At 36.5% G+C, this 72089-nt stretch overlaps 3 protein-coding genes across 9 annotated transcripts in view; all 3 read left to right on the forward strand.

Moving 5' to 3' along the window:
- Positions 1–25758: 25758 nt before the first annotated feature.
- Positions 25759–43746, forward strand: LOC131147222 (probable galacturonosyltransferase 13). 4 transcript variants are annotated; one of them, XM_058096990.1, is made up of 6 exons: positions 25759–26791; positions 27753–27808; positions 27952–28107; positions 39380–39970; positions 41710–42012; positions 42731–43746. In XM_058096990.1, the coding sequence occupies exons 1-6, from the start codon at positions 26581–26583 to the stop codon at positions 43013–43015; spliced, it is 1602 nt and encodes a 533-aa protein (XP_057952973.1). In that variant the 5' UTR covers positions 25759–26580; the 3' UTR covers positions 43016–43746. The 4 variants fall into 4 exon arrangements, with proteins under 4 accessions (XP_057952973.1, XP_057952987.1, XP_057952980.1 ...); XM_058097004.1 differs by having other exon boundaries at positions 25759–26767; XM_058096997.1 differs by having other exon boundaries at positions 25905–26767; positions 27949–28107.
- Positions 43747–44962: 1216 nt separating this feature from the next.
- Positions 44963–49200, forward strand: LOC131147246 (membrane-anchored ubiquitin-fold protein 2-like). Of its 4 annotated transcripts, none has more exons than XM_058097010.1 (5): positions 44963–45567; positions 45989–46299; positions 47782–47946; positions 48757–48848; positions 48916–49200. In XM_058097010.1, the coding sequence occupies exons 2-4, from the start codon at positions 46167–46169 to the stop codon at positions 48810–48812; spliced, it is 354 nt and encodes a 117-aa protein (XP_057952993.1). In that variant the 5' UTR covers positions 44963–45567; positions 45989–46166; the 3' UTR covers positions 48813–48848; positions 48916–49200. The 4 variants fall into 4 exon arrangements, with proteins under 4 accessions (XP_057952993.1, XP_057952990.1, XP_057952992.1 ...); XM_058097007.1 differs by having other exon boundaries at positions 45091–45567; positions 48929–49200; XM_058097009.1 differs by having other exon boundaries at positions 45091–45552.
- Positions 49201–69139: 19939 nt separating this feature from the next.
- The window catches only part of LOC131147248 (chaperone protein ClpB3, chloroplastic), a 12111-nt gene continuing 9161 nt past the window's right edge, over positions 69140–72089 (forward strand). Inside the window, exons 1-3 of the mRNA XM_058097011.1 lie at positions 69140–69655; positions 70469–70687; positions 71374–71611. Coding sequence (XP_057952994.1) covers positions 69407–69655; positions 70469–70687; positions 71374–71611 — 706 coding nt within the window. The 5' untranslated portion in view covers positions 69140–69406. The remainder of the gene's footprint in view (positions 69656–70468; positions 70688–71373; positions 71612–72089) is intronic.

The following is a 72089-nucleotide window of genomic DNA, read 5'->3' on the forward strand; positions in this document are numbered from 1 at the left end:
CTTCAACCTACACCTTACCAAGATGGTGCACCTAACTTTCCTAACCGGGTCAAAGCCAATCCGGAACTATTTAACAGGGCTAGTATCCCTCTTCAAGTTTGTGTCTGGAATACAACAAATGTATATAAAATTTTGTGTACACGGAAATGCTTCTTACACAAGCAGATATGTACGACTACGCACAAGTACTAATCAATGCACATCAATAATATAAGAACTATAAGCTCAATGATGTATGTGTGCTATCAACTCTTAGTAGGATGTATAATCTCAAATAAGCGCAGAGTGTTGTAACAAGCTAATCTTTAAAGGTAAAGTGTATCAATTCTCAATATCAGATTAATGTTTCAAAAATGCTAGCAATAATATTTGTTAAGTTTGAAAGAGAAAGATAAAAATCTTTTTGATGTACTTCACTTTACAAGAGATACAAGGGTATATATATATATACATAAGATAATTGAAAAAAAGGAAACTATAGATTTTTCTATATGGAAAGGGTATATAGCTTTAATACTCCCCCTCAAGTTGGAGCATGGAGATCTATAATGCCCAACTTGCATGATAAATTTTGAAAATGATCACGACCCAAAGTTTTGGTGAAGATATCGGTAAGATGACTATGGGTAGGAATATGCTTAGTGAAAAAGAGGTCAGCTCGTAACTTCTCACAAATAATGTGACAATTGATTTCTCTATGTTTTGTACGTTCGTGGAAAACTAGATTATGGGCAATATGAAGAGTCACTTGGTTGTCACAATATAAGAGCATAGGCTAAGAATGCAGTACTCCAAGATCATGTAAAAGAGTTTTGAGCCATGTAAGTTCACATGTAGTGGAAGCAAGTACACGGTACTCAACTTCGGCGGAGGAGCGAGATACGGTACTTTGTTTCTTAGTGCGCTAGGAAATCGGACTAGTGTCCAACTGAATGAAAAAACCAGTGGTGGAGCGGCGAGTGAGGGGACAACTAGCCCAATCTGAATCCGAATAGGCTGAGACTTGAAGAGTGTTGGTAGTAGGAAAGAATAAGCCCTATTCTGGAGAAGTCTTAATGTAATCAATGCACATCAATAATATAAGAACTATAAGCTCAATGATGTATGTGTGCTATCAACACTCAGTAGGATGTATAATCTCAAATATGCGCAGAGTGTTCTAACAAGCTAATCTTTGAAAGTAAAGTGTATCAAATCTCAATATCATATTAGTGTTTCAAAGATGCTAGCAATAATATTTGTTAAGTTTGGAAGAGAAAGATAAAAATCTTTTTGATGCACTTCACTTTACAAGAGATACAAGGATATATATAGACACACACACACACACATAAGGTAATTGAAAAATGGAAACTGTACATTTTTTTGTATGGAAAGGGTATATTGCTTTAATACTCCCCCTCAAGTTGGAGCATGGAGATCCGTAATGCCCAACTTGCGTGATAAATTTTGGAAATGATCACGACCCAAAGCTTTGGTGAAGATATCGGTAAGATGATTGTGGGTAGGAATATGCTTAGTGAAAAGGAGGTTAGCTCGTAACTTGTCACGAACAATGTGACAATCAATTTCTATATGTTTGTACGTTCGTGGAAAACTGGATTTTGGGCAATATGAAGAGTCAATTGGTTGTCACAATATAAGAGCATAGGCTTAGAATGCGGTACTCCAAGATCATGTAAAAGAGTTTTGAGCCATGTAAGTTCACATGTAGTGGAAGCCAGTGCACGGTACTCAGCTTCGGCGAAGGAGCAAGATTGGGTAGTTTGTTTCTTAGTGCACTAGGAAATCGGACTAGTGCCCAACTGAATGAAAAAACCAGTGGTGGAGCGGCGAGTGAGGGGACAACTAGCCCAATCTGAATCAGAATAGGCTGATACTTGAAGAGTGTTGGCAGTAGGAAAAAATAAGCCATGTATTGGAGAAGTCTAAATGTAATGAAGAACACATACAACAACATTATAATGTGGCCGTCTAGGCTGGTGCATAAATTGATTGAGAATGTTGATCGGAAACAAAATGTCTAGACGAATGATGGTGAGATATATCAAACGTCCAACGAGTCACCGAAATGAGCTTGGATTGGAGAGAAGATCACCATCACTATTATTGAGCTTGAGATTTTGTTCCATGGAAAAGTGGGCAGAACGAGCACCAAGATGATTGCTATCAGTGAGGATGTCAAAAGCATATTTGCGTTGATTAAGAAATATGCCAGTGGGAGAGCGAGCAACTTTGAGGCCAAGGAAATGTTTTAATTTGCCAAGATCCTTTAGTTTGAATTTCTGAGCAAGCATGACTTTGAAAGTACTAATATCAGAGAGATCATTGCCTGCCATGAGAATGTCATCAACATAAACAAGTTTGAGAGTAAAAGACTGACCCCGAGAATGGGTGAAAAGAGAATGGTCGGCCTGAGATTGAGTGAAACCCGCAGCAAGTAAAACAAAAGATAATTTAGAGAACCAACTGCGAGAGGCTTGCTTAAGACCATAAAAGGATGTTTGAAGATGACAAACACGAGTCTCCCCCTGTTTGCAATAACCCAGTGGAGGGAGCATATAGACCTCCTCATCGAGGTCACCATGGAGAAAAGTGTTGTTGACGTCCAATTGAAGGAGATGCCAATTCCGAGTTGCCGCCACTACAAGAACACACCTAACAGTAATGAGTTTAGTAACAGGAGCAAAAGTGTCATAATAATCCAAACCTTCTACCTGAGTGTAGCCCTTGGCCACCAAGCGAGCTTTGTGTCGCTCTATGGATCCATCGGCCCGAAGTTTTGTTTTAATCACCCATTTACAGCCAATTGGTTTTTTTGCCAGGTGGAAGATGTTGAAGAACCCATATATGATTAGTTTCTAAGGCTTGGATTTCAGAAGTCATGGCATCACGCCAATGTGGGTGCAACACAGCCTGAGAGTGTGAGGTGGGTTTGGGATGTTGGGACATGATAGAAAGAAAAGCCAAATGTTGATTAGAGAAACAATGATAAGATAAAAAAAGAGGAGAGACAATGGACCATACCTAAGGAACATCTTGAAACCTGCGAAGCTAGGGAGGACTTTGGTAAAGTAGGGCAGATATAATCAGTCAAGTAAGAGGGATGTGTGACAGCTCGTTTGGGGCAAGAAAAGGTGGGTGGAGGGCGTGGTGGAGGATACCAAGGGAGGAGGGGAGAGAGGTAGGGGGCTAGGGGTAGGTGTATAGGAAGGGTGTATATCAGGAATAGGAAGGGGAAAGATAGGAGAAGATGTAGGAGTTGGAGGTATGAGATGATAGGGAAAGATATTTTCTTGAAAAGTGACATCATGAGAGATGAGAATTTTTTTTTTTCAAGATTGTGTACACGATAAGCCTTATGATGAGTAGTATAACCCAAGAAAACACATCGAAGAGCACGAGGAGAGAATTTATCACGATGTTGGCAAGTGGTTTGGGCATAGCACAAGCACCCAAACACTCACAAGTGTGTATACAATGGTGGTTTATAAAAAAGAAGTTCATAAAGGGACTTATGATTGAGGCTGGGTGAAGGAGTGCTATTAATTAAATGGGTAGCTGTGAGAATGCATTCGCCCCAAAAGGAAATGGGAAGATCGGCTTGAAAACATAAACATCGAGCCACATTAAGAAGGTGGCGATGTTTACGCTCGGCAACGCCATTTTGCTGAGGTGTATCCACACATGTGTGCTTGTGAAAAATGTCTTAATCATGGAAAAAGGTTTGAAGCAGGGTGGATAGAAATTATCGACCATTATCAGTGCGTACATGCTTAACAGTGCAATTGAAATGATTTGTGACCATGATGTAAAAATTTTTAAGGCAAGTGAAAGTATCAGATTTCAGGCGCATAAGATAGACCCATGTAGCACGTGAGTAGTTATCCACAATTGTTAAAAAATAATGTGCACCAGAGAGTGAAGCTGTAAGATAACCACCCCATATATCACAATAAATCCGATTAAAACAAAATGTGCTCTTATGTGTATTCAAAAAAAATGGTAAACGAGTGTGCTTTGCTCTAGCACAAACATCACAAAGCAAATGAGGAGAAGAAATATTTAAGGTTTTCAGAATACATGAAATGGAAGGGTGACCGAGACGTTGATGCCAAAGAGTAGTGTCAGAAACACGTTGAAAGTGGAAAACTGAGGCAGAGGGGGGTTTATAGTGGTAAAGCCCATCCCATACTTCACATGTTCCAATCAGCCTCCTCGTTGATAGGTCCTAAAAGACACAAAAAGTAGAAAAAAATATAGTAACACAATTGAGATCAGTGGTAAGTTTGCTGATGGATAATAAGTTAAATTTAAATGAAGGCACATAAAGAACATTAGAAAGAGAGAAATTAGGAGAAAATCGTATAGTGCCTGTATGAGTTATAGGAGCAATGTCACCATTTGGAAGCTTAATGGGGCATGACTGATTGAGAAGCTGAATATTATTAAGAGAAGACAAATTAGAAGTCATGTGATCAGAGGCACCTGAATCAACAATCCATTCAGTATTAGAAAGAGAAGCAGAATGGCAAGAGGCAAGGTTACCAGCAAAATTAGCAGAATTGATGTTCAACGATGATAAAAGATCCAAGAGTTGATAGGATTGCCGGAAAGCTATAAACAGAGACTAGCCAAGATGACGAACTAGAACTGAGAGGGATGATGTCAGAGATGGGAAAGAAACGTCGGATAATTGAGGAATGATGGAGATGAGACTTTGCCAGAGATAATGCCGGAGATTATGACGTCAGATAACAGAACTGATACGGGATCGTTGGAGAAGATAACCGGAGTAGCGGGTTGCAGAGGGAACTGAGAATAGTCGAAAAAAATGAGAGATGATGACCAACAGACACCTGAGCTACTAGAAATCACCGGAGCTCCACTTGAAGGCCGCCGGAGATAACGAAGAGTGACGGCGCATGCGGCAGACGTAGCAGTGTTTAGCCACGGGTGACAGGCTTAGGGAGATAGCCTTGGATAAGGAGGTTCTTGCAAAGAAGAGATGAGAGATTGCTGCTTCTGCTGAAATTAAAAGGAACCAAGAGGGCTATCGTTGCTGCTCTCACCGAAAAAAATGGAGATGACGGGGACGACGCCGGAGAAGGTGAGAGACCCGAAAGATGTCCAGGAAATCGACGAGGGTACTACTGCTGTTGAAGTTCTTAAGCGGACAATGGCGGTGGCAAAGGATCTGAGAGTTGGGAGCTGAGGGAGAGGAACGAGAGGCAGTGGCGTGACTGGCGTCGGCAACTCGCAAAGTTGCAATGCGGAGTGAGACGACACCCAAAAAATGCCGCCAAAAAAATGAGATGCTACGAGCACTGGAGGGAGGCCGGAGAAACAAATCAGGACTGAGATGACGCCGGAAGGGGCGAGACACGGCCGGACGAACTAAGGGATGCTGTTGAGAGCCAAAGTTTTGCCAGAGTGCTGAACCAACCGCCGGAGAAGAAGAGGAGAAAGGCGGCCTGAAAATTAACTAGAAAAAAAAATGACGGGTAGCCACAAAAGAAAATTGGGTTAAGAAACCCTAAGCTATGATACCATGTTAAGTTTGGAAGAGAAAGATAAAAATCTTTTTGATACACTTTACTTTAAAAAAGATACGAGGGTATATATATATACATAAGATAATTGAAAAATGGAAACTGTAGATTTTTCTATATGGAAAGGGTATATTGCTTTAATAATATTCAAACGAAGTCAAAAATATTTTCTCAAATGTATTTACCATAAGAGTTGTTTGAAATCAAGCTTTGTAAAATATTTTGCACACAAAAAGGAATGCTTAAGGAATCTTGCAATATCAATGCTAAGATCCTTAAGTTAATGAGTTTTTCCTAACACAAGATTTATCAAGTTAAATCTGTGAGAAAACTCTAGCCAAACTCTCAATACAAAAATCAAACAATACAAATATCGATGAGAGTATAGGGCTATTTAGAATGAAGCACTAATAATCTAAACACTCTTTAAGCTTGGATGATCAAAGAAAACGAAGTAGAGGAGTATTTGAGATAGTATTTGGCAAAATAGGCTTTTTAAATTTGAGAGGATTTTTCATTAATGATCTTGCTAATCTCTTGCTAATTTTCACAAAGAGACCCTATATATAGAAGTTAGGCAAATTGTGACTGTTTAGGACATGTAGGGTATTATTAGAATTGTTTTAAAACATTTTAGCAAAGTTAACCTTGTTTAAATATTTTTAACCTCGGTAAAAAAAATTCAACCCAAGAGCACCGGTCGACTGAACTTGAGGTTCAGTTGACCAAGTGATAGAGTTCGGTCGACCGTGCAAAAAATGAACTAAGAGTTCGGTCAACTGAACATGTATGGTTTAAGGGCAATTTTCTAAATCAGCGCAGTTCGGTCGACCGAGTCAATTTGAATTACACGGTTTGGTCGACCGGACGGTTGGCAATTCCCACATGGGGGTTCGGTTGACCAGGGCGTTGCCCATATAAACTTGGTTGGTCGACCGAGCGGTCAACTTGTTGACCCTATGGGGTTCAGTCGACTAGGAGAAACCTATATACTTCTGGTCGGTCGACCGAGAGATCAACATGTTGACCCGATGGGAGTTCGGTTGACCGAGGATCTCAGTGTAACTGAGTTCGGTCTACAAAACATGTCAATTTCTGCATTTTCGGTATTTTTCTTCTTATAAAGTTACCCCTATTCACATGATAATCAACACTAAGATTATGGGGGTCATTTTCATGTAATATTGTGGGTCTTATGGTCGATCTAAGGCCTTTGAGCATATACCATAAAAATCTAGTGTTGATCGACCTTCGGTCGATCGAAGGGTGATCCCTAAGGTCCATTTATGGTCTTGAGCTTATAAGTTCGTACATGCAAGATGCACACCAATTTTTACAGACCATTCCTATTTTACTATTACAGACCCAATATTAAACTTAATATGAAATTACAACAATGAATCTTTTGAGTCTTCTTTTTGCTTCAAGTTAACATGTGTCATCAAATGCTTTTTACTAATATTAACCTGCACACAAACTTGATAGACGTTAAATACCTAAGTATTTGTTATAATCAAAACAGGGTATGACCCATAGGGTCAACATAAAAGTATTGAGAAAGAAAGTGATGGAATTAATGGAGAGAGAGAGAGGACTTTAATAAATAAATTTTAAAAAATTAGTGGGATCTGTATGGGGCCAAGGAAAAAAAGAAGAGTTTAAAAAATAAATTTAAAATGATTAAAAATTAGTAGGGTCCGCATAGGGCCCCTGCACTTCTGTAGAAAGAGATGAGGAAAAAAAAAGAAAATAAAAATATGACAATAAATTTGTGGGGCCTGCATGGGCCCTCATTTTCCGGTGATAGAATTGAGTTTTTTAAAATAATGGGGCTTGCATGAGGTCCCCTTTCGAATATGCACGACAGAAGCAAAAAAGAAAATTTTAAAAAAAAATATGGCGCCACGTGTCGCTTGAGTGAATGCTATGATCTAGAAATCATATATATAGTGTTTTTTAATAAATCAAATGTTCTTGCCATATGAGTAATGCTTTTGAAATTCATGACAAGCTAAAATGAAACAATTCTTCCTATGGAGAAATTATTAAGATAAATAGCGTAATCATGTTATATTTTAGACAAATAATTATATTTTTGGAATTAATTGATGCATGTATAGTTGGAAATTGGAATTATTTTAAATATCATTGGTCATGTTTAGTGTCGTTTCTGTTTTCTATTTTTGTTGACGATTTTCATCTATTTGCGAAAAAAAACTCAAAACCATACTTATGGTTTTCAATTGTTTTCAAAATATTTTAGTATATAATTAACTTGTTTGGGATTAAGTCATTCATTTTACCCATAATTTTTAATTAAACAAAAATGAAATTATCATATGAATTTAAAACATAATTAGAACAAAAATTTCCATAAAATTTCAAACAAATAATGAATATTGAAAAAAATATTTTTTGCTATATTTGAATTGTCGTTGACAATAAGATTGTTCTTGTACTCTGTAGTTTTATTATTTTCATTGTATTTTGTAATTATTATTTGATTCAAAAAAAAAAAATGAGCATTTGTTTAATCAAGTTTTTAATTTGTTTTAGTTCTAAAAATATTAACCAAAAAGGTTACAGATTTTTAGTTATTAATTTTTATTTTTTATTTTTAGTTTTTGTTTTTAATTTTCATTTTCATAATTTGTAATAGTGATACGTTAAGACAGAGAAAATGAATTTTTTATAAGGTGATTGACCTATCACTTAATGGCAGTCGATTGGTCCCTATCCTTATATTTTTTTTTCACATATACCTATTTTGAGCCATTCTGGTAGCGATCGATCGGTCCCATGGAGCGGTCAATCGATTCAATTAATTTTCAAATTTTGAATTTCTTTTATTTGATTGGTTGTTAATTTCAAGGGTGCCAAGTATCCTTGTTGTTGTAGCATGTCAAGCAACAAACTAGGTCTAGGTCGTTGTTAGTTATTGGTTGGTGGTTGTTGACTTTTTAAGTTTGTCTCCTATTTTGATTATGACAAACCATAGTATCTTATATGTGTGCTAAGTGTATGAACATGTTTACTTTTCTTAACACGAATGATTGATGAGATATGGAAGCCGAGAAACACTTAAACAAGTATATCATTCAGTGCGATCCATGATATTACAAAGGAGCAGAGCATGAAATTCTTTTATTTTTCTTTCAAGTTGTATTGTAATTGTAATAAGTTTTTTTACGGTCTGTAATAATCTGCATATCATGCATAATAGGTTTAAATGTTCAAAAGGCCATAGACTGACCGTAAGTAACCAAACCTGACCTCGGTCGACCGATGCCAAATTTTATGCGTTAATTTAAAAGCCTAAGTCATAGATTGACTCTTGGTCCCCAAGCACCTTATGAAAAATCTCTTTTAACTCACAAATCATATCTATGCAAATAAGGGTAAAATCTAAGAAAAAAATAGGACTTATCTTGAAGTTTGAAAGGGCTTTGGCTGACTGAACTCAGCACGTTAAAAACACCTCAGTTGACCGAACTAACCATAAGTCAACTTATTGACTTCGCTCGATCGACTGTTCAGTTTTTGAATGTATCTTCCATAGTCGATCGAACTGGCACGTGTCTGACCCCCAAAAACTTAGCCGACCAAACTTCTAGTTCATTTGTAATTGAGTCGACCGAACCATATGAATAACAGATTGAATTTTAGATATAGTTGACCGAACCTTGAACATTTTCAAAATCGCCTTAAATACGGTCGACCATATTCGTAGTTCAAAATCTTCACGGTCGACCAAACTTCGCAATTGGGTCAACCAAACCATGAATACGGTCGATCGAAACTCTTGAGTTGTCATACTTTTAACCGTGGTAATAAACACTAAATAGAGGTTAACTTTTAACTAAACTTTTTCAAAATCCCCAATAGGTCCTTAACGGTCAAAATTTTAGGGATATCTATATATACCCCCTCATTTGCCTTGATTAGCAACTAGATTAGTAAAAGTAATTAGGAAAAATTCTCTCAAATCTTTTATACCTCTTTTGCGATATACTCAATATTTCAAGTATATTTTTTCATATCCTCTTAAATACTTATTAACAAATATCATTTTGAAATAGAGAGTTTGTTTTTCTAGTTCTTCTCACTTGCAAATCAATTGCAAGGTGTAGGAAGATTTTATTGTTTTATTGCGTACATATTTCAAATCATTTCCTTGGCATTACTCTCTCATATTCATACATATTTGAAAAACGTTTTTAAGAGTTTTGCTTGATTGTTTATTCCCAAAATATTTCATATATAAATATTTGATTGGGAATAACTTGTTTTTAACTTCCTAGAATATTTTATTTGATAAATCTTTTGCAAACTTAAACCCTAAGTATCTGTTGTGATTATATTTGATAAAATATTTGTGTGATACTTGATTAGGGTTTTGAGATAACCTAGAATATTCACTCGTTGAATATATATATTATCTTGAATTAAATTTTCAAGATCTCACTTGAGCATAAATACTATTATCTGTGAGTGTATCGATTAATATTTGTGCGTATTGGTGCATATTTGCTTAGTTAAGAAACAATTAAAATTGTACACAAAATTGTATTGATTATCTGTTGTATTCTAGACGTGGCCTGAAGGCCGTGTTGATCTAACCTGTAAGGATCAGTTGTAAAGGTTGAGGTCAGCCCTGCTAATTTGACCTGGTATTGTATCCAATGCCACTCCACCCGTTAAGTGAGCATTAAGCGAATCTTAGGGCTTGCGAGCTAAGGCGGGGACGTAGGCAGTACTGGTCAAACCCCGATAACATATCATGTGTCTATTGTTAATTTTCAGCACTTTATATTTCTGCACATGTATGTTATATTCGATATATTGTGAATGTCACACATGATTTAATTTCCGCATATTACTTTTATCTGCACAATTAGTATATGCTTAAAAAGACCCTGGGTTGTGGATTATTGATATTTGATTTAACCTAGGCAAAAGTTTTAAAATCCCAATTCACCCCCCTCTTGGGAGTACACAAATTCCAACAGTGGCCATGGAGGTTGAAATTTAAAATTCAAAATTCAAAATTTCAAACACTCATTTCCCTTACACCATGCATGATTTATTTTGGGCATGTCTTAATGGGGGATAGGATGAGTTTATAGTAGATTACTTAGGGTTTTGGGTGTTTTAAAAAAAAATTCAGAGCAGTTGACAAACATCTAATCCTCTCAATATTCCATTCAATTCTTTGGGGTTTATTTGTTTTCCGAGTATTCCCCTGCTAGAAATACTATAACGCCCCAGAAAATAATATGCATGGAAGTGTTATATATATATAATCTTAATCTCAAATCTGAGATTGATTTCTCCCCCCCCCCCCAAGTCGTGAAGAACCCTCTCTCTCTCTCTCTCTCTCTCTCTCTTTCTCTCTCCCTCCTCACGCTCTCCCACTCTCTCTGGATTATTTCTTCATCTGTAAGTTGAATCAAAAAAAGAATTCCACCACAAGGTCTTGGCTTCAATCCTTAGCAAGTTAATCAAAGCAAATTTTAAATTTGAGCTTCCTAGGCATCACTCCAAGACTAAAGTAAAGGGAATAAATTATGTCAGGAATTTTTATAATTTAACCGATTGAATTGTAATATGAGATTATAGGAATTATATACACATTTTTCTGAATATTTTAACATATGGAAATTGGATTTTGGATTATTATTATTATTATTATGAGTTAATTGAATTGGTGTTTTGAGCCTAAGGATTTTATAATAATTGTTATTTTAAAGTTGAACTGATTGAACTAAAGTATTTGATTTCTGGATTATTGTAGTAAATTTTCAGAATGATTTGACCGGTTAAAATTATTGGTTTGATTTATTATACGTATTTTGTAAAGAATTAAAGTGAGTAGGGTTAGTTATCTTCGTTTTTTCCTTTAAATACATATTTTGAGTTAAATAAATGGTGGAGATAATTAAACCGGTATTTTTGGTAAAACATATATTGAGTATAGAACGACCAGCTTTCCAGTAGTTTATATAATTATGAGAAACACTCAAATCGTGTGGCATAAGGAAGAATATTATTGTTTAATTAAAATTATGAGTTTATAGTTTGATATAACAGTATACTGGAATTGTGTTGGTGTTATATAATTTTCTGGAATTATTGAAAAGAATGTATGTATAGTAACTGTTTATAGTGGCGTATAGACCACGAGTAGTTTTATTAAATTGCAAAGTATGATTTAAGAACTCCGATGGACCATAGAATGCTGCCGCAGCTACAGTAATGAAGAGTTTAGTGCAACCACACGTCTCTGAGAGAGAGTGCTAGTATCAAATAGTCAATTGGGCCAGTGATGTCACGCCCCGAACCCAGAAATGGGACCCAGAGGTGAAAATGTAAAGCAACCAGTCCTTGTACCATACAAAACATCCAAGATACAGAGCAAAAGATGAGGGTCCAACCCCGTGGGGTTCCCAGACACCTTATACACATCCAAATATAACAGAATGTACGCAGCGGAATAAAGTCTTACTATATACATACAGTACCATACCAGAGTCTACACAAGGACATAATCAAGATTCCATCAAATAACGTACAAACGGGTGCCCAACATATCTCAAAACGGCAACCCACAAAATACAAGTCCTAGCACTTACCCAAGCGCTACCCGTAGTACACCGGCCACTACGCTCCCTACACTAGGACGCTAGTTCCGGTTACTTGAAGGACAGTTAAAAATATACGTACAGTAGGGGTGAGACACCTCTCAGTAAGGAAGAACCTAGGTTATATTGGTGTGTGACATTTGAGTGTTATCATGATGCAACATACACGCAATTAAATGCAGTTCCAGTACTAATTTCACAACAGTGCGTACATGCACACACACACATGATCAACAATCCCGATGTCATCACACCCATTGGCCCAAAGCCGGCCCGCAATATACGGTGTTGGCCTGTAGCCAACCCGTGAACACGGCGCCACCGGCACATGGCTACTCCCCGACTCCCATGGCATCGTACCGGCACTAAACTAGTGGATCCACACCCTTCGGCCTGATCTACTGGAATAGGCTCACGCCCTCGGATATAGAGCCGGACACTCTGCTAATCTATGGCCAGCAATTTCACACGCCCTCGGATATAGAGCCGGACACTCTCAGTACTTGGAACAATTTTGGAACCACGTTCCTACTAGCATTTCAACCAATCACACACACATGCACGCTCATATAACCAAATAAACCACACCCATTTGGTAATCTAAAATCATGGTTTTCCAAACACATACAGTTTAAACAAGTCAAGGCACGACCATCCCTATAACACAGTATAAATCAACATATACGTTCCGTTTTCAACAAAACTAGGGATGCAGCCCGTCGCCGCCTTTTTCCCAAAACTGTAATCATGAAAATCCATAGTTTTCCCCATTCGATCCCCCCAAATGAGTAGTCAAAACATACACAGGACCGTGAACCATAGTTCTACTGAGTCTGATTTCAAAAATAACCGATATAAACACAATTCCCCTTACCTTTCCCCAAATAGCAAATCCTAAACTCTCAGGTCCCTAAACGGCGAACTGAGTTCCAAACCTACAATCAACGGTATAGAAGATACTCACAAAACTGTTTTCTACACAACTACCAAATCAGAAATGAAAATCGAGTCTTATCTCGATTTTTCGCCAAAACCCGAAAATCTCCGAAAGCGGATTTCGATCGATAGGTTTTGTAGAGAATCCTTCCATGATCCTTGTGGTAACTTCAAATTAATGATTCTCGCGATGAACAGAGAAGAAATCTTGAGAGATTGAGGGTAGGGAGAGTTCTAGAGAGAGAGAGAGAGAGAGAGATATTTGAGTTTTCTTAGCTTGGAAGTAATGAAACTTCTATTTATAGCCCTTTGACCCGGCCACTTCTCTTCCACGAATTGCATCCTTGTCGACGAGGCTCTATAGTCTTCTCATCGACGATACCAAGACCTTGTCAACGAGTCTGGGATCTTTGGTTTTTCGAAATCCCTCGGCTTCTCCTTGTCAACAAGCCTCTAAACTTCGTTGACGAGACTTTTATGGACTTCGTCGACAAATCCTGCTAAATCCCCAATTTGCCCCTCTTTTATTAATTTAAACCCATATATCACGGTTCAAGTTCTTACAATCTCCCCTCCTTACAAAAAGTTCGTCCTCGAAATTTGTCATCTCTCATTCGCAAACTCATACAACTGAATACATATACAAAACTCAGGAAGAAAATTGGCAACTCCTATAGCGTAGTCCCATCATTCACATACACATACATACCCTCACTTATGGCGGAGGGATACCGTGGTTACATATACACTTGTCTCAGGAGCTCAACACACTCACGACGACTAACCACCTATCCCAACCCAAAGTAGGATAATATACAAGTGCTCAAAATAACTGTGGATACTTCCAGCGTATTTTCGATTCCAGTTCCCAAGAAGCTTCCTCAATCTCGTGGTTCCGCCACAATACCTTCACTAACGATATTTATTTAGTATGAAACTTCTGAACTTTACGGTCCAGAACCTGAATAGGTATCTCATTATATGCTAAAGTATCCCCAATTTCTAACTCATCATAGCTGATAACATATGAAGGATCTAACACATACCTCCTCAACATGGATATGTGAAACACATCGTGGACCCTCGAGAGTGCTGGGGGTAATGCAATCCTGTAGGCTACCAGACCCACTTGCTCAAGAACCTCGAATGGTCCGATATACCTTGGGCTCAGCTTGCCCTTCCTCCCAAATCTTATCACCCCTTTCATTGGAGCGATACGCAAAAATACCTTACCCCCCACCACGAACTATAACTCACGGCGGCGAACATCTGCGTAACTTTTTTGCCGACTTTGAGCTGATCTAATCCTCTCTCGGATCAAACCCACCTTCTCAGACGCCTACTGCACAAGTTCAAGTCCTAACACCTGATGTTCACCAACCTCATCCCAACATAAAGGAGATCGACACCTCCGACCATACAAAGCCTCGAACGGTGTCATCCCTATACTAGTTTGGAAGCTGTTATTATAAGCTAACTCCACTAGTGGCATAAACTATATCCAGCTACCACCAAAGTCTAACACATAAGCTCGCAACATATCCTCCAAGATTTGTATTGTCCTCTCTGACTGTCCATCAGTCTGAGGGTGGAACGCTGTACTGAAAGTAAGCTTCATCCCCAGTGCCTCCTATAAACTCGTCTTGAATCGAGAAGTAAATCTCGAATCTCGATTTGACACAATGGATATCAGTACTCCGTGCATTCTCACAATCTCATGCATGTACATATCCGCTAGCCTACTCAAAGGATAACCAACCTTCATCGGTATGAAATGAGCAGATTTCGTCAATTTATCCACGATCACCCAAATAACATTATGTCCGTAAAATGGTGGCGGCAATCCAGTCACAAAATCCATGGAAACATGCTCAAATTTCCACACCGGAATAGGCAAAGGTTGCAACGGCCGTGCCAGCCTTTGATGTTCAGCTTTCACTTGCTGACACGTCAGACACTGCTTCACGAACTGAGCAATCTGCCTCTTCATACCAGACCACCAGAAGGTCTCGCCCAAGTCCCGATACATCTTTGTACTACTTGGATGTACCGTATACAAAAAACGATAAGCTTCCTCTAGAATCGTCCTTCTGATCGTATCATCATTCGGAACACATAGCCGGGTCCCAAATCTCAACACACCTCTGTCAAAGATGTTAAAATTTGTAGCTAGTCCCTGCTATACCTTTTCCATAATCTCAGCCAACTCTGCATCACTAGCATGCGCGACTTTTATATGCTCAAACAAAGTCGGCTGGATCACCAAGCTAGCAATGAAAACCTGGTGATCACCATACACCAACTCTATACTTGAACTCTCCAGATCTTGTTTGATGTAATACTGAGTTACAACTGCAGATACAGCCGCATGTCCTGGCTTCCGACTCAGCACATCAGCTACCACATTAGCCTTCCCCGGGTGATAACTGATCGTGCAATCATAGTCTTTAATCAACTCTAGCCACCACCTCTGCCTCATGTTTAACTCCTTCTGCGTGAAGAAATACCCGAGGCTTTTGTGGTCAGTGAAGATCTCGCATTGCACACCATACAAGTAGTGTCACCAGATCTTTAGTGCATATACAACAACAACCAACTCTAGATCATGCGTAGGGTAATTCTTCTCATATTCCTTCAGTTGCCGAGAAGCATATGCTACTACCTTACCCTGCTGCATAAGCACACATCCCAAACCCTTCAGAGACGCATCACTATAAATCACAAACCCACCATCCCCCAAAGGAATGGTCAACACTGGAGCGGTAACCAGCCGGTGCTTCAATTCTTGAAAACACTGCTCGCAATCATTGGTCCACTCAAATTTCACTCCCTTCCTAGTCAATCGAGTTAGAGGCCCTGACAGTTTAGAAAAAACTTCCACAAACTGACGATAATAACCTGTCGGTCCCAGAAAACTCCGAACATCCTGCATATTCTTCGGCCTGAGCCAGTCGACCACTGCTTCGATCTTGTTAGGATCAACTGAGATACCATCACCAGTCACCACATGGCCTAAGAACGCAATCTGACTCAATCAAAATTCACACTTCTTCACAAAAAATATTGGAGCTCCCCAGGGCGAAACACTAGGTTGAATGAAACCCCTTTCTAGTAATTCCTGCAACTGCTCCTTCAACTCTCGAAGTTCAGCTGGAGCCATCCGATACGGAGCTTTAGAGATCGGTGCCTTTCCAGGCAATAACTCTATCGCAAACTCTACCTCACGATCAGGAGGTAAACCGGGTAAATCATCTGGAAACACATCTAGGAACTCGCTGACTACCCGAATGTCCTCGAGCCTCAACTCATCCCGCGACGGTTCTTGTACACAAGCTAGGTACCCCTGACACTCATTCAAGAGTAGTCTCCTCACCTGCAATGCTGATAGAATCTGTGGCGTCGGACGCACACACGATCCCATGAATTCATACTTCTGCTCCCAAGGAGGTCTAAACACTACTACCTTCCTACGATAGTCGATCACAGCATAACTGTAGAACAACCAATCCATCCTAAGAATGATATCGAATCCTGACATATCGTACACCACAAGATTCGCCGGTAGCAGCTTCCCCTGAATTACCACTGGGAAATCCTCCAACATCTTCCTACAGAATGATATACTCCCAAATGGTGTAGTAATAGATAACACCTCGTTCATGACTTAAGTCTCAACCCCACACCGTCCAACAAAATTCACAGATATAAAAGAATGGGTTACACCCGAATCAAACAAAATAGAAGCCTAATTTGAAAGCAATAATAAGGTACCTGTCACTACGTTCCCTGCATGCTCAGCGTCTACTGGAGTAAGGGAATATACTCTGGCTGGAGCTGTATTCTTCTAAACGGTTTCCTGAGGTATCTGGTTACTCCCTCGATTCACACTGTATGTAGGCACGTCTCGCTTCAGTGCATGACAATCACAAAACATGTGACCTGGCTGGCCACAGTTGTAACAGTTACCCCCAAATGACCGACAGTCACCCTCATGCCATCTGTGGCATATGGTACAACGACCACTAGTCTAGCTCATCTGAGAATCCCATCGCTCGGTATTCTAGCGATAACCTGAGCCCTTGTTACTCTTCTTCAATAATCCCTGACGAGATCCTGTCTAAGAACCAGAAGGAACTATCCTCTTCCTCAATTCCTGATCCACCTCGTCCTCTCGAATACTGGTCTCAATTACCGTGGCTTTGTCTACCAACACCGAGAACTTGCGGATCTGAAGCATACCCACTAGTCTGTGGATATCCTTTCTCAGGCCCTTCTTGAACCTCCGAGTCTTCTCATACTCGCTCGAGATCAAACACGGTACAAATTAGGACAGCTCTATGTACCGAGCCACATATCCCTGCATTGTCAAACTCCCCTGAGTCAGAGCAGAAAAATCATCTGCCTTTGCATCACGTACAGATACCGAGAAGTATCTGTCGAAGAACACCTCCTTGAAACGGCTCCATGACATTTCTTTAGGACCGACTCTCTGCTTCTCCAGTAGACTCACTGCAGTCCACCATCGACCCGCCTCCCTAGATAGCTGGAAGGTAGCATAGAGGACTCGCTGCCTATCAGTGCAGTGTAGGACCTCCAAGATCCTCTCAGTCTTCTCCACCCAATCCTCTGCTATCATTGGGTCAGGTCCCCTAGAGAACGCCGGAGGATGCACGCGTGTGAACCTCTCAATGGTGCACCCCGCAACAGTAGGAGAGCGCTCGCGTCTCCTCACACTCCACTCGATCTCCCGTAACACCTGCCTCGTCAAACCTCGAGGCACAGAGGGAGACTCATCACTCGCAGTCTCCTCGGAGCCACTTCCCAGGTCATTATCCTTGGGCTCCATTCTGCAGCACAATAGGAATCTATCAGTATCCCTATAACACATACAGTTAACACAATGATCTAAACTAATCGTGTTAACTACTCCCTACCAGGTCCAGGTCTGTCCTATCACATCGACACGAAAGTCATCAATGATCTGCCCTGCTTTTACTGGGATCGTCATCCCAGAAAAAGCACGGAATATGGTCGACAAATCCTAGTCTAGCAACCGAACAACCCTCAACCAACTCAACCCATATCCAACATCCTATACTTTGGTATGTACTGACAGCTATGCCTAACCAAGTCTATAAGACCTAACAACTTGGTTAGCTCTGATACCAAACTGTCACACCCCGAACCCGGAAATGGGACCCAGGGGTGAAAATGTTAACCAACTAGTCCCTGTACCATACAAAACATCCAAGATACAGAGTAAAGGATGAGGGTCCGACCCCGTGGGGTTGTCAGGCACCCTATACACATCAAAATATAACAGAATGTACGTAGCGGAATAAGGTCTTACTATATACATATAGTACCATACCAGAGTCTACAGAAGGTCATAATCAAGGTTCCATCAAATAACGTACAAATGGGTGCCCAACATATCTCAAAACGGCAACCCACAAAATACAAGTCCTAGCATTTACCCAAGCGCTACCCGCAGTACACCGGCCACTATGCTCCCTACACCAGGATGCTAGCTCCGGTTACTTGAAGGACTTATAAAAATGTACGTACAGTAGGGGTGAGACACCTCTCAGTAAGGAAGAACACAAGTTATATCGGTGCGTGACATTTGAGTGTTATCATGATGCAACATACACGCAGTTAAATGCAGTTTCAGTACTAATTTCACAACAGTGCATACACGCACACACACACATGATCAGCAATCCCGATGTTGTCACACTCATCGGCCCAAAGCCGGCTCGCAACAGACGGCATTGGCCTGTAGCCAACCTGTGAACACGGCGCCACCGGCACATGGCTAGTCCCCGACTCCCATGACATCGTACCAGTGCTAAATTGGTGGATCCACACCCTTCGCCCTGATCTGTTAGAATAGACTCACGCCTTCAGATATAAAGCTTGACACTCTGCCAATCTATGGCCAGCGATTTCATATGCCCTCGGATATAGAGCCAAACACTCTCAGCACTTGGAACAATTTCGGAACCACATTCCTACTAGCATTTCAACCAATCACACACACATGCATACTCATATAACCGAACAAACCACACCCATTTGGTAATCTAAAATCATGGTTTTCCAAACACATACAGTTTAAACAAGTCAAGTCACGACCATCCCTATAACACAATATAAATCAACATATACGTTCGGTTTTCAACAAAACCAGGGATGCAGCCCATCACCCCCTTTTTTCCCAAAACTGTAATCATGAAAAACCCATAGTTTTCCCCATTAGATCCCCCCAAATGAGTAGCCAAAACATACACAAGATCATGAACCATAGTTCTACCACGTCCAATTTCAAAAATAACTGATATAAACACAATTCCTCTTACCTTTCCCCAAATAGCAAATCCTGAACTCTAAGGCCCCTAAATAGTGAGCCGAGTTCCAAAACCTACAATCAATAGTACAGAAGATACTCACAAGACCGTTTCCTACACAACTACTATATCAGAAATGAAAATCGAGTCTTACCTCGATTTTTCACCAAAACCCAAAAATCTCCGAAACCGGATTCCGATCCGTAGGTTTTGTAGAGAATCTTTCCACGATCCTCGTGGTAACTTCATATTAACAATTCTCGCGACGAATGACAAAGAAATCTAGAGAGATGGAGGGTAGGGAGAGTTCTAGAGAGATATATATATATTTGAGTTTTCTTAGCTTGGAAGTAATGAAACTTCTATTTATAACTCTTTGGCCCGACCACTTCTCATCAACGAATTGCATCCTCATCGACGAGGCTCTATAGTTTTCTCATCGACGAGACCAAGACCATGTCGACGAAACCAAGACCTCGTCGATGAGTCTGGGATCTCCGGTTTTCTGAAACCCCTCGGCTTCTCCTCATTGACGAGCCTCTGAACTTCATCGATGAGACTTACATGGACTTCGTCGATGAATCCTTCTCAATCCCCAATTTGCCCCTCTCTTATTAATTTAAACCCATATATCACGGTTTGGGTTCTAACAAGTGAAGTGTAGAGTTCCCACCTGGAGTCTAGACCAACTATGATGTCATGACCCAAAATTCCTACTATATTATTTTTTTTCTTATCATATAAAGCTCTAATACTAACAATAATATCCACATAGTCAACCCGGACCCAAGATGGGGTACCGGGGATATACCTGTCCATAAATACGTACTATTTATGCAACAGAAAATATAAAGTACCTGAATCTCATATACAATACTAGACTTCTAATCATCCATCAACACATAACTATACATCTATCCCCAAAAGTCATCATACATCCTAAGGATTATACAAAAACATATCTCCCAACTCAAACACTTACCCTGAAACCAGGGCAGTACCACCAATCATCACATAAATATCTTACCATAACCGTAATTACAACTCAAGGTGTACAACACATCACTATATACATATCAGTACTCACAGACACTTACTCTTGACAAAACTATCTTGAACCCACCCCCGGAGTTCTCTAACCTTGGTTTCTCGTATTTCCTGAAATGTTAAGAATATTGGGATGAGACACCTCTCAGTAAGAAGGAATAAATTATTATCAATGTGTGGCAATATGAGTTTTAGTATGAAACAACTTAATAACTTATTCCCTAAACTCACATCTATATAATAATGAACCATCCTACAAACCATATTTTCTTTTTAGCCTGACATACATTCATAACCACATAATTTCATCATATGTATAACAAACAATCATTTGTAATTGTACTCACCCCTACATACTTAAAAATACATATTTTCCTTTAATTCAAGATTGCGGCACAACAGAGCACCATAAACATAATCATAACCAGGATCGTGGCTCAATAGAGCACCATACACATAATTAGGATCGCGGATCAACAGAGATATATAAAGATAATCATAACCAAGATCACGGCTCAACAGAACACCATAAACATAATCATAACCAGGATCGCGACTCAACAGAGCATCATAAACATAATCAGGATCACGGCTCAACCGAGCACCGTAAACATAATCATAACCAGGATCGCGGCTTAACAGAGCACCATAAACATAATTAGGATCGCAGCTCAATTGAGCACCATAAGCATAATTATAACCAGGATCGCGGCTCAACAGAGCACCATAAACATAATCATAACCAGGATCACAGCTCAACAGAGCACCATAAACATAATCAGGATCGCGGCTCAACGAGCACCATATACAAGATTATTCATTCCTTTTTATCAATTCCAGAAAATAATATAATACCATAATATTTCAATATCACTTTATTAAAAGTTCCCCCCCCCGGTCGTAACTATATAAAAGATAAATTATTCTCAGTGTTTCAAGAACTCAATATAAACTGTCATATCGTATCTCGGTATAAAAACCCACCATTTCATAAATCCACAATACTCTTAACAATCCCTGAGATCAATATTGAACAATATCTTTCACTGTATAATACCTTAGAAACCAACGAATTTGGTTATGCAATAATAGTCATTCTCATGCCACACGATTTATATAATAATCATAAAAATCTTGTAAATTTTTGAAAAGCCAACCGTTTGAATTGTAAATTTATGAGCCTAGGGTTATGCTACTAGATGTTATTTGTGAAAATGAAAAGTTAAAACGACAGATTTTTTGGATAATTATGTAAGAAATTAAATGTATATTTTTAGCATGTGAATGATGAATGTGGATTGACTTATTTTACAGTAAATGAATGAAATATGTTGTTAAATTGTGTGGCATGGGTAAAATGAAATTTCTGTGTTGAACTATGATATATGTATGAGATGCTGAAAATACTGGAAATGCATTGAGAATTAAAATGCGATATGATTTATTTTGCATGTGTTTGAGATTGTTAAATTACAATGTATGGTTTGAGAACTCCGGTGGACCAAATAGGCATAGTACTATTGCGGGTATTTTGTGGAAGCTCTAGTGCACCCTGTATCTTAGAGAGAGTGTGGAGACGGGATGGTCGATTGTGCTGGGAAGGTTAGGGTTCCCCTGGAGTCTAGACCAGTGTGGGAACAGCCAATTGGACCTACATACTGTAGAATGTGGTTATTTTCACTCTAGAGGGCCAACCAGGGTTAAGTCCATCTTATGGGCTACACAACCCATCATGGGGCGGAAGCATGACAATGATTTTTCCATTTGTATAGAGAGTTCTAAATGCATAATTGTTATTTTAACCATTGATAATATGAGAACAGAAGACATGAGATTAGCAGATATGAGAATAATAAATATAAGAATAGTAGAGGAGAATGATATGAAAACAGAATATGTGAAAGCAGACATGAATATACGAATGAGAAATGTGGAATATGAATGTGAAATGTGAAATATGAAGTGAATAGTATAGAGATAACAGATACAGATTAAAGAAAGAAATGTATTATATATTATATTATAGTATGTGTTTGAGGCGAAGTAAACACTTCGCTTGAGGGCTTGCTGAGAAAGGCGAGTGCCCTGATAGGTATCAGATGTAGCCATATTGGGCTGCATAACATATTAGGGCAGATGGCAGCTACTTGTATGGGGCGAGTAATCTTCCCTATTCTTAGGAACTTCTACTAGTAAACCTTTGTGTGAATGTGTGTTGTTACTGTAGGTTGCTTAAGGTATCAGAGCAGAGGGGTGCTACTTGTATGGATGGGTAATTACCCCAATCTTTGGGAACTCTTGTTGGTAAAATACCTTACATATGTTTGAGTAGGAGTAGAGAATGATTTCATAATTGTAGTTTCATTTGAAAATAATGAATATACATATATTTGTACACAAACCTCATGATAGTCACACACTGATTTAATGTATTCCATCCTTACTGAGATGTATCTCACCCGATAGCTGAATTTCATTTTTTCAAGACCTTCGCAGGATCGAGCTTAGGGAGTTTGGGGGCTGGTATAACATTTTTGTGTGTGTGTGTGTGTGTGTGTGTGAGAGAGAGAGAGAGAGAGAGAGAGAGAGAGAGAGAGAGAGAGAGAGAGAGAGAGAGAAAGGGGGTATGAGCTATCAGATGTGTATATTTTTTTGGGTTTGTTTATGTTTTAGAGATGTATATAGATGTTTGTGAATATCGGTTGTTTGGAGAATGCTTTTGAGATCATCGACTTGTAGAAACTCTGGTATATTATTGAGGTTGTTATTATTTCCGCCGCGTAACTGATATAGAGCCAAGTACATGTAATAGAACACGTGGCACCTGAACCCCACTTGGCGGGTTTGGGACGTCACAAGGTGGTATCAGAGATATATTTCAAATAACACTTCGGATCCTAGTTTTGCGTTCGGGGCATTACAATTTATATGATGGAAACCCATCCCAAGCATACGAGACAAGCATTCACAGGTAAGCATAATGCCCTTAACAATCTTAACTCGTGACACCATGCTACGCTGCGGGATAACTTAGAATGACAAGTCTTAATAATAAAATAAAACTCACTTATTTTATTAAATATTTTTAAATAAATATAATATATTTTAATAGTATGTAAATGTGTTCGAAACATGTATACTTTGAAAAAAAAATAAAAAAATTTGTGGACATTAATTTATGACATCTACAATGAAGGATCTAGGTGTAGCAACATTCCTTAAGATAAATTTAAAAATCATGGTTTGGGTGTTGTTGGGACATGGGAACAATCATTCCACATAGTTCAACAAAGAAGGAAGACCCTTTCCACTTCTATAAAACTCCACTGCGTGCTTTAACTTGTATGACTTGGTTACATGCTTAATTGTGTAAGTTGCCATGAGTGGTGAGCCTTTATATGGCAATGCAAAATTTTATTAGGCTCATCTAAAATATTATTAGGAGCTGGGCCACTTAGATGCTAGCTTTAAGTTGAAAACTTTACATTTAATAAAAAAATTAAGAGAAAATACATGCCTACTTCATAAACAGAAAAAAATGTCACTTTCATGCTAGCTTTAAGTTGAAAACTTTGTATTTAATAAAAAAACTAAGAGAAAATACATGCCTACTTCATCAACAGAAAAAAGGTAGTTGCCTGTCAGACTAAGATGTATCCAACTCATAGTTATAAGTATGACAGTATAAAGGAAAGAAAAGGGGAAAAATTGTAATAACATAATTAATGAAATAGATCATATCAAATGACTAGTTATAGATTTGAAAATTTACAAAAATAAAAGAAAGAAAAAGAATAGCCCTAAGATACAACACGATGAGACAATTGGTAATTTATCTAAATCCTATTAATTCTAAGGCTGAAATCAAGCAATGCCGAGTATTTGATTTTAAATGATAAATTTTAAAGGAATCTCCTAATGAAGAGCATAATCAAAATACTATATTTATTGAGTACTTCTCTTCAATAATTTGAACTACATGAACAAATAGGTTACTGCTTAGATTTAACTTCTATGAAAGCTTAGATTTAAACAACAAAATTTCCTTCATTGAACAACAAAATAGAATTGATTCACACGTGCACACGGAAATAAAGATTTTATTTAATATTGTGAATTGTAGATTTGTGGAAATAATTTTAAAGTGTGTAATTTAGTTCCGTTAATTTTTATATTGTGTGAAGTTAAGGCTTTAGACCTTTAGGTATGGAATAAATTTGGTGCACAAAGAGAAGCTAGAGAATATTTGCAAAGAGAAATATATAATTGTGCAATGGAATTATGAAATGACGGGAAAGAGGAAAAGAAATAATGAGGGTGAATCATAACATCGCAAAGGAATATGAAAATATATGGTTGTAGTATATAAGCATTAAAAGAAAATAATCATGTAAAATTGGCATGGGGCATAGTAATAGTGAGTTTTTAGGTCATAGAGCAACTATACATTATACAGATTTAACTTTTATCTTATTTTATAAATTTGAAATGACGTATGAAAATTAATATTTTAGAAGTAATGAATGAAAAATATTGTGATTATAATTTTCCATATACGTGGTGTCGGTAATGATAATCGACAACATAACAATTTGCAAAAAGATAGAAAAAGATTGTAATAATTGAGAGATAAGTTCAAATCTGTGCGTGAGAGAGCGATTTGCGTGTGTTTGTGTCACATCACAAGGAAAAAAAAATTAAATTTCTCTAGCTCCACAAGTTATTATAAGGACTTGCATAGTTAAAATTTTCTAATTTTGTATTTGAAGTTATGATATCGTAATTATACTTTCATTTTTCGTGATTAATGATAAAATATTTTACAAAAATTCGTGCTCATCATCACACTTGATATTAAGCCCGATGAAATTCACATGAACTTACAACAAAAAATAGTAATTTTCAATAAAAAAATGACCATTTATCTCCCCAATAATTAATACTGACTAATAATCATGTGTGCATGCCAATCTTACAAAATGCTTTTCATGGAATATATTTGAAACTTATATAAAATTAAATTTCAAATCTTTTTATTATTAACCAATCCAACTAATATCTATCTAAGAGTGTACTTAATTTCCTTATTCTATAATTTTCAAATCTCTCTTCCTAAAAAAGGAAGCTTCCACATCCACCCACCACCTAAGAATTGTATTCTATCTCTCCCTCCACACAGACACCCATTTCTTATTATCATTTTTTAAAAATATGTAACCCTGAAATCAAAGAGACACTTTGTTATTTTATTTACCTAATCATCTTCTCCAGCACCCCACATGCTCTCTCTCTCTCTCTCTCTCTCTATAGATAATCACATGATAATGTGAGCGAGATAAAAGGAGAACTAAAATTAACGAGACCCATACAGAAAGGCTCTCTTCAAAGCAAATGCTTCCCCATAAGCATAGGATTAGGACATAGCTATATTTAGCTTCCTCAATCATCCCCCACCCTCTGTGGGACCTCTGCCCTAATCTCCAGGTCAAACACAACACAGCCACCACCACCACCACCCTCGCTCTCTCTCTCCTCTGTGTGCGTGTGTGTGTTCGCATTTCTCCTTCTCTCTCTAAGCCAACACGGTTTTGAGTCTTTTGACTTGCAAGTTTGTTGTTTTTGTTTTCTTTTTAATCTTCTTCAAGAAAATTGAAAGTAGACCAAGGGACGGGACGTCCTCCAATCGAAAACTCTTGCAAACCAGAAGAAAGGGAAATTATACGAACTGGGTTCCCTCTCTCTTGGCTTCCCATTGTTTCTCTGCCCTCTTCGTGGTCGATCCATGGGCGAGGGAGGCGGTTTGATCCATTGACTCGTCTCTGCAATTCGAGTTTAACGAAACCCAAGTTGCGGAATCCAATGCGGGCTTCCAACATACCCGAAAGAGCCAATTCAAAGACGACCAAGAAGAGATCTCAAATCTCGGAATCTGTGCGGATCGGGGCTTCTTGTGGCGGTGGATCTGATGTCGAGTCTTGTGGGTCGTTTGGTGGGGTTGCGGGGGTGGAATTCTAGGGTTTCGGCGACGACGACGACGTGGCCGCGCAGACGACGATGCAGCTTCATTTCTCTCCTAGCATGAGAAGCATCACGATCTCGAGCAGCAATGGGTTTATTGACTTAATGAAGATCAAGGTCGCAGCTCGCCACATCTCTTATAGAACCCTCTTCCACTCTATCCTCATCCTCGCTTTCTTGTTGCCTTTTGTCTTCATTCTCACCGCTGTTGTTACCCTTGAAGGTGTCAACAAGTGCTCATCATTCGGTATTCTATCTTTTTATTGCAATCTCATTCGTCCCATTATTTGATTCTTCAGATATCTAGATGCGTATGTTGGTTTATATGTATGATTTTTTTCGTCTGCCGTTCTGCGTGTATGCTACAGATCTTGATTTGATTTGATTATGTCGCAATTACGTGAGCGTTTGTATAGCATCGATTTTTATAGTTAATTTTATTGGTTTTCCCTGAAGAGAGTGGGAGGGTTTCTGTTTCTAATATTTGGACCGATTTGATTAAAATGGAGCTGTAATAGTCGGGTTGGTTGGGTTCAAATGTGATGTGAATATTCATTTGGTATCTGACGTATCTTTTATGGTGGTTTGGTTCAAATGCTGGTATGTTTGTCAAGTATTCTGGTTATTTTAGTTGAGGTTGGTGAGGGATCTGAAGCAGATGAATCTTTCTGTGTTTCTTGAATTCACTGAATTACAAATGAAAATTTGATTTATTGTATAGCATTGATGGGGCAATGAGTGATTTCTATATTCACTAAACTGTTGGGTTGTAGAACTCGATTTCTGAATTCCATTTGACATGTTTTGAAACATTATGCAGTTTTGGTCTTTGTGCTTGAACTATTGGGCTTGAATGTGAGAATTCTTTCAGTACTTAAAATGTTTCTCTTGGATATATCTGTTTTACGAACTCTCAATTTTCACTTGCTTACCCAATTTGCCTTCTTAAATCTTGATTATGGTTTTTCTGTTTGTTTTGTTTGGTCTTTTGAGTTGCCGCTTTCTCTCCTTAATAAGATTTGGCTATTATTGTTTGTTAATACTTTTTTGGTTTTGTGCTCCTGATTTTAAGGTGTTACCCATTAACCTCATGTTTTTATTCTATTACCTGTTTTGAGCAACTGTATGGTTCTAATAGGAGTGCTGAAACTTTTCTTTGATATATGTTTGATTCATAACATCTATTCTCATTTTCTTTTTCAATTCAGATTGTTTAGGGAGACGTTTGGGACCAAGGCTTCTTGGCAGGGGTGATGATTCAGGGGTAAATAACTACTCTTTTCTTCTTTAATTTCTTTTACAGATGATATTTTACTGTGTGATTAATGGTTTTTTCCCCCTCCATTGGTGGAAAAATTTTATGATTTTATTTTAAGCTGGATGCTTTTGGTGGTAATGGTACAGCAGAAGCTGGTTAGAGATTTTTACAAGGTCCTCAATCAAGTGAACACTGAAGAAATCCCAAATGGTCTAAAGCTGCCAGATTCATTCAGCCAACTTGTTTCTGATATGAAAAACAATCAGTATGATGCAAGGACCTTTGCTTTTATGCTAAAGGCAATGGTATGTTTTATGTTACTTCAACGCTGATAATATAGTTATATTTTTCTTTCCTCGCTCCTCCCCCCCTCCCCCCCTTTTTACATTTCCCGGAAGAGGGATGGCAGATGCTTGTTTTGGAAGGTAGTATTTTTTCTTTTTTTAAGTTTTCATAATTTTAAATATTGCCCTCAAATTTTTAAATAGTTTTTTAAAAATAATTATCTGAGTGAAAAAATATCACCAGCTTGTTCATCAAAACACTATTTTGTTTTTGTTCAAAGAATAAATGAAAACATAAGTGTATCCTTTCTGGATCATAGCACCTGTAGACAACACTCAGCTCTATTTTATGGATGATCCTATGAAACACTTGATTTTAGTGGTGTGTTTTGTGTAGTGAATGCATGCCTTTTTGTGTTAAATTAACCACTTGCACTTGAACCTCCAGACTTTATTTATCCACTGACAGTAGTGCATCTGGCATGGGCCACTGGGTCTCGTCCTATTGAAAATTCTCCTCATTTAGGCAGAGAAAAGAGCAGTGGACCAGCGAGGAAATGATTTATTTGGAATGAGTTTTGCATAAGATACACTTACTAGATGATACATAGTTTAAGGAGATAGTCATTGTTGAAGCTTGATTTATCAGGCTGTAACAGTGATATATTGCTAAAATCTGATCTATTGCCTGTTATCTTACAAGCAACTTTAGTACCAGGACAGCCTTTTTAACCAAGAATTAACTAGGTCAAGTATGCAATTTGAGCCCATAAAGTCATTGTAACATGTTCCCTCTTTAATGACTCCCACTACTTGGAAAATATTGTTCAGCCAAGTTCACAACGGGTGTTCTCCTGAATCTCAACTAGCCAATTGCATCTTAATTACTTGCTATGCTACCTAAATTTGTTTAAGAAATCATTAAAGGCAATTCATCCATTAAAACACCATTTTAGAAATTGATTTTACTTTAATCAACAACCTCCATTCTTGAGGATAGTTCTGTCTTAAAAATATGCTACCTGAAAATGAGTGTTTCCACATGGAGCCCTTGATCACTTATGCTGAAGAGTGAAGACTTTGAAAAGCCAATATCTTTATTATGAAATTAGTTGCAATTTTTCATGTCAGAACATGAAAATTCGTTGTGTTCTTGTAACATGTAAGATTGAGGTGCATTTTGTGTTTGTAGTTTTAGAAGTTTCTATTTTGTTAATGGTTGGACAGCTGACACCTGTTTACATATGTACATATACACACATATACTAATGAGAAATTCAAGTGAAAATTTTAGGATAAAGTGATTTATGTTTTTTTTGTTTGTTTTTTGGGATGGGGTGGCGTGTGGTGAAGGTATTTCCTTGTGGACAATAGAGGTCTAATCGGGTTATTTTGGTTCGGTTACCAAAAACCAATGTCCAAACTGAAACAGTTGGTTTTCAAAACTCCAAATAGAAACCGAACTGGAAACCATTGGTTTGATAAAAAACCAAACTGTTAGTTTAACTAACCGGTTTGGTTAAATTTTGGTTTTTCAATGTTTAGACTGAAGAAAAAAAAATTGATACTTTGTGGGTCATCATCTAACCCACAGGGCTGTCTTGTGCCTAATTCAAAGCCCAGTGGTTCACCCAACTCGTCAAGACAGGCTGGGCTGGGCTTTAGCCGTTCTGTGTTGGGGAAGAGGAGTCTTACCATTTTGTAGGAGTGGAGAAGGATTCCCACTCATAATCTAGTTGATGTGGGACAACTGTAATAGAGGCTATAGAGCAGCTGAAGCCTGAAGGTAAAGGATGTGAAGCCTGAAGAGGGCATGTGGCTGCTGGCTACAATTCAAGGAAGAATTTATCCCACATTGGCCAGGAACAAGGAAAAGGGATTTTGATACAACAATAACAACAAAACCAAGCCTTAGTCCCACTAGGCGGGGTCGGTTATATGAATCTTTTTCCGTCAATTTATGCGATCATGTACCATTTTTTTTGATAGATTCAAGGATATTAAATCCTTACTCATTACCTCCTCCCAAGTTATTTTAAGTCTATCCCTACCCCTTCTATTGCCTCCCACAGTAACTAAGCCACTCTTCCTCACAGGTGCACTATGTGGCCTACGTTGCAAGTGTCCATGCCATATGAGTCGTCCCTCCCTTATCTTATCTTTTATAGGAGTTATACCTAACTTACCACGAATAGGTTCATTCCTTAATTTATCTTTCAATGTTATACCATTCATCCATCTAACATTCTGATCCATATAGCAAAAGGGATTCTTGATCTCTTTTAAAAATTTCAGTTTTGCTGACTAAACATCAAAATAAAGATGAGCAAATAAAAAAAAAACTAAATAATAAGTTTGCAGAATTAAGAAGAAATTAGAAATGCTTAATTATGTATAATATGAATACATTTATTTTAATGTTAAACTAAATACAAAATTATACTTTGGTTTTTTCGGTTTTTGGGTTTGGTTACATACAAAACCGAACCAAAAATCATTTTATTTTTTAAAAATTTAAGATCCAAAACTGAAAATCGAGTTGATCAGTTAAACAGTTCAGTTTTTGGTTTCTCAGTAATATTTGTACACCCCTAGTTGATATTGTGATATTATTATATTGATACAATTGCAACTGTGTCTTAGATCTTGTCAACTTTGATGAACTCTTTTGGGTGTTCACATCTTGATTCAGTAGTTGTTTATTAGAGTTTTCATTTGATATGTTTAGTGTGATATAGGAATGAAACGACTGAAAGAGAGAAACTGACTGAGCAATTTTAGAATTCTGGTGTGTTGTAATTTATGTTCTAGCTGGTTTCTCCCATCTGGGTGAATGCAGATGATGTGCTTGTGTGTTATAATTTATGTACTAGCTGACTTCTCCCATCAGGGTGAATGCAGACAATGTGCTGCTTGCCTATTCTTGGTTGCTTTTTTGCTAGTACCTCTCTGTGATGAAAGTTGTGTTTTCGAAGTTGTAATTCTAAAAGAACCTTAATTTTGAATACACACACACATTGGTCATTATGTGAATGATAAGATGAGGGCATCCAAAAAGCATTTAAAACTACAAGAATTTGGTTTAAGATGTGGCAACATGGTAGGAATAAGGAAAGCTTGGAGTAGTATGAAGAAGCTGGAAAAAGTTGCAAAAGATGTTGTTACTGAAGCTAAACTTAGAGCTAATGAGTTGTATTCTGGACTATAGACAAGAAAAATGGGAGAGCATATGCAAACTCTCTAAGATTAAAGAAACAAAGAGTTGAGGACCAAGGTAAAATAGAATGGGGAGAGCATATGCAGACTCCTTAAGATTAAAGAAGCAATGAGTAGAAATCGAGGTAATATCAAATGTAAAAAGGTGATGACACTGTGTACTATGAGTTACTAAAGAAATATGGCAAAATTATTTGATAAAAACCTAGTAGAAGGAAAATACTTAGAATTGACAAATGAGGAAATACTAAAATTTTTAGATATATTCATATGATGTATGTAAAGTTTGAGTATGCATTAAAAATATGAAAAATGAGAAAGTTGTAGGACTGAATGTCATCCCTATTGAAGTTTGGAAATGCTTATGAGATAGTGAGTAGTAGACTAGTTTGTTTTATTGATTTATTAGTACTAATAAATATTATATCAACCGGGAAAATCACTTTAGTACATATGAGGAGATATGCAAAATTGTAAAAACTATTGCAGAATTAAATTAATGAATCATACCATGAACCTCTGGAGTGTGTTGTAATCAAAGATGCAAAGCACATTGAGGCGCAAAGGGTGCCTATAGCCTAGGCGTGAGGCATGGGCACATTGCAAAGATTGGGGCACACATTTATTAAAATTGTCTGTGAAATGCTCTATATGATTTATTCTTGATTGTAAAAACATCAGCTCTAGTATATGAATTTTAAAATATCAAAATATTCAAACTGGAGCATAAATGAATAATATAAAAAAATTTCAATAATATGCAATATTCATGGCATATATTCCACAAAATAGAAGCAGAAATAAGCAGCAGGGGAAAAAAAAACAGCAATAGCTGCAGCGGAGCAGCTCTGACCTAGACATTCCAGGAAAAAAGCACCAAGTATTCATGCTAGAAATTCCATTTAACAGAAGCAGCTAAGAAAAGAAGATGCTTTGAGGAAAAAAAAAAGGGCGCAGCTTCCAAAGAAAAAGTGAAAAAGAGAAAAAGTTGGGGGGAAAATGAGAAGAGGAGGAACAGGAAAAAGGAGCAGAAATTCCAAAAAAAAAAAAAAAAAGGACAGCTAAAGAAAAACGAGAAGTGTCAAAAAGGGGGTTGATGCTTTGACTGAGAGCAGTGCCGCTGGCCAGAAGAAGAAGAAGAAGAAGCCTGAGAGGAGCAGAGCTGAAATGTCCGGAGAAAGTAGCAGAAGTTCCACAAAAGCAGCAGCTGTAACTGAAAGCAGCAGAGCGGTGGAATCACTAATTTTGGTTGATCAGGAAGAAGGAAAAAAAAAAATGATGAAAAGGAAGGATGGGCCTGGACTGCCTGGTCAAAGAAGAAGAAGAAGAAGAGGAAGTGACTTTAAGTAAGTCTTCAATCAATCAGATCTTGAGAATTGGCCTTGGGAATCTAGAATTGGCCTTTGATAGCAGTGCTGCCTTTATCATGCAAGGTGCACTTCATTCATGTTTATGTTATACCTACTTTTTCCCCCCTCTCCCTCTCACCTCATTGTGGCTTGGTTCGCCTCTTGAAGGTCACCTTTCTTCAATCCCTATGAAGCACAAGCCTCATCGCCCCAATGCACGTTCCGTCTAGGCTCACCACTACTATGCTTTAGAAAAGGTAAATTGAACAAAGACTAAGGGTAAAAATGAAGATCTCCGAATCAATTTGATATTTCTCTCAGTAGATCAATCATATAGGCTGTGTATTTCCCTAAAACATTTAATGGAAAAGTTTAGGGAAAAGAAAATGACATGGCAGGGTGTAGGTAGTAGGTATTTTCATGTTATTAAGGGCATGTTGTGTTAGGACTACAGGAATTTAAGAAATTCTCAATCATGATCTGTTTGAGACCTTATAATTTTGCTTTCATTATGGATAAAATTATAGACATCCAAAATGAGGTTCCATGTTGTATGTTGTTTGCTGATGACATTGTCTTGATGAAAATAGAGGTGGAATGGAATCCAAGAAGATAAAGCTTTAGAGTTTAGAGGTTTGTAAAGAAGCAGAAGTAAGATGGAATACATTTTAGTAATTTTGTAAGGAGTAATAGAGAAAGGATTAAACTTGATGGTCAAGAAATTCCCACTAGTAGTAGATTTTGGCATCCTGTGCAAGTTGAAGGAGATATTGAAGATGTGATGCATTGAGTTAAAGCATGTTGGGTAAAATGGAGAAGCACTTTTGGTGTTGGTGGCTGTTGAATACCCTTAAACTTAAAATAAAATTTTTATAGGATAGTTATAATACTAGCCATGTTATGTATATCAAAATGGTGGGGGCTTGGGGCAACCAAGAAACAATATATCCAAAAAGTAAATGTAGCAGAAATGAGAATGTTAAGGTGGATGAGTACTATAACTCTTACAGATAAAGCAAGGAATGAGGTTATGAACACATTCTTGGTAATTTAGACATATCAATAGTTGAAAGATAAGGGAAAAGTGGTTAAGATGGGTTTGGCACTTTCCACATGGATTAAATTGAGTTATATGCTCTAGTGAGAAAGAGTGATTTAGTTGATGTTAGAGGTTATAGGAGGGGCAGGAATAGCCTTACTAGCTTGGACCAACATAGTAAATAAGGATTTTGTGGCTCTCAAACTTGCCAAGGGTGCTGCCCTAGATTTTGAAATATGGCAAAAAGGGATTTGGCCTAGGGGACTTAAAGGCTAGGTTGTTGTTGTTGTTTAGCTCGGCCATATTGTGCATGCTATTTCACATCTCACAATGTTGTACCTAATGTATTGTGAAGAACTCTATACCTCTGGAGTGGTTGGTATTCTCCTTGTGCATTTTATTTGTATACTTTAAATTTGTGTTCCTCCCCTTTATAATGCCTTAGATTGTGCACAATGGCGAAAAGGAATTTATGTAGGACCCCACTTAGGGAACTTAAAGGCTTGGTTGTTGTTGTGTACCTTGGCCATAGTGTGTATGCTATCTCACATCAGACAACTTTATCTAATGTATTGGGAAGAACTCTATACCCTTGGTTGGTATTCTCTTTGTGCATTATATTTGTATACTCCAAATTTGTGTTCCTTCCCTATAAAATGTTTTTTAGTACCATCACGTTTACTCCTTCAAAATTTCACCATCCAATTCTTGAATTCCTATTCTATCCTATCGTTGCGGTGCTTAAGCAGTTTTTTTTCCCCATTTCCTCCCAAAAAAGTCAATAGATAAAGTATTTGATTAGTTTAGTCTTGAACATTATCACATTTTCCATCCCTTTCCTAGTTGTGTTTTTCATATTATTGTTTTTTGATATGACTAACCTATCTAGTCGTCTTTTTGTTTGGTTTGGCCTTGCTATACTTATGCAATAGTTAGGGTCTGTTCACTTCTGGAAAACATTTTTCATTTTCCATTTCCAACTTTATGAAGAATTACAAAAAATGCCATCTTATTTTCTAGTTCTTCAACATTTATATAGGAAAGTTGGAGATGAAATAAGGTAGTTTTATTTATTTATTTATTTATTTTGTTGGTAATTTTAAGAAAATAACAACAACAACAAACCTTAAGTCATACCAAGTGGGGTCGGCTATATGAATCCTTTTTCGCCAATTCACCTGATCAAGAGCGTTTTCCTCTATTAGATTAAGGGCTATTAAATCCTTCCTCACTACCTCATTCCAAGTTATTTTAGACCTACCTTGCTAGTTTTCATGCTAGAAATAATAACTAACTCACTCCTCCTCACAGGTGCTCTACTAGACATGCGTTTCAAATGACTAAACCATTTAAGTCGCCCCTCCCTTATCTTGTTTTTAACCGGTGCTATGTCTAAATTATTGTGTATATGCTTATTTCTTACTTTATCTTTTAATGTTAAACCACTCATCCACCTTAAAATTTGCATCTTAGCAACTTTTATTTTTTGTACATGTTCTTAGTTGCCCAACACTTTGAATCATAAAGCATTGCTGGCCTTATAGCTATCTTATAAAACTTTATTTTTAATTGTAAGGGTATATTACGATCACACAACACACCTGACACACTCCTTCATTTTACCCAACCTGTTTTAATTTTATGTACTACATCTTGTTCAATTTCTTCTTTAGCTTGCATAATAGAACCAAGATATCTAAATCTATCAATGCTATTAATCTTTTGATTATCAAGGTTAATCTTCTTTCTGTTGCTACTCCTTACATAAGTGAAATTACATTTCATATGTTCTATCGTATTCCTACTTATCCTAAACCCTTCAGATTCTAATGTGACTTTACAAAGTTCTAGCTTAGGTTCCACTCTGCTCCTATTATCTTCAATTGACAAGATATCATTTGCAAACAACATACACCAAAGGATCTCATTATGGATATTCCTAGTTAGTTCATCAATTGCTAAAGTAAAAAGACATGAACTCAAAATAGAACCTTGATGTACACCTATTGTAGTTGGAAAATCTATAGATTCTCCTCCTATAGTCCTAACGCTAATCACTACTCTATCATACATATCCCTAATGACCTCCGTATATCTGCTACAAACTCCTTTCTTTTCTAAGACCCACCAAAAAAGTTCTCTAGGTACTCTATCATAAGGTTTCTCTAAGTCAATAAAAATCATATGGAGGTCCCTCTTCTTTTCCTTGTACTTTTCCTTTAAACTTCTTAACAGATAAATGGCTTCTGTTGTTGATCTCCCAGCCATAAAACCAAATTGATTTTTTGAAATCTTCATTTCTAATCTTATTATATGTTTAATTATGCTTTCCCATAATTTCATCGTATGACTCATTATCTTAATTCCATGGTAGTTGTTATAGTTTTGAATATTGCCTTTGTTTTTGTACAAAGGTACTAACGTACTTTTTCTCCATTCTTTTGGTTCTTTTAACATTTTCTTGGTTTTTATAATAGTGTTGAATAGATTAGTTAACCAAATAATTCCTTTATCCCCTAAACATTTCCGAACCTCAATTGGTGTTTTATCTGGTCCTATAGCTTTCCCACTTTTCGTCCTTTTTAATGCCATCTTAACTTCAAAGACTCTAATTTTACGAATAAATCTCCTATTTTTAGTCGTCTCCTCATTGGTCACTTCCAAGCTCAATCTTTCATTTTGGTTTCATTAAGCAACTTATCCAAGTATCTACACCACTTTTTTTTTTGTCTTCTTCTCTAATTAAGACATTTTCATTCTCGTCCTTTATACATTTTACATACCTAAATCTTTGCATTTTCTTTCTCTAGCTCTAGCAAGTTTATAATTGTCTTTTTCTCCTTTTGTAGATAGTTATGGGGGTCTTTTGAAATAATTATGAGTAGTTATAGGGATAAATTTAGCATAATTATAAGGGTATTTTAGGAGAGTTGTGGGTAGTTAAAGGAGTATCTTGGAATACTCATTGGTAGTTATAGGGATAAATTTGACATTTTTGAAATATGACACCAAATAGGGGAATCTCCTTTATAATAGTATAGAAGTATCATACGCTTTATGTTTATCTTCGCTAATATTTTTATTTTTATTTTGCATTTTTTCTTGTTTTTTTATATTTTTCACGATTTTCTATATTTCTATAATTTTTTCATATTTTATAGCAATTTCTTTTTATCTTAACGGTTTTTTAGACTTCTTGATCCCACCACCAGTATTCCTTTGGACTCACCTAAACCTCCTAAACCTCTTTTGCTATCCTTACGATAGAATTCACCATTTTACACCCCACATTTGTTCATTCTATCTTTGAATTTAACTATATTATCTCCCTTCAAGTTCCACCATCTAGTTCTCTTATGTTGATTTATGCTGTTACTCTTCCATTTTTTAATATGTATATGTAATACAAAGACGCTATGTTGTGTAGCCAAACTTTCACCTATAATAACTTTATAATCTTTAAAAGATAGACGATCTTTGTTCTTAGTTGAGAATAAATCCATTTGGCTTTTATTATACCCACTCTTGAAAGTTATTAAGTGTTCTTCTCTTTTTATAAAGCAAGTATTCAATATAACCAAATTGTATGACATGGTAATTTTAAGAAAAATGGGAATAAAAATGGAAACTGTTTTCCACAAATGCATAGAGGCCCTTAAGCAGTGCATTTCCTAGATAATGTTAATAGAGGAAATTCTTGCTCAGTTTTCAATTTGTTTTTGCTAATATATGATATGCACATACATGGGGCAATAAAAATGAATTAGGCCGTTGGATTGAAAAATTCATTGCATGCCTAGCTTGATGATCTAATTTGGGCACCATCTAATATCTAATTGGGCTGGATCAATGTGGTCAAACCTAGAGTTATTTTAAATTTTAAAAATCTTAAAGTAGAAATAAAAAATTTGAATGTATTGATCCTATGTGATTGTCAGACTCACATTCAATCAGCTCGTTATGAATAATATGAACTTTCAAATAGTTGAGAGTATTTCTCATAATTCCATGTGACCCGTCAGAAAACAAGCGTCATGAATCTTAGTGAACTGTAGGTGTTAGGTGAGGATTGCCACATGTCTCTCCATGTGTGAGCAACTGTGCATGTGTGCGTGCATGCAGCAATAAATCCTAGAATTTTGTTTCTCTTTTGGTTTGTTTTTGAATCCCACATCTTTTATGTGCTGCCTCTCTCATTATATCTCACATCTTTTGTGCTGCTTCTTTCACTATCAAGGTTTTTAAATTTAACTTTTTAATTTTTTTTACAAATCTTCTTTTCTCTTAATGTGATTTATTCTGTATCATATTGATCCTAATGCGACCATAAGCTGTGGCATTAAATTGCAAACCTGAGATTGTTATGCTGTACACTGTTTATCTTCCTGGAGGCAAAGATATATGGTTGGATTGCAGAAAGTACTAGAGTAAAAAGCAAAGACAGAGAGAGACAATTTGAAGTGCTCCATAAATTATGACAGGAAGGGTTTAAGAAGAATTTTTAAAACGAGTTGTTTGAGTTTTGTAGTTTTCTTTTCTTTCCTCTTCTTTTTCTTTTTACCTTGTTCGTAAAATTTGTGAAAAATGTCAACTGATCTGTAGGCGGGGACGGATGATAGTAATTTGCTCCAATCTGAAACATAAATAAAGACAACTATAATAAGGGTTCTGTATGCAAATAAAAAAATGAGGGATCTGTTTTTTTGACATGAAATGGGACTTCTTGTTTGAAACTTGGAAAATATTATGGAAAGGAAATTAAAATACGAAGGATTCCATTTCTTCATGTTTGGTTATTAAGGAAAGTGAGAAGGATAATAAAAAATATATATATGCCAAATCAATGAACAAAATTTTGATTTTACAGATCAATAACATTTAATTTTTCTTAATTTTTAATTATATTAGAACAATTTTCCATTCTAATAGTATTTGATATAGAGAGAAGACATAATGGAAATTGAATTTCCTTCCTACTTTATTTTTCTTTTCCTAAACAAAATACTTATCCAAATGGGCCCTTAGTTTGTATTTCTTCCATTCTCTCTTGATAAAGTTTCTTTTGCTATAAAAAATGTTCTCTGTTGCTTCTCTCTTGAATGGAAGTTTAATTTTCATGACTTCTAACAAAGATATTAGACTACTATCACATAATTTGCAATTCAAACTGCATAGAGAAATGGATGTGCAGTTCTCTTGTGCTCTGATAAAATGATTCTCCATCTGCCTTCATATATTAGAATATTTAATCATTAGCCTTCTGAGTGCTGATATTTAGCTATGGAACTATCTTAACCATTGTTTTCTAGGTAAGCCACTCTCTTTTTAGTTATCATCATATTTTCATGGCTGCTCTTTTCCCTCCAATTTCTTTTGAATTCTTGTATATTTTTCCTTCGTTGTTTTTTTAAGATGATTGCATCTTATTTATAATCTTTTTACATACATTTAGTCTTCATAATAATATTTGAGAAGTGTCTTGGTAAGTGTTTATACGTAATGAGAAATTGCTTGTTCTTGTTAGTGGACGCTGATTGATTATTGTAGTTCAGTAGTTGTATTATCAACCCTGCTATCTATTTTGTTTCAGTTTCAGACTTTCAATTATGGAGAGGATATAACATTTGTTTTATGTATAATATATATATTTCCATGTATTTTTTCAAAAACTTCATGATATTTTTAACAGATGGAGAAACTTGAAAGGGAAATCAAGGAATCAAAGTTGGCAGAGTTGACGAACAAACACTTTGCAGCAAGTTCCATCCCAAAAGGCATTCACTGTCTCTCTCTGCGTTTGACTGATGAATATTCATCTAATGCTCATGCACGCAGACAGTTGCCTTCTCCAGAATTACTTCCCTTACTTTCTGATAACTCTTACCATCACTTCATCTTGTCAACTGATAACATCTTAGCTGCTTCAGTAGTGGTCACCTCTGCTGTGCAGTCATCTTTAAGACCTGAAAAAATAGTCTTCCATGTCATCACAGACAAGAAAACTTATGCGGGTATGCATTCCTGGTTTGCATTAAACCCCATCACCCCTGCAATTGTTGAAGTAAAAGGTGTTCACCAGTTTGACTGGTTAACAAGAGAGAATGTTCCGGTGCTTGAAGCTGTAGAGAACCATAATGGGATTAGGAGTTACTACCATGGGAATCACATTGCTGCAGCCAATCTCAGTGAGACTACTCCGCGAGTCTTCGCTTCAAAATTACAGGCTAGAAGTCCAAAATACATTTCATTACTCAACCATCTTCGCATATATTTACCAGAGGTAATCAGATGTGATGTGAGACTTTTCCCCTTTTCTTATTATTATGGAGTTCTACTATGATGCTGAATTTGGAACTGTGGTTCTCTTGATTGTTTGAAGAAAATAACACATCCATTAGGTATTGTTTTGGAGGTAATGCTTGTTTGAGGGCACAGGAGAATCTCTCTCTCTCTCTCTCTCTCACTCTCTCTGTTGTTCATACATACATGTGCGTGCATGCATGCACACCCAAACACCCACTCACATCCTCATGCACCCTCCACACCCTATAGACCTTTGACTGATGGTGAAAAATGCATTTTAGTTTTTTTAGTTGAGTATTTTTATACAATGAAAGTCTAACGGAAATAGATATTGTGTGATTATGGTATTCCTGATTTTTTTTTTTTCAAGTTTGAACTCAAGTAACTGGCAATAATACATTGAAAAACTGAGATGCTCAGGTCGAGGAGTTCAGCTGAGGGATTCTATTGGGAGTTCTTTTACGAGATGAAGTGTTGAACAATGAAAAAGTGAAGTAGAGAATGAAGAGGTTGGTGGTGGTTTTGATGGTGCAACAGAAGTTGCTGGTGTTCCAAATGGTGATCAGGTTCAAAAGTGGAAGATTATAGTGGAAGCAAGTCATAAAGTGCTGAGCATTTCTGCCTGCAACTAGTAAGGTTTATGCTGGCAGGAAATCTAGGCATGCAGGTTTTGAGTTGTACAAAGGGGTTGGTGAGAAATGACTTGATGAGGAGATGTGTACTACTATAACTTCAAAAAGATAATAATAATGGTAATTTTATTATTTTGGAGAGCCAGCTTATTTGAGGGTTGTATTAGGAGAAGGTTAGTGAAGGGTGGTCTGCCAGAGGCAAATTAAAATGAGACCATGTGACTGATTAGGAGCGTGATTTTGACAGTGAGTTTACGTGTGATGGACATTCATTATTAGATGAATTTCACGAGCAATATGGGTATTGTTTCGGCTTCTGATTCCTCAAATTTAGTGGGTGACATTTCTCGTGTGCTAGCAACTCCTTTAGAAGGTTTGTATGGTGTTTCTGTTCTGGAGGATGATGGCGTGGGTAAAATATTTGTGAAACTGGTCTTAATAGCGGAGGTGAGTGAGAAGGGTATCGAAGCTCCAATAATTGATGGATAAGATGGGTTTGTGGTTGCTTGATCTGGGGGGAACATGAAGTTCAGGTTGATGTGATAAGAGCAATATGGAAAAAAAAAAAAGAAAAGAACAGAAAGGAAAAGCCATTGTGAACCGGCTGACTTAAAATATTTGATAAATTATGATGGAAAGGGTTGAGAAGGGATTTTTTTGAATTAGTTACTTTAATTTTTTCACTTTTGTGGACTCCTTGCCCACCTTTTGATGTAATTCTTTCTTCTCTATCTCAATAAATTTCTTTTGTTATTTAAAAAATTTTTGAAAGTAGTATTTTAAACATTCAATGGCTTGGGAAAAATGGAGATTGGAGAGGTAGGAACTGAAAGAAAAATTGTCATCTTGGCAATACGTTGTGACAGAATTTGAGATTTCTTTTGTAGCTTATGTGGATGACTCTGTGATGTCTTCATCATGCGATTGGGAATTTGGACATTATTTGTTCCTGCCATCAGCTATTGGCTCATGAATGTGTTTGCTAAGGATTGTTTTATGTCTTTTTGTTTACATTTTAAAAATCATTGTAGGTTTTTTTTTTTTGGTTTATTAAAGTGCACTGACTACATACATTTTTTAACAGCTCTTTCCAAACCTTGACAAGGTAGTATTCGTAGATGATGATGTTGTAATTCAGCGTGATCTGTCTCCACTATGGGATATTGACCTCAGGGGAAAGGTAAATGGAGCTGTCGAAACATGTAGAGGTGACGACGAATGGGTAATGTCTAAGCGATTCAGAAATTACTTCAATTTTTCTCATCCTCTTATAGCGAAGAATTTGAACCCTGATGAATGTGCATGGGCTTATGGGATGAACATCTTTGATCTAAGTGCTTGGAGAAAGACGAGTATAAGAGACACTTATCATTCATGGTTGAAGGAGGTAAGATTCAAATACATGTGTTTCCCTTACAGTTCAATCCTTTGTTGATTCAGCTTATATTGGGGAGTTGAGAAACAGTAAAATGTGTTGAACTTGACAAATGAGCATTTTCCTATCTTCCAAATCACTAAAACCATTTTCTTTTTGTCTATAGTGTAATCACTTTGTTGTGAACACTGCCTCTTTTTGTTATGCAAGTCATTCGGTGCTCGAGTGTCACCCTTGTTATGTGTTTTTCTTTTTCTTTTGGCCTAGGTTTCTTTGGTGGTGGCAGGGTTATGGTTTAGGATTGGGTCATGCATCATTTTTGTGATAAATTCTTCTTTTTGATTAATTATTTTGATGTTTATATTTCTTGTCTGGACAAATTGAGTTTTCTTTCCTAAATTTGGCAAAATGACATTTCTAGCTTTGGAAAAATATTGCAAAATTTTGAATTGCTTAATATTTTGATCAGTTCTCCCCATTAAGATTATCATTGTGCTGATATTTTCTCTAGATTTCATTAAGGATCTAAATGCAACCAAGGGAAAATTTGGGACTCACTAAAATTTTGGAATTTAAGCATTGATCTAGATTATCACTATTGTCAAATATTGAAACCTCTTTTAACTTCCTGGTTGAGTTTTTAGTTGCTTCAACAAATCTGGTTAATGGAAATGCTGGTAAATGTAAGATTGTCAACCATTTCTTAGTCATATTGCCGCCTGTGTTGCAGAATCTGAAGTCAAACCTGACAATGTGGAAACTAGGAACATTACCGCCTGCGTTGATTGCATTTAAAGGCCATGTTCACCCAATCGATGCATCATGGCACATGCTGGGCTTGGGTTACCAGAATAATACAAACATTGAGAATGTGAAGAATGCTGCAGTTATCCACTACAACGGTCAATCAAAGCCATGGCTGCAGATTGGCTTTGATCATCTCAGGCCATTTTGGACCAAATATGTCAACTACTCCAACGACTTCATAAGGAATTGCCACATGTTGGAGTCATAGTCGGATCAACTCGGCCAGTTGAGACAAAAACCAAAAAGTGATATTGTTGCGTAAGCAAGTTTTTTGGCTGCTAAAAATTCTATCGAGATCTATTTGTGAAGACACCACAAGAAGCAGAACAGTGGATTGGTGTCCAAAGAGGTATTACTTTCCAGCTCCAGGTTCGCTGCTGTCCCTAGCACATGTGCTGAAGAGGACTTCCCAGCATCACTATTCAATAGCATGGGCTTGAGATTCATTCTTTCATGTAACATAGCAACGCTGTCGTTTATTTTTTTGGTCGGAAAAAAGGGATAAATTCTCGTCTTCCCAGGTGGGGGGAGGGGGGGGGGGGGGGGCATCCTTGCCACCGCATATTTTTGAATACACATGTTTTTTGAAAAGAACAAATTGCCCATCTTGGATTGCAACACAGATTTTGGTGCAAGAAGAAGAGGAAGGCTTCATCAGCAGGTCTCTTGTGAGGCTCCCATATTTCTCCAGAAGCATTTTTTCCCCCCCAAATTTTTTGTTTTGCGTTTTTTTTTTAATTCCCCTGTTCTTATTTCTTGTAGTACCTTCCATTTTTTGCCCCTTGATTGCTTGTCATAATTGTGATTTTAGGAGTAGGCCGTGGAGATTGCCTTATAGGTTGCATTGTATGGGGAACTGAACGAAAAATATATCGGTATTTGTTATGTACCTTCTTGAGAAGCATTCAAATGTGCAGAAAAAAAATATATTTTTTCTCACCTGAAATCTCTTAATTTATTTATTTTATTGTATTTTCTTTTGACCTTGCATCAGTTCATCCTCGCCTGTGCTTTTCTCAAGATCTCTTGGCTGTCATGACTCATTTGCAACCAGACATTGGTAATGATCAATATTTCCTACAACATATATATATTTTTTAAGATTAGGCAGGTGATGGTATTATGGTGTCCTTAGCTTTTTATTATATTGGCAGCTGAAGTAGTTGTGGCCGCCGTTGTTGTATTTGGACTCTGTAATTATGACTTCTCCTGTCGTGGCGTCTGCTGCAATGTGTCTTGCCTTTTACTGCATGGCGTGCCCTGGATAAAGGAGAATGCCATTATTTGCTTACACATGCCTTGGCCAAATATGCTGCATTGCAGCGAACAAATCTCCTCGACGAGGGATTCTTTTTACATGGAGGAGGAGGGGAATATATAACATATTTAACACGCAGATTCCTGGAAAAGTTGGTGATGACAAGGAACCCCCCCACTCCTCTCTTCGCCTAAAATATTCCTAATCGTCTGAGCAATAGCACTCGAATCAAAGGGAAGTGGGGAATTGGTTTTTCTGATTTTGCAATGCGTGGAAAGAGGTTCCTTATGCTTAGAACTCAATACACACCTAATAATTATAAATAAATAAATAGCTCCCTGCCTTTAATTTGAATGAACCCTTTTTGTCATTTTGCTTTCCTTGGGGATTATGTTCTTTTCAATAATTTTGTTTGATCATATGATATTTGAATGATTACCAAACAATGGGTGACGTTTAGTGTCATTTTTTAAGCATAGTATTGATTCTTTCAAACCCTAATGGAAGAATCTAAAGCCCTTTCACCTACTCATCTGCCTAAAATTAAATTTAAATTCTCATAAACATGCATGCACATATGCATTCTTGTATAATTTATCCATAAAAACATGTAAGTTTTCTTATAGACGTAAATTGATCAGTTTAATTTTAAATACAATTATTTTTTTTTTTAAGAAAAAAAATCAAATTATAAAAATGAGAATACAATTGCTCTCAACACATAGGTGCAATAATAATAAACGACCAGAAACTATGAACGATGATTTTTCAAATTATTTGAACGGACATTGATGGTTCAATTAATCAAAGCCATTCACACCACCCCAAGCATCCAAGTTGGACTTTCCCTAAGTTTGATTTTGGACTGTCACAAATTTCAATTTGACCTTCCAAAGTAATGCACTGGATTTCACCCTCATCTGTCACCCCCCAAAAATCTCAATTGGCCCCAAAACGACTTCTGGCCGCCTTCCCTCCCTCCCTCCCTCCCTCTTAAGGCTCTACCCCTCCTAGTAGCATGTGGACAACATGCAACGTTGATTTTTGGCATGCGCGCCATCCGATTCAATCCCTTTTTGGTCTGATAATCAATGATTCGACGATGATGGACGGCCGCGATTGTGCGTGCACACCGAAAGGCTGATGCCAGAACGTTTCGATTAATGATTTAATTGTTGGTTTTTGTGTGTAATAATGGCGAGGAGAGGAAGTGGAAGGTGCCGAGTGTGACTGCTTCTGTGCATTTCCATAGTCGTAGGAGGTTGGAAGGAGGATGGGGGAGGAGGGATGCATTGACCCGAGATTTAGATGACCTTGAAATCTCCGAAACCAAGCGCCATCTTGTCTCTCTCTGGGGGTTTTATTGATCTAATTCTTACTTCACTATTAATCATTCAACAACGCATCGACGATTTCATCTTGGATTCGTAAAACTGTCTTGTGGACACTGGGGGAAAAGGAACTCAGATCAGTTTCGAAGCCGATTGGTAGTGCCATTTAAGGTTTTTTCCATTTCTCTCGAGTGGTTTATTCTGTGTTTTTAATTGATTTTGAGATGACCCGGTTGGTAATTTCAGAAGATTTTGAGATTTTCGGAACACCCACTGTATCGAAAGATTTGATATTGACGATATTTGATACTTGAGATTTTAGTCTCCCCTTTTTCCCTTCCCTTTTTTTTTTCCTTTTATTCTTTTGTATGGAAATAATTATTATGTGGATTTTATTCTCTTTTTGGCTAACTTTGAGTTGGGATTTTGCTGACTTCCTTGTTAATACCCCAATTTAAAACACCGTTCTTTATTATGCTTCCTTTTATGTACAGTTTCCAATTTATGTTTCCTGCATCTGGTTTTTTCCTTTTTTTCCCCCCTCCCTTAAAGCTTACTCGGAGAACGCGTTTTGTTTCTGTCAAATTTTCAGAATATCCCGCTGAGGATTTAAGTGGATGTTTTATTTTTCTGGAGACCCAAATCAGGCCAAGCGTTTCTGTCCGTTTATTTCTGGGAGCAGAATCGATTGAGCCATTAGAAATTCAGAAGAATCAAGAAAAAGGAGTGAAGGTGTTTGAATTAAAAGTTCGTCTCTGAGATCATTGAAGATGTCTGGAGTTGAAGATCAGATAAAGATCAAGTTTCGGTTGACCGATGGATCTGATATCGGCCCCAAAAGCTTCCCTGCAGCAACAAGTGTTGCAACCTTGAAGGAAAGCATCCTGGCTCAATGGCCTAAAGGTTTGTGGGGACTTTTATTGACTTTTGCTTGCTTGCCCTGAATATAGGTCTCTCTTATTTTTAGAAGATGGTGATTCCCAGCTTTCTCCTATAATAGAGGTTTCTGTCAAAGAATTTCAGGCTTCGTTGATGAGTTCCTATTCTGTATTGATGTTGTGGCTATTTTGTAGATTGTAAGAAAATGCTATTCTGTTATGAGTTGTAGTTCGAGAAGTCCGTGGTGTCTTTTGAATGTTTGAAAGACATGGGATATATTAAGGCTTGAATCCTTATCCAGAGGTGGAGCCATTCTACAGGAAGCCAACATTACTGCCAAAGATTATAATTTATTTTAAAAAATCACTTCTTGATTGTTTTTATCTGAAAAGGAAATAATCCTTCATGACATTCTGCATTTTCCAAGGAGTAATTCTTGATGGAGCCATGAATCACGAAGATGCCTCATTAACATGAGGGTAATGTGATGATTTTTATCAGTGGAATGTAAAAGCACTTATAATAGGGTGCGAGTGTGTGCGAGTGTGGCAGTGGCCAGATGAGCCTGTTTCAAAATTGATTCTTTATAAATGGCCATTTATCAGAAATTTTGACGGGCTGCTCTTTAAGTTTAAGTTAAATAAATAATGCATTGATAGAGAAATTCTGCATGTTTTGTCTGTGCCTGCACATGCACATATATCCGTGGGCATGTGCTTTCTTCTGTTCTCACTCTTCTTTACTGAGTAGACATTCTATAAGTGCAATAAGGACTAGAGGCATTGAGGCAGTGGCAGGTTTGTGGTTTTTGAGGCTGTTACTTTTAGGTGTATTGAGTATTTTGGCACTGTCTGCAAGGCACGTGGGATGTCAGCTGTTGTGGAAGTTGTCATTTAGTTCATGTGGGACGTGGTAGTTGTGGTGGTGGAGGGGATGGTACACATTGTTGTCATTGCCTTTCTTGAGGTTTCTGGTCATTAAAGAGAGAAGAGCTCCCCATACTAGAACTTCTATTAATTTGCAGCTGATGTAAATTGAAAATTTGCATTTAGAAACCTAAAAATAGGGACTTTTAGTGGTTAAGAGTTGTTATCAGACTCGGGCTAGCTTAAATTCTGGAATTGCTGGATGTGCAATTTTGGCTCATAGTAAACAAGTGAAATGTTGAGGTTGGGATGATAATGAAGCTTTGAGAATGACTGTAAATTTTAGTTTGTAAATATTAGATTGCACATGTTTTTGTCCTTTGTAAGGTGCTTAAGTTCAAGTTGCCATGTTTTCTGTTTTATGCACCAATAACAGCTGTGGAGGAACTCTTTTCAGATCACTATGATCTGGATCTTTGAGATAAAAGCATTGTTGTTGTTTATGGCTAACTGTTATGCATAACCTGTTTTCTCCCTTGTGGGTAATATGAATTCAGTTCCTTTGTTTCCATCTGTAAACGTAAGGTTTTTCCATTTAGTTTGCTCATACCAGTGTCCCACTAATTCTTCCTTGAATCAGAGAAGGAGAATGGGCCAAGGACTGTGAAAGATGTCAAGTTAATAAGCGCAGGAAAAATATTGGAGAACAATAGAATGGCAGGAGAGTGCAGGAGCCCATTATGTGATATTCCTGGGGGAGTTACAACAATGCATGTCGTTGTTCAACCACAATCTTTGGAGAAAGGTACTGGTGTTCTTTGGTTCATTCCCATAAAAATTACAGTCTCTTAACACAGGACACATGTATTTGCGTTTTGATTGACATGTGGAATGATCTGATTTTTCATAGCCTTTCAAAGTGAGTTTTCCCTGTTAGTCTATTTGTTTGTGGGACACTTAATTGAAGGGAATTGGTTGTGGAATTTTAAGAAGTGATACATTTTCCATTTTTTCACTCTGTTCTTTTTCAGTTTTACCACTTCTGGTGACTTCATTTTTGTGACATTCCCATAATTCCATGTTCTGTCTATGCCCGCAATATAGGAAAGTACTACGTATCTTGTAACTAAATTTTAACTATTTATATACAATGAATGCATATTCATAAGCAACTATCTTTAACTCTTTCTTTGATGTCTTCTTTTTCTTAAGATATCAATGACCTGCATAGATAAAATTTGAAGAAAATTATAACAATAGAAAAGAATTAAAAAAAAATTAATTAATTTTGTAAACAAATTAAATGAAGACATGTTGCATACACATTACGTGTGTCTCATGACTATTTATATTATAAACGATCTATGCTAGGGTTTATACTTTTACAAGCTCTTAGTAAGTCATCGCCATTGGCATCTTAGTACAAAATAGAGAGCATATCTGACGGTTGATCATTCCAAGCAAAACTCTCTTAAGTTTGTTTCCAATCTTAGCCAAAAAAATCAGAGCAACCATTAGCTTCTCTTACATCTACTGTTTGAATTTTAATGCATGCTTCTACCTTTAAACTGCTTATTAAAGTGTGCAAATTTTTTTATTTTTTCCCATGAAACAGAAAAGAAAGCGTCAAACCCACCAAAGCAGAGCAAGTGTGTTTGTGTGATATTGTAAATTGCAACTTCCACTGGTAATAGCATCATATAAAGGGTAAGTAACATTTAGTCAAGATGAGTTATTTCATAGTTTCGCTCTCGATACTTATATTTTTGTTCAGCATTGCCATACAGATAAAAAGATTGCTGGGTGTGGATTGATCTTGAAGTTGGTAAAATTGCTGGCAGACAAGAAAGCTTTTGGCGGATGTGCATATCGTAGATCACATTTGGGTGCCGTTCCGTTCCTCTCTCTTACAGCTGTTGTTTTTTTGCATCAATTTGTTACATTCTCTTTCTTCCTTTGATTGTTTGGCTGATTAGAATTGCCATTTACACATTTATATCCCAATGTGTACTCATGTTTAAAATCCGTCACTTCAAATAATATAATTGGTGGTTGCACATGCTTTTTTGTCTTGAAATTTGCATGAAGAGAGTTCATCAGCCTGCCGAGTGGCAGCTGAAACCAGAGACTGAAAATGTGATCTTTTCATCTGTTCGGTCAGGTGGTAACATTTATGACATGGTTGATATTTGATTCGCAGGATTAGGTTACTCATGCCGTTTTATGTTGGATTTGTGCAGTGGTCATATTGGTGACCGACTTCAGTTTGCTGTTTTTTACTTTATTTTGGGGTTATGCCTATTTAGGATTTTTCATAAATCCAACTAGTTTCAGGTCTTGAGTGACATGAAATGTTCCTGCTGGTTGTTTGTGTCCATTTCAAGGAAAAGTTTCTGAAGATGGACTCCTACAATCCAAACAACATTTACTGTTGGAATGTATTATATACAAAGCAACATATGGGGTTTTCTTCAATATTTAGGAGGAACTTGAGTAATGTTTGGTAGGTAAGAATGGATTGAAATTTGTATATGCTCATCATTTAATATTTTATTCTCTTTTGTTACTGATATTTTTTTGTTTCATTCCAACGCACCAAACATCCATGTTAATAGTTAGATTCTAGTCCATCAGTGGCTGTTGTGTTTGCAAGGCTCTTCTGCTTGGTGCTTGATGTATGAATGTTTTTCACCCGTGCAGTTGAACTTCAATCATCTTCTAGATTTGAGTGTATACCTCAAGAAAGAGAACCAATCCTTGGGTATGTAACCTGGGTTTGTTGTTCTGTTAGGTTGTGTTTGGCGGGCATCAGTAGCAAGCCATAGATTTGAATTTACATAGATTTATGGAGACTAATCAAATTCAAATCTAAGGTTCGAGATCCGAGTTTTGATAGAGCTGCCCCCTCTTTTTGATCAGCAGAATGAATTTGAAGTATGAAAGGAATTGAGGGAAGAGTGAAATCAAGCAGGAAATTGAATTGTTTTGGAATATAATTACTATGTTTGGTTAATATGGAATGGCCGAAGGAATCACAATTTTGTTTTGTTTTTGATTTTTTTAAAAATATATTGTATTCTTCCATGCTATTAAAATGGAATGAAAAATTAGTTATTTTTTATAAATATATTAATACATAGTATTAATTATTAATTTTTATTTTATAACAGCTGTTATTGTAATTATTATTAGATATTTTTATTTTTAATTATTTTTGTAATGAGTATTATTCATAAGATAATGACTATTATTTTTGTCTTTATTACTTATAGTTAATTGTAATTATTATTAGTTATTATTATTTTATAATAATTATTATCCTTAAAATAATAATAATAATTCTTGTTTTTAATTTTGTGTGTTATTACTATTATTATTTTTTATACTGATAAATATTATTATGTTGTAATCATTATGAGTTATTATTTCTATAATAATAATAATAATAATAATAATAATTATTATTATTATTATTATTTGTTCTCGTTTGATTATTATTTATTATTTTATATTAGTGATTATTATTATTGTAATTACTATTATGATACTAATTATTATTTTTGATTTTTTTATTATTGTTGTTGTTCTTGTTATTATTATTATTATTGGATTATTGTTGTTCTTGTTGTTATTTGTTATTTTATGATAATTAATATTATTTTTATTGTAATTATAATTAGATATTATTTTTTGTATTTTTTTATAATTATTATTTTGACATTTTTATTATTAATGTAGTTCTTGTTTTTATTATATTTTTTGTAATAATAAATATGATTGATATTGCAATTATTGTAGTAATTATTAGGGGTGTATTTGAGTCGAGTGGAGTCGACATAGTAAAATGCTAGAAACTCTATTCGAATTCGATTTATTCACAATTGTTAAACTCGAACTTGACTCGAATTTGGTTGATTCACAATTGCTAAACTTGAACTTGACTCACCTACAAGTTCATAAAACTCGAGTTCGATTCAATTAAGCTCGATTCAATGGATTGTGGTCCATCTGGGCTTAAAATGAAGATGGATTTCAGTCCGTTTGTACTGAAATTGCAATTTTACCTTTCATAAGAATTATATTCCAATTATAGTACGATTTGGCAGCAAAACATAAGAATACAATTCCATTCTTGAAATTTGATTTGATTTCAAGTTTGATTCTGCAAATCAAATAGGAGGTCAGCATATTGGAATTTAGAATAGTAGCACACTCGTTAGTATGAACCATGTTTTTGCAAAATTTGCATTTCATGTTTGCACGATGCCTCATTTTCACAAGATTAAGCTCCTATTATCTTATCAAAGGAGTTTGGCCGACATTGTTACATTTAATATTAGACCCACCTTAGAAGTATTATGATGTGATTTAATCCTATACATAGTAGGCGTCATGCTAACGAGAATGTAAGAGATTAGATGAGAGAACATATTACGATCTTACATTAGATGTGTACGAGGGAGATCTTCGATTTCTAAGGAGGATCTAGACTCCAACTATGCAAGATATTATGGGACAAGCGATTGAGTATAGCATATTTAGAAGGTCAATATTGTGTATGTGGTGCCTGATATATTAGGGTTCTATTTGAATCAGGTATTTTGTTCGAAGAAAGAAAAGAATAAGTAATAATGAATTCCATTTTTGGATCAAATACTATTAAATGTTTAAAAATTATTTTAATATGATTCAAATTTAAGAAAAATTAAATGTTTAAAATGTGTAAAACTAAAATTTTACTCATTGAGAGTATGGATTTGAGGTTTCTTAGATTTGGATTTATGTGAATTTGAAAAAAATTCAACATAAATATTCCCATGAATACTCATAAGAATGAGTGTAAAAATTAATTCATAAAACTATTTTTAAAAATTATTTTATGAAAATACATTTTAATCCCACAAACCAAACACTCCTTGATTTCTTTCTTGGCGATTTTCTATCTCGTCCCTAGGGAGGCAAATGTTGTTCATACTACACACCATTGTTTAATGGGGTCTCTCCATCCTCCTCACTCTTTGCCTCTCTCCCCATGTCCTTGTTTGTTTGTGGCTCTAAGCTCTTATGTCCTCCATGCCCATCTCCCTTTTTTCTTCTTCTTTTTTGTCTTTAAAATTTTTTACTATTAATATTTTCGGTTACGGGGTTTTATTTTCTTCTTCCTAGCAAATAAATAAATAAAAAAAGGTTATATATGTTGTGGTACACTACGTCATAATCCATCTCCCCCTAAAAACCATACTCTTCTCGAGGGGTGTGCAATTGGTCGGTTCGATCAATTAACCGAATTAATTGAATTTTTTCAGTTAACTTTGCATTATAATCGAATCGTACCCGACTGAATCGAATTTTCAGTTAATTTGGTTAACTGAATTTAACTGAATCAAATTATAATTAATTATGAAAAAAATATGATTGTATAATTTATATGCTTTCAAAATTCAACTTGATAATTTATATTTAATTATGAATTAATTACATAATTTGTGAATTTTATTGATTTAGGGAATTGTGGGAACCCTAAATTATATAATTTATATGTAATTTTTAATTAATTACATAATTCGGTTAAATCAGTTAACCGAAATTCACTTTCTCCATACCCAAACTGAAAATCGAATAACCAAATTTATCAAATTATAAAACCGAACCGAATCGAATTAAAAATTAACCAAAGCAAACCAACCGAATTTGATCAATTAATTCGGTTAAAACTGAATTATGTTCACTCCTACTTCACATTGGAATTGTGATCTTGCTTGCCAAAGCAACAACTAAGGGGAAGTGAATTGGGTTGATGTCTAATTTTAAGTTAATTAAATTTAATTAGTTTGCATAAATTCGATCACACTAGCGAATACAATATAAACAATGTAAAAAAAAAAGTTAAGGATAAAAAAAGAGGGAGATAAATGTTTATAATGATTATAATATTTAGGCCAAAAAATATAGATATCCTCTAAGGTTTGGTAAAAAGACACTGACCTCCCCTAAGATTTCAAAATTTTAAAAACTTTGCTTAAGGTTTCAAAAATATTACAAACATCCTTTGAGGTTTAGTAAAAGGACACAAATCTCCTCTCAAAATACTTTTTTTTTTTTTTTTTGCAAAATACAGAAAGAAATTTGTTTCTTTTTGGCAAACCTCAAGGTTGGTCCTTAAAATTCTTGAAATCTCAAGGGAGGTTAATAAAGTTTTTGAAACTTCAAAAGAGATTTATGATTTTTTGTCAAATCTTAAGGGGAGTTAATGTCTTAATTTGCATGAGGTTTTAACTTGGCATATTGTACAAATTATACACTCTCACATTGTTTTTAGCCCTAAGAGTAAAAATTTTAGGACTAAGTTGTGAAAAATAATTTTTATTTTTTATTTAATATTTTCAGTAAATATAAAAATATCGCCTTATTTTAAAATTTTTGAAATTCATATAGGAAAGTTGGTAACATCTTTTTATAATTTTTAAGATTTTTTAAAGATTTTTTACATAATTTTTTAAATTTAGAAGCAATGTGTAATTTTAGAATTATTTTATAGATATAGAAATGAAAAACAAAATTTATTTCTACAATTAAAAAAAATCCTTTATTCACCTTTTTAATACAAATTTTGGGGAAAAAATAAGTTGGCATTTTTTATAATATTTCTTAAAAAATTAAAAATTAAAAAATAAAGCAATTTCTCACAATTAAACGGCCCTAAACATCTCCAATATTAAAAACATATTAGCTCAGGAAGGATTAACCTCTTATTATAAGAAATGATCTAGGTTAGCTTGCAAAAGGAAGTACCATATACAAAGCTGTTTATGGTTTGAGTTGAGCTCAAATTTTTAAGCAAACTTATTAGGTTACTTAGAGATAAAAAAACTCAAATCGAAAAAACTGAACCTGTGTTGGATGTGATTTAGATTGGTTTGATACTAGATTGGGTTGGATTGATAATTTTTTATTTTTTTTTTAAATGAAGTAACTATCATCGACAAGTGAAATTGAAATTTTATACAACATGTGCAGGTGACTCTATTGGGTTTTAGTAGAGCCTAGTTGCGTTAAATTTGGATGATGACCCGACCTTTCTTTAATGAGAGAGGCCCAAGCCTTCGCTCCATGGACTAAGTAGGCCAAGTCGTAATCGTGGGGGTCTGGGGGCAACGGCCTTGGGAAAATTTTTGGGCCCGTTTTGTAGTCCATTTGGAACCCTATGCGCAGCATATAAAATGATTGTTTTTGGGCTGATGCTGTTAGTACTGCAGCTTATCTGATAAACCGAGGATTTTCAGTTCCCATGGAGTTCAGACTTCCTGAAGAGGTTTGTAGCGATAAAGAGGTAAAGTTTTCTCACTTAAATGTTTTTGGTTGTGTTTCTTATGTTCGTATTGATTCTGATGCTCATAGTAAACTTGATGCAAAGTCCAAAATATGCTATTTCATTGGCTATGGTGATGAGAAATTTGGCTATCAATTTTGGGATGAACAAAACAGGAAAATCATCAGTAGTAGAAATGTGATATTTAATGAACAAGTTATGTACAAGGATAGGTCAACTGTAGTGTCAAATGTCACTGTGATAGATCAGAAGAAATTTGAGTTTGTTAACCTAGATGAGTTGATTGAAAGGACTGTTCAAGAAAGGGGTGAAGATGATAAGAAGAATGTAGAATCACAGGCAAATTAAAATACACCTGTAGCTATGGTTCGTAGATCTTACAGGACCATTAGACTTCCACAACGTTATTCACCTTCTTTAAATTATCTCCTGCTAACTGATGGTGGTAAGCCAGAGTGTTATGATGAAGCTTTCCAGGATGAAAGTTCAAGCAAGTGGGAGTTAGCCATGAAAGATGATATGGATTCCTTGTTGGGGAATCAGACATGCGAACTAACTGAATTGCCAATAGGGAAGAAGGCTTTGCACAACAAGTGGGTATACAGAATAAAGAATGAACATGATGGTAGCAAACGCTACAAAACCAGATTAGTTGTCAAAGGGTTCCAGCAAAAGGAGGGCATTGACTTCACAGAAATATTTTCTCTAGTTGTGAAGATGTCGACAATCTGACTAGTAGTGGAATGGTGGCTGCAGAAAATCTACATCTTGAACAATTAGATGTGAAAACGACATTCCTTCATGGTGACTTGGAGGAAGACATCTACATAATTCAGCCAGAAGGGTTCATTGTACAGGGACAAGAGAATTTATTCTGCAAATTGAGAAAGAGCTTGAATGATCTAAAACAAGCTCCAAGACAGTGGTATAAGAAATTTGATAGTTTTATGCATAAAATTGGGTTCAAGAGATGTGAAGATGATCACTGTTGTTATGTTAAGTTTTTTGACAATTGTGACATCATTTTACTGTTATATGTAGATGATATGCTCATTGCAGGGTCTAGCATTGAGGAGATTAATAATCTGAAGAAGCAATTGTCAAAACAGTTTGCAATGAAGGATTTGGGAGCTGCAAAGCAAATCCTTAGAATGAGAATCATTAGAGACAAGGCTAATGGTACATTGAAGCTTTCACAGTCAGAGTATATGAATAAAATTCTTAGCAGGTTCGACATGAATGAAGCTAAATCAGTCAACACACCCTTGGGTATTCATTTCAAACTAAGCAAGGAACAGTCACCGAAGACAGAAGAAGAAAGGGACCATATGAGCAAGGTGCCCTATGCTTCAGCTATTGGAAACTTGATGTATGCTATGGTGTGTACAAGGCCAGACATTGCATATGCAGCGGGAGTTGCGAGCAGATTCATGAGTAGGCCAGGAAAGGAGCATTGGGAGGCAGTCAAGTGGATTTTGAGATATCCGAGGGGTTTATCGGATACATGTCTTTGTTTCATAGGTGCAAGTTTGAAATTGCAGGGTTATGTAGACGCTAATTTTGCTGGTGATAATGATAGTAGAAAGAGTACTACTGGGTTTGTATTTACTCTGGGTGGTAAAGCTATATCTTGGGCTTCAAATTTGCAAAAGATTATTATTTTGTCTACTACAGAAGCTGAGTATGTTGCAACAACTGAAGCTAGAAAGGAGATGATTTGGCTACATGGTTTCTTAGACGAACTAGCTAAGAAGCATAAGATGGGCATTCTACATAGTGACAGTCAGAGTGCTATTTTTCTTGCCAAAAATTCGACTTTTCATTCAAAGTCGAAACATATACAGACAAAATACCACTTTATCCGTTACCTTGTTGAAGATAAGCTGGTAATACTTGAGAAGATCTGTGGATCTAAGAACCCGACAGATATGTTGACTAAGGGTGTTACTATTGAGAAGCTGAAGCTGTGTGCAATTTTAGTTGGTCTTCTAGCTTGAGGACAGGATGATGAGTTGTAGGGATGAGGGATTGTTCATTTGGAGGATTGCAGTCGATATTGGTGATTGAACTAGTCTCCAAGTGGGAGATTTGTTAGGCTTTTGTGGAGTCTAGTTGTGTTAAATTTGGATGATGACCCGACCTTTCTTTAATGAAAGATTTCTATATTAAGGCTTAATCCATGAGTGCTACGGCTTGGGCCGTAAGTTGTACTCATGGGGGTTTGGGGGCAATGCCTTTGGGAAAATTTTTAGACCCGTTTTGTAGCCCATTCGGAACCCTGTGCGCAGCATATAAAATGATTGTTTTTGGGGTGATTAAGGTACACAGTCACACTTAGCGACAGAGCGAGAGGGAGAGCATTGTACCGCCGCACTCTCTATATTTTTTTCCTGATAATAGTGACATCCCTACAACTCCATGGACGTAGGCAAAATTGTCGAAATCACATAAATATTGTCTTGTGCATGAGATTGATTTTTCTTTGACGTGTATTTTTTCTCTATTTTGTTTCTCATAGGTTTCGGGAATTTGTTCTTAATTCCCAATAGACTCAAGTTCTATATGGTTTAAACCATGGATATTGAATTGAAAAGAGTTTATATAAACAATCTTAACGTCAATTATCGCTCAAAATATATAATGCACGTCCTTCTCGCCCTTTATTTTTTTTATTTATTTTATTTCTTGCTATTATATTTGAGTCAGATTAAATTAGGAGGTTTGCACTTCAACCCTTCATCCAATCCACATGTTCAATTTGTCTGGAATTCCAATCAACAAACAAATCCAAAGATTTTTGAAAAACCGTTCTTTGCAGTTTGGATTGAGTTAGGTCGGGTTGGACAGTTTTTAAACATTCCTTTAGTACAGTCTATATTTTAACATAAAAAAAAGCAATATATGGAGACAAAATCACTTCTAATATATATTTTTGACAATATTTAAAAGCAAGAAAAATAAAATCAAAAATCAAAAATCAAGAGGGGCCAACTTAATTATCAAAAAGCTTAATCAAGTTATAATCATTTGAAGTTATTCAACCCCGGAACTATAATCGATTTTCGACTTTCAACATAGCCAAGTAGTTCTAATTTCAATAAATTTCACCATGTAGTATTCCAAGAATCAAATTCCTACTCCTATGACAGTTCTAACTTATACTATTTCTAAAAGTATAAATTTTGTTTTTTGGCGGTCTTCTTGTGATAAGAATTAACAAAAATTGAATGGTCTTTTATACCCTTTCATAAGATGTCCTTCTAACTTCCCCATTTCACCTTTTGAGTGTTTCTAATTTGAGTTTCTCTCAATATACACAAATCAACATATCTCTCTAACTTCTCCATTCCATCTTTTGAGTTCACCTAATATTTACAAACTCATAATCCTTCTTCTCTCTCTCCATGATTGTCTTATGTCCACTAGTCACTTTCTTTTCATAGTTTTCTCTTCCTTCTCTTTTGTATTTTTGTCAAGATTTAAGGGGACAAACACTTGAAAGATTGGTAACAAATTGGTGATGGCTGGACATGACTACTTACGACATCGTATCATGGTGTTCTTTTATTTTTATTTTTTATTTCATGTTTTAGAAAACCTTAAAACTATTGTCCATTTTTTTTTTAATAATATGCATCTTTCCTTTTAAATGAGTCTTTTTCTCCCTAAAATTCGGTGCATCCATGCAACGAGAAACCAAAAAAAAAAAAAACCCTTGGCTCTCCGTTGCTAGACAAAGTCACACAAATTTGTGGCTCTTCTAAAGCTTTTATCAACATGTACAAATATGAGCTTTATATTGTTTTCCTAGAACAAAAGCATCAAAATTAAGATATATATAGGTTTTTTCGTCTTTTTTTTAAAGCTTTTTGAGCAAATAAATAAGTGGGCAGAGTAGGTTCCTTTAAAAATCTCGATTATCATGTTATTGTTTTCTTTTATATAATATTTATTATTACAAATAGATAGAAAATCTCTATGGAATGAGAAACTAAAAAGTACACATTATTTGAAAGATGACAAAAGTAAGGTGATAAGCTATTGTTAGATGTGCCTTTATTTGCAAACATCGCTAATAATTTTAACTCCTATTGTTATGTTTGTTTCATGATTCTAAATAGTTAGTTTAAGTTTATGTAGGTAATCTAGATACAATATTATGTTATTAACCATGCCGTGTAATCATAGATAATTACTCACCTTATGGTAGGTTGAATTTTATATGGTTAATTATTAGTTTCAACTTTGTATGTGTGCGTGTGTGTGTGTGTGTGTGTGTGTGTGTTTTTTTTTTTTCCCTTGTTATAAGTAGATAGAAGTAGCACTCTATTTGTTGTGTTGTCAGTGCATACGTTTATTTTCATTGATAACAATTTACTCTTATATTTATTTGTAGAGACCCAAAACTATATAAGCTGGGTTCGTCGACGAAGGGTCACGTTCGTCGACGAAGTCCTTCAGATCCTCGTCGACAAAATTTAGAGCCTCGTTGATGAACAAATACCAAGCGGATCAGAGAAATATCCGGAACTTGAACTTGGTGACGAAGGGATGGCCTCGTCGATGAGTTGTGAGGTGGATTCGTCGACGAAGACGCCGCCTCGTCGACGAGTTGAATTTGGTCAAAGGCCCTATAAATATCCATTTTAGTTGCTTAAAAGCGAAGTTTGCTTCCAAACTCTCTCTCTCTCTCTCTCTCTCTCTCTCTCTCTCTCTAAGATTCTTCGCCGTTCGTTGTCCGTTGCCAAAAACGGAGCGTGGATCAGAAGAGGAAACTCTATAATTTTAGCGGATCGGGTCGTTATTTTAAGGATTTTCCTAAAAATCGAAGTAAGGATATGATCTTAAGTTTGATTGGATATTTGGATAGTAGTTGAAATTATAGTAAGGTTATGTTATGTGGTTTTAGGTTTTCAGGATCCTGGGTTGTCAGTTTGGATATTTTTCATACGAAGTTCGTTTTGAGTTTAAGGTAAGGGGGAATTGATTACAACATCATTTTTGGAAAACTAAACCGCTAAAAAGCTAATTTATATTTATATGTATGATTTAACTGCTTATTTTCTAAATTCTATAGAGTAGAAATGCCGATTTTACGATTTTACGATTTTTGGTAAAAACAAGGATTTTGGCATATGATCTCCAAATCTAATGAAAATTACTTATTTGCATTTATATTTTAATAGGAGATGCTTGAATCTTTTACTTTTCTTTTTAAGTGATGGTTATTGGATTTATATCATTTAGCGGCTTTTTGGACTAAACTTGTGTGATATATGTTGAAATGGAAATGTATGAGTTTTCTATACTATTGATATAGATTATGGGAATGAAGTTCCAATTTGTTATATTGAAAAATGTGGAAAACAGAGGCCGGTCATACATCGAGCTGTATATAAGTAAAAAGGGTAAACCGAGTGGATAGGCGCTGGTTTGAACTTTATGTGATTATTTGAATTTGTGAAAATACTAGAATTGCACAGGTTAACCCGTGCCACGGGGTAAATAGGAAATACATGTATGACAAGCTGGAGGTGTTCTAATAATCATATGCATGATTTAAATACTTGATTGTGCAGATAAATTTTATATGTTACAATATTATAAACAAATGTTCCATATGTATGAGTTTTTATGAAAATGTGCATATATGCAGTCACACACATTGTTGTAACACTTTCTTCCTTACTGAGAGGTGTCTCACCCTATTATACAACCTTTATTTTCAGGTCCATCAGTACGTCGGTCCTAGTAGCTAAAGGGCCTGGGGAGACTATTTTTGGTTTAGCTTACGTAAGCATTTTAATCCTGTTTTAAACTTAGATGAAGTTCTTTTATGGAGGATTGTAATAATATGATTTATTATATGTTTGGGTTTATGTAATTGTGGATGTATTAGTAAGCTCTGGTATAAGACTAATAGAAATCTCAGTGGATGTTTATTTTTTTCTGTAACATTTACATCGAAATTATGTATGATTTATACCCGTATGTCTCTGGTTAGGGCGGGTTATTTACGTATCTTGAACATGTACATGTATTTAGTATAAGTGAGTGACACCTGAGTCCATATAAAGGGTTAGGTGGTTACATTATTAGTGAGGAAATTTGTAAAAGTTGGCATTTTCTGTTAGAGAATTATTGGAAAGTTGACAACTTATTGGATATCTTTCAATATCTACATGACAATATTGTTAAATTACTTCTAATTCTGTTATTTAACTTTGTATGTATTTTTCTGTTTTCATTCAAATAGAGTTGTTGAAACAAGTTTGTTGGCCCTAGAGTGGAGTCTAGAAGAGGGGGGGGGGGTAAATAGACTCTTTTGCTTATTTTACTTTTCTTTACAAAATATAAAATCTTGGTAAGATACAAATGATTATATCACTATATATATATATATATATATATATATATATATATAATTTAATGTAAACCATGTACAAGATATAAATTAAAGAGTAGGGAAGAAAAGCTCAACAAACAATATTAAGTGGTTCAGCTCCTTGCCTATGTCCACGCCTTAAGACATACTCAAGGATTCTTAATCCACTATCACGATCTCCTTCAAGGATGACAGAGGCTATTCTGGTTTAGTGGGTTCGAGTCTGTGCTTGGTTTTGTGGACTTGAGTTTGTTTTGGTTCAGGGTGCGGGTCTAGGTTTAGGTTTAGTAGGTCTGAGGCTATTTTGGTTCAGGGGTCTATGGGTTTGAGTTTGTTATGGTTCTGGTTTCAGGTCCTGTAAGCTTGAGTTTGTTCTAGTTCAGGGATTCTTCAGAAGAAGTAACCTACCAACATATGCACCAATAGTTTTTAATTGCATATTAGATTAGGGAAGGAATAGCCAATCTTACCTATAGTCTTTAACTCCTCTGGTCTTCTTTTCCTCTCTTCTGAGTTTGTCCGGGGTAGCCTTCTGGGCTGGGAGGTCTGCCTCTGAATGTCTACTTGAGGCATTGATGTGTGTGCTTTCTGAATGTTGATGGTACGTAGACATTGGTGGGTGTGCCTTCTGAGTGAGATATGAAAACTCCAACCTTTAGAGTCCTTAGGGTTATGCTCCTTTGACACTTTCTTTCAAAATTCTCTTGTACTGCTCTCTGAACTTTCTTTCTGAATTCTTTGTGTATTGAACTCTCCTTTTGTGTGTCTTAGTTTGTGTGAGACTCCTCTATTTATAGGCTTAAACCTAGGTTTGTGTAGGCAGTGTCTGGACTTTCCTTCTTCATTATTTCCTTCTAAGAAGAAACCCTAACGTGTGCTTTCCTTCGTATAGCAAAGTAATCCCCCTATTTTGTGATATGGTCAATTCTCCTTTCAATGGAGAGTCTAGTCGAGAATATGGTGGGGGGGGGGGGGTACACTCTAATTTTTCAGAAATCCTTTGCGTGATATATTTTAAGGATTGTTTTCAAATTAATTCACAGAATCAAGGTATCTCTTATGATCTCTGCGAATGCTCTCAATTTCTGCAGATTTTCTCATTATACTCTTTGATTCATTCGAATTTCCCTCCCATTTGCCTGATTTTCTTTTTGAATTGGTGAACAGGTACCTCTGAAGATGCTGTGGAATATCCTAGAGTTCAAAAGCATGGCCTGACCCCTCTGATGATTTTTATTTTGTATATTTTTTTTTTGTATTTTGCAATGTATTTGCCCCACTGTATTTTACATTCCTGTATGTATCATCCTGGGCATGTATCCCTGTATGTATATTCTAATAATTAAAAAGGAATGATGATTCCTTCTTTTTACAGCCACATGGGACCCTCAATTTTAGGAAATTAACACTAAACTCAAAATGGGACTCAATGATTATTTTTTTTAAAAAAAAAACAAGGATTAGTCTTCAAAAAAGGTTCACATGACTTATAAACACAAGTAGACGAGCTTTAATTAGCTAGGATTCTATTTCAAAACTCAAGAAAAATAAAGACTCAATTTTAAAAATAAAGAAAACAACATGGTCACCTTAACAAAGACTAAATTTCATAAATATGGTCTTGATTATAAGAAAATGAACAAGATTTAGTTAAGGATTTGACAGTATGGACCGGACTATAATAAAAGGACAAATGGACTTGACTCTAAAAAGATAATTACGGACTTGACTATGGGTAGGACTCAAACGATAGGACTTTCATAACAAGGACTTGTTCTCAGGGATTCATTGATAGGATGTTGATTTCAAGTCAGGTTTCAAATGAATGTTTCAAATGGGGTTCTCCAAAATTGCATTGATCTTATGCACATCACCACATGGGGAGACTTGGTAAAATTAGGGTGGCTATGATGGCAACAGTTAAAATAGTAGCAAACATAAAATAAAAATACAAATTAAAGGTAGCTTACTTTAGGTTGTAACGACAATTAGTTATAAACTTCGTCCAAGGTTAATGATTATGACCATGCTTTGAAGAATTTGACTTCACATTCCCTTTTGTTAATTCCCAACGAATACGAAGCAGTCATATGTTTGGCCAAATAGGTAGATCTTCAAGCACATGACAACCACAAAATAAGCATTTAACCAAGTTACCATCAACAAACTCCATGCTCCTGAGATGAAGAATCTTTAGACTTGAAAAACATACCCTTGTGCAACATTCAGTCAGTCCCATGCTTTGAAAATTCCCAATGAATAGTTAGCAAGCATACCCTTTGCATGGTGTGATTTGGGTTGAGTCTACCACTAAATTTAGCTTACTTTAAGTTATAATGACAACCAGCTTGAACTTCGTCCAAGGACAATTATTACAATCATACTTTGAAGAATTTGACTTCTCATTCCCTTTTCCTAATCCCAATAAATATTTACTAGCAATATCATTAGGCAAATAGGTAGATCTTCAAGCACATAACAACCACAAAATAGGAGTTTAACTAAGTTATCATCTGTTGAAGATTAAACTTGAACAATGGGACGGTGGCAGCAAAAATTTAACTGCAGCAGCTTCATCAACCGGCAGCCCACCTCCATTGAAGTTAAGCAAGATTCGGCCACCAACCTTACCAAACTAGCCACAATTATTGAAATCTAATTCCCACCATTGTTGATTATATTGTTGTATGTTTTACTATAAATAGGTGTGTGTATGTATTGTGATAGTGTGGTGTGTTGAGAGTGGAAAGCCAGTGAGTGAGCGAGAGATTTTGTTTTTGAATTCTTTTGTATTATTTTCCAGATTGAAATATATTTGTTTGGTATTTATCCTCACTGAGTTTCAGTCACATCCAGTGACTGAGTGTTTCTCTCCACCCATCAGTGGTATCAGAGCGTCTAGGTACGTCGGAATTCGCCAAATAGAGGCGAACAGAAGAGAAGTTCAATTTTCTCCCAGTTTTGAAGTTGCTCAAAATTCAAAATTGAGCATACTATTTTGAAATTCGACTCGATTAGATTCTAACGGTGAAAACCAAGCTTCAAATGGACACCGAGAGATTCTGCACGCGCTTCCACGCGCCTCCCACGAAGATAGCGTCCTTCCCACGCGCCTTACGCCCCAACGAAGACTCCGGCAGACGGCGACACGCGCCCGCACGCATCTTCTTCGCCCGATTTGCGACTCGGATCCGCGACCCGCAAGCCGGATCCATACCCGAGCTTTGACCCGCATCCGACCCGCTCCCAGCGGACACGCGGCACGCGCAGAGAACGCCACGTGGCGTAACGGGATCATTAACGCCGTTAAACGGCCGTTAAGTTAAACCGGTTAGTTTAAAAATTCACCAGAATTTCCTATAGCCGGTTCAGTGATTTTTAGACCGGTTCTTTGCAAAACAAAACCAGTTCTTAAGGTTTTTCAATCTTCTGAATTTATTGGTGGCATTAGATTTACCAAAATCAGCTCCCATCTCTCTGTTTTTATGTATTGAATTCGATGGCTAACGGTACTACCCAATCAGTCATTCCAAAATTGACCCGAGAGAATTATGACAGCTGGTCGATTCAAATGAGAGTCCTTCTAGGAGCTCAGGATGTTATGGACATCGTTGAAGATGGGTACAGAGAAAGCCCATCAAAAGAAGTCGAAGCAGCTATGCCCAATGCTCAAAGAATGACCTTGCGAGCCAATCGAAAGAAAGATTGCAAGGCAAAATCCATAATCTACCAAGGCCTTGATGAGGCAACGTTCGAAATCATCGCCTCCGCGAAGACATCCAAAGAAGTCTGGGACTCTCTCCATCGAACACACAAAGGTGCAAATAAAGTAAAAAAGATACGTCTTCAGACATTGCGAGGTGAGTTCGAATCTCTCAAAATGAAGTCTACTGAATCCATTGCAGACTACTATACACGAGTAATGGTAGTATCAAATCAAATGAGAACAAATGGAGAGATTCTCAATGACGAGAGAATTTGTGAAAAAATTTTGCGATCTTTAGATCCAAAATATGATTATATAGCTGTGACCCTAGAGGAAACAAAAGACTTGGAAACAATGTCTGTAGAAGAACTTGTGGGCTCACTCCAAGCCCATGAGCAAAAAGTCAATAAAAGAAGTGATGATAAAGCATTGGACCAAGTTCTCCAAACGAAGTTGTCCCTCACTACAGATAGATACGACAAAGGGGGGACGTCACAACAAGGAAGAGGATGAGACCGAGGATCTCGTGGAAGAAATTCTGGAAATTTTAACTCCAGAGAAGGTGGTAGAGGCAGAAGAGGTCCCACTAGAGGAGGACGAAATCAACAGAGCTATGTCCCACAAGGCAGAGGAGAAGGAAGAAGAGGAGGATACAATAATCGCTCGAATGTAGACAAAAGAAACATTCAATACTACAATTGTCACAAGTATGGACACTATAGCAATGAATGTTGGGGGCGACAATAAGAAAAGGTTAGCGAGGAGGCCAACCTTGCCGAAACTGAACATGCAGATGGAGAGTCATTGATGCTGATGGCACACAATGCAACTCCTCAGGACCAGAGTGTTTGGTACCTTGATTCTGGAGCCAGCAACCATATGACTGGCAGAAAGAACCTATTCTTTGAACTTAATGAGAAAGTTCAGGGGGAGATCTCTTTCGGCGATAATTCTAAAATCCCAGTCCAAGGGAGAGGAGATGTTTTGATCAAACAGAAGTCTGGAGATCATGCTTACATCTCCAACGTCTACTATGTGCCAGCCATGAAGACTAATATACTTAGTCTCGGACAGCTCGTGGAGAGAGGCTATCGAATTAGCCTCAGTGATAAGCAGATGGTGATAATAGATGCTCGAGGAAAGCTTGTTACTTGAGTTCAAATGGCAAAGAATCGAATGTTTCCGCTTGCCATTCAACATGATACATCAAGGTGTTTGAGCGTTATCATCAAAGACAAAGACTGGCTATGACATCTAAGGTATGGGCATCTAAACTTTGAAAGTTTGAAACAATTGGGAAGTAAGAAGATGGTGAAGGGCTTACCCAATATCCATCATCCAAATGTGATATGTGAAAGCTGTATTTTAAGCAAGCAACATAGAAACGACTTTGGAAAGCAAGCCGACTAGAGAACAACCATGCCGCTCCAGCTAATACACACGGACGTGTGTGGTCCACTAAGACCATTTTCGAATGGACAGAATCGATACTTCCTCACCTTCATCGACGACTACAGCAGGAAGACCTGGGTTTACTTCTTGAAAATGAAGTCAGAGGTATTCGATAAGTTCAAAGAGTTCAAAACTCTTGTAGAGAAACAGAGTGGCTTCTGCATCAAGTCACTCCGGTCAGATCAAGGAGGAGAGTACAAAGAAGAAGCTTTTCTGGAATTCCTTAGACAACAAGGGATTCAGAAACAGTTCACACCATCATACACTCCCCAGTTGAATGGTGTAACCGAAAGGAAGAACCGCACAATCCTTAATATGGCTAGAAGCATGTTAAAGGATAAAAATGTGCCAAAGAGTTTTTGGGCAGAAGCAGTGTTATGTGCAGTCTATCTGCTCAATAGGTGTCCGACGAAGAGTCTTGATACAAAGACACCATGTGAAGTTTGGAGTACTCACAAGCCCAGTGTGAGTCATCTGAGGGTGTTTGGCTCCATAGCCTACGCAAAGATCCCAGAAGCAAGAAGGACAAAACTGGATGATAAAGGAGAGAAGTGTATCCTTGTAGGATACGGTGACAGCACCATGGGATATCGACTCTACAATCCCATCAACAAGAAAGTATTTCACAGCCGGGATGTCATCTTTGAAGAAAATGAATCCTGGAAATGGGATCAGGCCGAATGTTCCAAAGATGCGGAATTGACACTTGAAGGAGAAGAACCTACACAAACAAGAGAAGTGGCTATTGAGCCACAAATTCCTGAGCTGCAGACACCTCCACATGGTTCACCACAGAGGAATGAAGTTCCATCACCAATAGAGCGTGAAATCTCAGACATGAGACCTAGAGGAGCTCGAAATCTAGCCGACCTGTATGAAACTACAGAACCAATTGAAGAGTATGTTACTCTTTACTGTCTATTGTTAACCAACGATCCGGTTAGCTTTGAGGAAGCTAACGAAGAAGACAAATGGAGAAAAGCGATGGATGAGGAGATTTAATCCATTGAGAAGAACAAAACTTGGGAGTTGACAAATCTCCCGAAGAGCCGCGAAACTATTGGTGTAAAATGGGTCTACAAGACCAAGAAGAACACTCAAAGAGAAGTCCAGAGATACAAAGCAAAACATGTCGCCAAGGGTTACAGGAAGAAAGAAGTGGAATTGATATCTTGCAGAACGTATGATCAGATTGCTGACATTTTTACAAAACCATTCAGGCATGATATTTTTGCAAGACTGAAGACAATGCTCGGAATGACAAAGTTAGGAGAGTCAAGTTTAAGGGGGGATGTTGAAGATTAAACTTGAACAATGGGATGGTGGCAGCAAAAATTTGACTGCAGCAGCTTCATCAACCGGCAGCCCACCTCCATTGAAGTTAAGCAAGATTCGGCCACCAACCTTACCAAACTAGCCACAATTGTTGAAATCTAATTCCCACCATTGTTGATTATGTTGTTGTATGTTTTACTATAAATAGGTGTGTGTATGTATTGTGATAATGTGGTGTGTTGAGAGTGGAAAGCCAGTGAGTGAGCGAGAGATTTTGTTTTTGAATTCTTCTATATTATTTTCCAGATTGAAATATATTTGTTTGGTATTTATCCTCACTGAATTTCAGTCAAATCCAGTGACTGAGTGTTCCTCTCCACCCATCATCATCGATAAATGCCATACTTAGGCCATGCTTTGAAGAATCTTTAAACTAGGAAAGCAAATTTTTAAAGCAACATTGAGTTAGCCCCATGCTTCCAAGGCTAGCATTTTAGGAGTGACATGATATAAACACTCCTAAAACAATCGTACAACTATGTTTTTTTTTATCATGGCTAGGATGTTAGGAGCGATATGATATAATCATGACTGTTTTATTTTTGTGAAAACTTGTTAGAATTTTGTTATCGACAACTCGTAGTCCTTGATTTTTTAATTGCTACTATTTTTTTTTTATTTGGGTTGGGATGTTAAGAGTGATATGATATGATCTTGACTTTTTATTTCATTTAAACTCTTACTTAATTAACGTGGAGTCTTTTTTTTTTTAGGAAAGAAGAAGCGAGAAGAAGCCTACGTAATTTTTGCATGGAGGTCAATATATTCATTCTACAGAAACAGGCTTTTCAAAAGTCGATTCTCCCAATTATGTAAACAGATGAGACTTTCGCATGGGTAGCTATGTAGTGTATGGAAACCGACTTTTGGATAATCATTTTCTTCTTCATATGTAGGTCTTGCATGAAGGTTGCATGCACGTACATGTAAAATGTCATGCAAAATATAGATCAAAATTTGGTCAGTGGACATGAACCTTTGCATGTCAAAGTTGACCTCCTTTTATTCATTATACATTGTTATATGTATTTCTCAAATTGATGGGATGTGTGAAATTTTTTAATACACCAAAATTTGAAAACTCAATGAAAGGTCATGTAAAATTTGCATGCAATGGTTTTCACAATTATTCATACAAATTTAAACCAACTTTGAGGAAATTTGTTAGTTGAACAATTTCTCAAATGTCAGTAAGGCCTACAGATTTTGCATGATTGACTCTTTATCTGCAAAAAATTTTTGATAGCCCATTTGGTCTTTATAAACCGACTTTCTAAAAGTCGTTAAGTTTGCTCAAATTTTGTGTCGGAGCCATGTAAATCCATGCATTCTACAGAAATTCGATAGTCGGTTTTGTCTTACGTAAATTTTGTATTAGTTTGTATGAGAATATGTGAAAACATGCATGTTAAACAAACCGACTTTTGAATGGTCCATTTTTATTGCACAAACCAATTTTTCAAAAACTAGTTTCTTTTTATGTAAATTTTGCATAACTTTACATGTGGGGTAAGTAAAAGCATTCATCTAAAGTGAAAATTAATTTTTAGATAATCAGTTGTCACAGCACAAATGGACTTTCTTAAAATCAATTTATACACGTAATAGCGATGACCTAAAGAAATCGATCAACTTTTACATATTTGATTTATGTAGTGAAAATCGACAAGATTTGGTTTTAACACATTTGTATAGTTTGTTTCCCTGCAAATTTAATATTTACGCAAAGAACTCTAATTTTATCAATTGTGAATTTTAGTTAACTCGAGCCTGCAACTGGACAGCGCTCTATCCTCACATGACCACGTGGCTGAATAATAGGGCTGTATGCGCAGTGCGCAAGCCGCGCACCCAAGCCTCTGCCCGTGTCCCACGGTCTCGAATTTTCCCTTCGCCTCCGCGAATCTACCAGAACTCTCTGAACACACTTCTCTTTCTTCGCCACCCTTTTGAAATTCCCACGCAAAGCCCTCGCCTTTTGCCGCATTTCTGCCCAAGTCCCCAACTCCGCCGTCGAGCCTCGCCGGAAACCCACTCCTACTAGCCGGACCTCGCCTATGGCTACCGCAACTTCCTTCGCAGGCGTCGGTCTTCACTTTCATCCTCCGTTGCCCAATGGTTGTAGGAAAAATGCTTTGTTAGCGCAGCCTCAGCTCTCTCTGAGCTTACCTGCGAAGTCTAGAGCTCTCAGAACCCTAAAGTCGATGAGATTGAAGAAGAACGATGTATTTGGGACCAAAAGGCTCGAGAGGTTTGGGAACGGTTCGAAGCCATTCGTTGTCCGATGCGATGGTTCAAACGGAAGGGTAATTTGTGTTTTAAGAGTTCTCGTTATGCTTGTCGGCGATTTCGAGTGCCCAGATAATTTTTTTTTAGTAAATTTGTTGTTCAATTCATATCCATTGTAAGCATTTTTGCGTGGTTTTTGTTGAATTCGCATGGTTTGTGATTATTTGAAGTCTCAAATCAATTGTTCAATATTTCGTACTTGAAGGCATTGTACGTGGGAAAAGTTGGATGATTTGCTGAAATTCGCGATCTTTTCTTGGAGAGTTCAAATTTTTTTTTTCTTAAAGCAATGCATGACTTTAAATTTGAATCATTTATAATTTTAAATCTTGGCAATGAGGGTAGGTGTTTTGTGGATTCAAATGTCTGTATAAGGCTGAAATATTGAGTTGTGTGATTGAATTATTCAGAACTTGGAGAAAGCGCTATGTCTGCATTTCTTTTACACACACACACACACAGACAAACAAGCACACTTTCTTTCAACAGTAGTAAGACCTAACAACAATAATAATAATAATAATAATAATAATAATAATAATAATAATAATGAATCCAAAATCTGTTTTATTTTTCACAAAATATTTGAATTTGTTCTGACAAAGCTCAACTCTTGCATTGGATTATTACGATTGCAACTGTTATTTCTCTGGTCCGGCTAACTGTAATTATGTGACAATGCAAATAGTCTGACAAAGCTCAACTCTTGCATTGGATTATTACGGTTGCAACTGTTATTCTCTGGTCCGGCTAACTGTAATTATTTGACAATGCAAATAGTCTGGATGTGAATTTTATTGTATTGAGTTGGGCGTTTTCTATTATGACAGATCACTCAGCAGGAGTTTACTGATATGGCATGGCAAGGTATTGTCTCTTCTCCAGAGGTAGCAAGAGAAAACAAACATCAGATTGTGGAGACTGAGCATTTAATGAAGTCATTGTTGGAGCAGAAGAATGGGCTTGCTCGGCGCATTTTCTCCAAAGCTGGTGTTGACAATACTCGTCTTTTAGAAGCAACTGACAGGTTCATCCAACGCCAGCCAAAGGTAATTTTAGCATTATTGAAACTTTATCCAGACGATAAAATTGCTGCCTTTGTGGAATGTAAAGTATGGATTATGTTAGTTCATGTTTTGGATTTTTGTAAAAGTTCTTTTTACTTTCAAAGTCGTGCAAGTAATTAATCATTGATGTATTGTTATCCTAATAATTAAATATTCTTGCAAATAATTAATCATTGAATTGTTAGCCCAATAATCAAATCTTTCTTGGAATTGAGTTCTGTTTTTTAGGAAATCAATATTTGGTCAGCCTCAAGCAATAGGAGAGGTTGTTAAAAATTTTAAATAGAACTCAGTATTAGCATTTAATATCTGTGTACAGTAGATGCAAAAACATATAACACATAAGCTCTTAAGAGTCTATTTCCATATAATGGAAAATGAATATGGATATCTACATTGACATAGGCAATTTTATCTTGACATATGAATGTTGACACTGGAAGTGTTGCTGAGGGATTCCTTGAGCATACTCTACCAGCAATGTGCTGTTAAGTGTGCATGTCATTCAGCCATCTTCCATAATTCGTTTGGATTGGCTATGGATATGGCAACTTGTGTAGGGTTCACATCTTGAACATTTTTTATTCATCAGCCAATACATTCTTCTGTTCACTACATTTATGCTGATCACTTAATATTCGACCTCTGAATCTTTTTGCATATGTCAGGTTATCAGTGAATCAGCTGGTTCGATGTTAGGAAGGGATTTGGAAGCCCTGATTCAGCGAGCCAGAGACTATAAGAAAGAATATGGAGATTCTTTTGTGTCAGTTGAGCATTTAGTCCTTAGTTATACCCAAGATCAAAGATTTGGGAAGCAATTATTCAGGGATTTCCAAATTTCACAGCAAACCTTAAAATCTGCAATTCAGGCTATAAGGGGGAATCAGACAGTAATCGACCAAGGTGAATGTTTCATGCGTTTACTTGAATCACTGCATTATTGATACAGTTCTTCTTAGTTTGATGATCAATGTGTATAAGGAACTTGCATGAGGAAGTAGTGACTGGTGGCCATCTTTTATGTGGGGCAGACTTCCTCATGCAAGTTTTGCATACGCATTGATAATTAAACTAAGCAAAGGTTTATTTTCTCTGTTGTTAATCAAACATTGTATCTCCTTGGAATTTAAAAGTGGTGAGCTATACAGTTTCTGTTGTAAATAGGTGTCTCCTGGTTCTCCTTTTGTTGGAACTTGGAACCATAAAATCATTAAATTCTTTTTAAGGGGGGGGGGGGGGGGTGTTGCAGCAGACCACAAGAGTTAGGCACAGTGTCCTGATTCTCCCATCATTAAAATTGTGAAATATATTTTGCTACCACCTACCATGGACACTATCCATTGTTTACACACACTTCAAAATCTTTACACATAACCTACCT

This window comes from Malania oleifera, chromosome 1 (genome assembly GCF_029873635.1).
Source record: "Malania oleifera isolate guangnan ecotype guangnan chromosome 1, ASM2987363v1, whole genome shotgun sequence".
NCBI classification, from domain to species: domain Eukaryota; kingdom Viridiplantae; phylum Streptophyta; class Magnoliopsida; order Santalales; family Ximeniaceae; genus Malania; species Malania oleifera.

Excerpts from the sequence above, each read along its gene's own strand:
- LOC131147246 (XM_058097010.1), top strand. The coding sequence starts at position 46,167 with ATGTCTGGAGTTGAAGATCAGATAAAGATCAAGTTTCGGTTGACCGAT. Across the intron at positions 46,300-47,781 it reads CCTGGCTCAATGGCCTAAAG|AGAAGGAGAATGGGCCAAGG; the intron begins GTTTGTGGGGAC and ends TCCTTGAATCAG. Across the intron at positions 47,947-48,756 it reads ACCACAATCTTTGGAGAAAG|AAAAGAAAGCGTCAAACCCA; the intron begins GTACTGGTGTTC and ends CCCATGAAACAG.
- LOC131147222 (XM_058096987.1), top strand. The coding sequence starts at position 26,581 with ATGCAGCTTCATTTCTCTCCTAGCATGAGAAGCATCACGATCTCGAGC. Across the intron at positions 39,971-41,709 it reads TTCGCATATATTTACCAGAG|CTCTTTCCAAACCTTGACAA; the intron begins GTAATCAGATGT and ends ATTTTTTAACAG. Across the intron at positions 42,013-42,730 it reads ATCATTCATGGTTGAAGGAG|AATCTGAAGTCAAACCTGAC; the intron begins GTAAGATTCAAA and ends CCTGTGTTGCAG.